At 44.7% G+C, this 70,997-nt stretch overlaps 2 protein-coding genes across 4 annotated transcripts; one reads left to right on the top strand and one right to left on the bottom strand.

Annotated features, from left to right (window-relative positions):
- The first annotated feature begins 20,528 nt into the window (after positions 1-20,528).
- RSPH9 (radial spoke head component 9) lies at positions 20,529-66,083 on the top strand. Of its 3 annotated transcripts, XR_010070284.1 has the most exons (6): positions 20,529-20,774; positions 21,033-21,195; positions 21,775-21,904; positions 22,470-22,616; positions 65,074-65,229; positions 65,693-66,083. XR_010070284.1 is itself a non-coding variant. In XM_063328751.1 (5 exons), the coding sequence occupies exons 1-5, from the start codon at positions 20,548-20,550 to the stop codon at positions 65,082-65,084; spliced, it is 678 nt and encodes a 225-aa protein (XP_063184821.1). In that variant the 5' UTR covers positions 20,529-20,547; the 3' UTR covers positions 65,085-65,525. The 3 variants fall into 3 exon arrangements, 2 of the variants coding, with proteins under 2 accessions (XP_063184821.1, XP_063184820.1); XM_063328751.1 differs by lacking the exon at positions 65,693-66,083 and having other exon boundaries at positions 65,074-65,525; XM_063328750.1 differs by lacking the exons at positions 65,074-65,229; positions 65,693-66,083 and adding an exon at positions 39,639-39,958.
- MRPS18A (mitochondrial ribosomal protein S18A) lies at positions 41,111-63,387 on the bottom strand. Its single transcript, XM_063328752.1, has 6 exons — positions 63,233-63,387; positions 62,976-63,007; positions 59,314-59,418; positions 52,219-52,342; positions 51,359-51,425; positions 41,111-41,903 (listed from the first exon to the last, which is right to left on the bottom strand). Exons 1-6 carry the CDS (start codon positions 63,330-63,332, stop codon positions 41,759-41,761), a joined length of 573 nt encoding a protein of 190 aa, XP_063184822.1. The 5' UTR covers positions 63,333-63,387; the 3' UTR covers positions 41,111-41,758.
- Positions 66,084-70,997: the final 4,914 nt, after the last annotated feature.

The raw sequence follows: 70,997 nt of genomic DNA, 5'->3' as shown, positions 1-70,997 counted from the left end.
GCATCCCCCGTGATCAGCGCTGAGACGTACAGTATCCAAGAATGATCCAGTCCAGCTCCTTTGGTTTCAGTGGCAAAATCTTCAGTGCCGTTAGTGAGACCACAGCTTACTTTTGGATCACATTCAGCGGATGAAGTGTTCAGTGGGGTGGCCAAATCTATGTAAGATGCAGAACATTTGGGAAAGACTTCAAAAGCCCCTAGTAAAGGCTGCTCCTTTTAAACCTAATGCATGTTTTGGCATTTGCATTCAGTGGGAGCAGGAATGAACCAGAAGTAAGGTAAGTGGGACAATGTGATGGCGGATAGAGCTCTCTATATGCCAGTACAAGTTAAGGGAAGCTGGAAAAAAATATTTCACTTACCTAATATTTAAATGAAAAATTTTGAGTTAGAGATGATCTCAGGAAAAAGCTCTGGGCACCTCTGTGGACAGTACAACGTTAAGAGAGGAAACTCAGTGCTGAGCAGAGCAAAGCAAAACCAAAATAAGATGTCATGTATTAAATAAGTCATGAATGTATATGTTACCATAATAATTCCTAAATAAATCAGCTGTGTATCTCCACCTTGAAATCAGTGTTAGCTATGGTCACTTCTGTAACAAAGGGGCAGAGAGGAATAGAAAAGGCAGAAAACTCCCTGGCACCATAGTCGCTGGAACAGTGGAGGCTATGGTGGGAGAAGGGAATGAGTGAGCAGGATGGTTTAGCTTTGTGAATAGTTGAGTTAGGGGAGAGACAAGCACAATGAATTTCTAATTTGACCTTTATTACAGTCTCTTGTCACCTTCTAAGCACCTTATATGAGCACTTTATATGAATTACAACATAGAAGATACACAACTGGTGCAACAAAGAAAGGAAACCTAATTTTATGATGCATATAATTTTGACACTGAAATTTTTGAATTGCTGAAAAATGTGATCAAGACAAGTAGTTGTAGTGATAAAATTAGTACTAATAAAGTTGGTGTCGGTGAAAGTCTGGCAGTTATGGTCCCTCCTGTCTTAAGATTCCCATTCAGCTTTGTGTAGCTCACTAAAGCTGAGATTCTTCCTGCTGCTCTTTAAGCACAGCAGCGTCCACATGGGGAAATACACTTAAAATGCAGAGAGCTAGAACTGAGGATGGACAGCCAGAAAAAGCCAGTGTAATACTGGTTTCTGTAGCAAAGGCATCACCTAAGAGAGAGCAGAGTTATCTCTTCTGCAGCTCCCATGCAGTTACAAATCTCTGTTCCAAAGATATTAGAGGTTTTTTTTAAGCTGCATCTTCTCTCTGGAGTAACCACCTGAGGGCAACATCACACATGCAATGGGACACACAGGGCTCCTGTGCCTGGAATATCGCGCTCACTTCCAGGAACCATGTTACCAGAAAAATTGTGACAAACAAGAAGCACCTTAAAGAACAGCAATAAAGATGATTAGGAGGCTGGAGCTACTATGCAGAAAAACATTACAAAGGCAAAATCTAGTTTGCCTAAGGGATGATTGATTAGGAGCAGGATCCTGGCTTCCAAATATTTGAAGAGTGAAGAGAAATTATTCAGCATAATAAAGGAAGATAGAACTGTGAGTAATTGGTGGAAATGAGGCAAGGAAAATGTGCCTGGTCTTCCTGTTGTGTTTTTCCTACCTGTGAGTTACTGGGCTGTGAATTGGAGGTATTAATATTCTGATTCTGTAATGAAAGATCAAGGCTCTGTCAGGGTAAACACAGTATGGGCTAGGAATAGAGAGCCTTGGTCAAGAAGAGCAGCTCATAGTCTACATGACGGTCAGTAGATGACTAATGGGTAAAGCACGAGTGTTGTAGGGGCAGGAAGATAGGGATACCACGACGTAAGAGATTCTTTGAAAAAAAGAAATCATTCCTCCAAGAAAAGTGTCAGAAGTCACGGGAAATCCAAGCTGTTCTCCCCCACCCACAACTTTCAAAATAGATATGGTCCCAAGAAGGATCTTGGGATCCTCTTTGATGTATCTTTGGGGGTGCTTTATAACAATACTGATTTCAGGCCATGGCTACTTCCCCACCTTCCCACGCCTTTCCAATGAAGTAGGTGTTTCGGCCCTTAGTCAGGCATGATAGTGGCTGGAAACAGCCTATGGGACATATTGCCATTTGCCCTGATTCTGGAGAATTCTTTTTCCTCCTCTCATGGGGAGGGGCACGGAGGCATCCCGCTCTGTGCAAACACTGAGCTGTTGCCTAGAACAAGGGGCGGAAAGGAGCACTGGATTTATAGTATTGATGTGAAGTGTCACGTATGTGTGCAGACAGGTCTAGAGAGGGGACACAGAAGTCCTGCCCGCCCTGCAGTCCAGGTTTGGCTTCCTTGCTGCATGGATTTGTCTACCATAGCACAACGGCAGTGGGTAATGAGGTGTTTGCCGTGATGATGAACCAGTAGTGAGCCATGGGTTGGGAGGGACCCAAGGGGACTGAGAACTGGGCACCGTGCAGTGTGGACACAACTGAACATCTCTAATGGCCCACAGGATGGCCATGATGGAAGCAGTCCAGCCTGATCTCTCCTCCGGGGCAGGCAGCCCTCCCCAGCTGCCTGACAAGGCAGGAGGCAGGTGCAAGGATTCTTCCAGTAAAGGGCCAAGGAGGATAGGACAGAGTGAGCTGAATGCACTGGGCGGGCTAGCAGAGCTGTGGCGCTGCAAGCCCTGGTGCTGCAGCCTCTTCAAAGAGCAGATTTAGCAACCTGGGAACATACATAGTTGGCAGGATCACACTGTGCCAGTGCTGAAGGCAGAGCTAAGCTGCAGAGCTAAAGCTGTAGCACTCCGGGGTAGGTTAACATCCACCCTGTGCTCAGGAAGGGAAAAGCTTACGCAGTGCGCACGGGGGGAAGCTCTGAGTGCCCCTGTGAGCACAACACAAGAAAATGGTGCCTCCAAGACAGAGGCATAGCCTGTCATTTGATAGGAGCTGCCAGCCTGCCCAGGTTAGCAGGGGTCAATAAAGCAAGCATTACAAACCAGGGCAGTACAGGGGTGGCATCTCCTGTCTGCTCGTCTGAGCCCAGTCTGCACTTCGGCCAAATTCAGCTCCCTTGTGGCAATGAGTGGACATTTTTGTGCAGGTCTTGGAGTTACTAGTCCTCACCAACCCAGTTCTCCTGCTCTGTTCCCCTCTCAGTATCCCTTGTCAGTGAGGTGTGAGGGACACTGGTGTAGCTGAGAGCCATCTCTTTCCCCATTTTTCCCTCTGCCAGCTGTCAATGATCCACCTGGCAACCAAATTCAAACCTCCCCATACCAGGCTCTCCCTTTATTCCCTTTCTCTCCCTCCATCCGCCTCCTTTAGCCACTGATGGGGCCACACCAGCCCTTGGAACATGCCAGCACGAAAATCAGCTCTTTGAACAGAGCTCCCTGTGAATGCTGAAAGCTGTCCAGCATTAACATACGTGCCTGGCCCTAGGCAGAATTGGAGCAGGCTCAGCTAATCCTAAAGGGAAATGATTAGCAGCTGTAGGCTTGCATCTCAGTGGCACGGGATTTGGGATTCGTTTTCTTAAAAAGTGTAGAGCCGAAAGCTTCAGGGTGATCCGGGCCCACTGGAAAGGCCTGGAAAAGGAGTGATTCTGGACCTGTCCGATGTGTGGAGTGCCCCGTTACACCGGGACTTTGCAGAAGGATCCACAAGATGTTCCTTATTTAAAATGCAATTGGAGAAGGGAATGCTGCACTGGCAGACTCATCTAGCTCCAAGTAGTTGGGATGTCAACAGCAGTGGAGTCACAGCAGCAAGGTCTAACAAGCTTGCTCAAGCCCCCAGCTAGACTTGACCGGCCCTCCTGGAAGTCTGTCTTGCTGCTACTTCATCCTTGTTAGAGTTTATATACAGTTGCTATGCTGCAATTAAACACTGATGCTGTGGTAGGCATACCCTAAGTATGACGGTGCCAGAAAATTTGGGAAGCAAACTGAGCTCAAGTAACTAAACTGACTCCAAACAAAAAGCAGTAAAAGACAGCAACCCCGCCTTCCCTTCCCAGATCCCCTATTTAAGAAAGAAAATCCTAGTTCTTCTAATAGTCCCGTTATAGGACTGAAACGTACCAATGATAACAGGTCTTCAAAAACAAAAAAAAACCCAGATGGGCAGATCTATTGTCTCCTCTCAGAGGGTTTATTTGCAAGTATGGCTAACCAGGTCCCTTTCCTACAGTCTGCAGCAATATTTTTTTCCCTGAGATCAAGAAGTCAGCACTTAAATACATCAACCTATCTCAGACCCCGGAGACAGATTAATGCACCACCTCTGCTACAGCATTATCCCCACAGTCCACTATTTTCAGGTTCCTGATAAAGATTAACAATCAAAGAGCAAACAGCTTTTGTTTTGACTCTAACACTGATTCAAGCCTGAATCTCTGTTTAAGCAAAAGCAAACCAAGCTAGTGTTCATTTGTTTTGAAAACCACTTCTTCCTAGGAAAGAGGACAAATTCCTCTTTCTGTCTTCTGGATAGTTGGTGTGGGCAGCTCTGTGCCCAAAAACCTTCATGCCTCCATGGCACAGCAGCTGTGACCTGGAGCACGTAAGTCTGTAAGACAGGACCTTTATCCTGCAAACTCAGAAGAAATTGTTAGGGAAAAAAAAGGCGAAGTGATTTTTCCAATAGAGGGTACTAACCCATGGTTTTTCAGGCAACCTGAAGCCCTGTCTGATCTTTACCAGCATCTTCTGCAGGTTCCCAAACTGGGTATCTCTGAGCTGAGGATGAGAAGGGGAAAGGAGGAGACCAGTACTGAAGTACTTATTGCTCCATGTTGGTTTCTAGTACCTCCTACCCTCTCGTACCCTTAGGTTCCACTGTTGCAAAGCAACATACAAAGGGTATCTGGCAATGCATTCAAGTACCTGACCTGTGCAGTGACATGAAGAGGGAGATACAAACTGTTCTGTTATGGAAGACATGGCAGAGGTCCCCCTAGCTGGAGGGGAAGTCACCGCTAGGAGACTGTTTTGTTTTTTCTGGCAGTTCCTTCCTGGCTTTGTAGAGTACTTGCCCATAGGCTGTTTTCCTGGGAGAAGCAGTCAGAGATGTTAATTTGATTTCATCATATCCTGTTTTCACTGTCTTCTGGAAAATAAAGCTGTTGTAAGCGTGAAAGAAAAAAAAAAGGCTGAGCCCTTGAACAGTGACCCGTGGAACAGCAATAGCTTCCACGGCTATATGGGCTCCCCAGCCATGACAGCCTCTCGCTGTTGCACAGATCTGGAGGCAGAAGGTGCAAGAAAGTCCAGCATCATCCCCCTAGCACAGAGACGGGGACAGGAAAAGGTGTCCAAATATCTGTTTGTGTGTCACCAACAGGTCACAGCCATCGCTGGCTCCTGCTTCTTGAATGTGAATGTGTGCTGAGCTCAGCTTTCCAGGTGTTTCCTTGCTCTCGTACTTTAGCTGCAGCGTGCCGTCATCCCACCCTTGCCCCTTTTGACTTCAAGAGGAGGAGAACACATCCACCAAAGCAGAGACACACTGGCTAGTGTGAAATGATGTTGGTCTGAGAAATCTGGAAGCCAGCAGTCCCCTCTGCTTAGGGCCTCATACTTTATTCATCCTCCCTTGCTTTGAGTTTTGGGAATATAGATCCAGCCAGCTTTGTCTTACAGCTGGACATGGAAAAGGGTCATTTCACAATCCTTTAGAGCTGCCCTGGGTTCCTTGGCCTCCAATATCTGTCCCATTGTGTATTCCTGACATCCCTTTTCCATCTGAACTGCCCTTCCATGTGCAATACTGCCGTCATTACTGCTCCTGACTGCAGTGTGCTGTCATGCAGAAGCTGGTGTCTCACTACTTCATCTAAGTTCAGTCCCATGTACGTTCCTCTTGCTGGTGATTTCCTGGATGATGAACAATTGCATGGATCCTGGCCCTCATGTTTCAAAAGGTTTAGAGGCAGAAGGCAATTAATATCCTCCTGTGCTTCCTGACCTGGAAGAGTTGCAGGGATGGCATCAAACACCAAGGCAGAAGGAAGTTATCTAGAGTTTCATACTCAGTTTTGAGAGAAAAGCACCTCCCGTGCTGAAGTCTGTCTAAACCCTTTGTATCACAAGGAGCCTTCACCCTCCAGGCTGCTGCCCTGAATGCTGCTTTGTGAGTTCCTTCAGCAAGGGGTTAAATGGAGAAAGATGCCACAGAGTATCTGTGACCACTTTTCTCAGCAGGAGACCGTCTTTGGCTCCCTTCCCAGGGTTGCAGTGAACTTCTGGAGGCAACGGTGGAAGCTGAGAAAGCATAAGGCCTTTGTAGAAGATTGTTAGTATATTAGTTCCCTCTTTCCATTTCTCCTAACACAACTGAGTATGTTCAATTGCATATGCATGAGGTTAAAAGCATTGGTGGCTCCAGATGAGTGTATCCTGCAGGTGCAGACACTAACTGCGTAATGGGGTGTGAGTGAAAGGAAGCCCTGGAGGTTGTCCTGACATGAACCCCTTGTAATCAAAACAACTGGAAGCAGTGACATGAAGGGGAACCGACTTGCACGGTTCAGCCTCTTCCTGATGGGGTCTGGTGAGCCCTGGGAATCCTGCCAAGTCTGGCGGGCAGAAGGAGCTAGGCCATCAGAAACACACTTGAGTCTGTAGCCTGCACCCTCTCGTGACACATCCCAGCCTTGGAGAGCTCTTCAGTCCCAGCAGCACTGCCTGCCTGAGGAACCAGCCATCCAGGAGAGTGGCTGGGGATGTGCCAGAGCATGCAACTCATTACGCACAAAAGCGCTACACCAAAACATAAAGGAACAAGAGATTAAAGGGGAACAGATGTTGGCTGATCTTGTCCACCCTGGTCCTGGGAGGCAGTCCGCTGCAGCTGCTGTCTGCCCCAGGCTCTGCTAGCTCAGGGTAGCAGGGCTGGGATCCTTGCAGCCTTGTACTGCTCTTCAGAGGACAGTACTGAGTGTGGCCCTGCTGGTACACTTCTCTGTTGTGGCAGATTGTTTCATGGGGTGACCTTTCTGTAAAAATTCATTTAAATGAACCTCAGTGATCATAAGATACGAGCATTTAACTGCAGGATGCTGGCCCCACTGAGATGAACCATCCAATCCATAATGGGAAAGGAGATCAGAACCACTGGGTCATTAGTCCCACGCCATGTTAAACCATCCGTGATGCAAAGCTTGCCATCAGAAAAGCTAGAATGGGCTACTGACATTGCCTGAGCCAGTTCAGCTGCAAAACTTGTTTTTCTCTAGTGCATATGCTACGTTATTCCTAATTTTTGTACCATTTTCCTGCCTTCCTTTCATTGTCCATAGCCTTTCTTTCAATAGCCTCTCTATCCCTGTCTCCCTTATTCTGCATTCTGCTGTATGAAGCCACCACTTACTCATACAATGGCTGGACTCCCTCTCCTCATATCCTCCTTGCTCACCCTCTCTTTTTTCCTAAATCCTCAAGGAAATGCTGCCACCCACATTGACATCTCTGAAGGATTTTCGAAGGTGCCTCAGCCAGCTTCTGGAGAACTTATGCTCCTGTGTCACTTAGACAGTACAAAAAGGCCCAGTCTTCAGTCATTTAAATATCTTTCCCTAGAGGGTCCTGATGGAGAGGGATGAAAAAAACCTAACCAAGAAGAAACAGCCCAAACTGAACAGCTTATCCTTTTTTGAATATTCTCCCTCAGTATCTCTAAGCCTTTTCTACTGTTTACTGATCCCTCCCTTCTGCCAGTCACCACCACTGGTAGCTATTGTCTGCCTAATGCAGAGCAGAACATGCCAGTAAAGCTCTGGCCAAATTCAAACCATTAGTTGTAATGTGCCTACCACTACAGTATCCACAAATAGAGGTGAAATCCCAGAGCTTGAAGACTTAATGGCAGGAACTGGCCTCTCGATTTTTATTTGCATACAGTGGCTCACTCATACACGTTTGATAACTGAGGAACTGCAGCTGTAACCGTACAGTGGAGCTCATTGCCTTCCAGCCTGTGACAGCACTTTCCACACAAGCATATCCTGGGTCCTGCCTTCCCCATGTGTATACTCAGACACAGGAGAGGGGTTATTCTTGCTGGCGCATCTCTTGGACCGCCTTTCCCCATTCCTTGCCGCGTGCTCCAGGCTGTTGCGCTCACAGGGCTCTACTGAAACCCCAGTGAAATGGCTACAGCTCTGAGATCGCACTATGCCTTCCCTGCGGGGCGACCTTAACAGCTCACTGCGTACCCCTGCTCAAAGCTGGGCCTGCCTCAGCACACACCACCACCAATAGCACCTTCCCCGTGTCTCTCCTGATACAGCATCATATGCTACCTGATCCTTGCAAAAAAGAACATCTTTCTCAGCAGGTGTCCTGAGCCCCCCAGGAAGTGTTTGCTATTCTCTGTTTGCAGATCTCTTCTCATTTATCAGGCCAGCCCGGTCACTCATCACCTCCTGATGTTAATGCTGGAAGATAGGGCCACTGAGTGCAAGAGTGGCAAAGCTGTCATGCTGCAGCTGGGCAAAAGTGGAGCCTCACTCAGTAAATATTGACACGTCTGCAAGCAAACAGAAGGCAGCTTTCATCAAGCAGCTCTCTGGCTCCCTGAGATGATGCTGGACCAGAGACGCTTGGTGCTTTGTGGTTATGAGCTGCTGTTTACAGAAGGCAGGATGCAGGAATGGATCTCCAGCAGCTGTGATGACAGTGGCAAATTGATGTGCTCACAGGAGCCACCAGCTGCGTGCCCACTGCCCACCTGTAATACAACAAGTGGCTGCAGCCACTTCAGCCTCTGGAAAAACAAGCTGTCTTTTCCATCCCTCCATTAAAAATAGACAGCACAAAACAGAGTTTTGTTCCAAGTCCTTAATTCCCCTGATCTCCTGTCCTAAAACATTGCACTTAGTATTTAGGTGGTTAGTGCACCTGCTGTAAATTGTCAGGTTTAGGCAAGCCACAGGTGCAAGTGACTTAAACACAGACATAATCTGATTGAGTCCTTTTCATGGTTCCATGGAATTGAGTAGACAGTTGTTAGCAGCATCAGTTCTTACAGAAATCCCAAAGTTTAGCTCTTACACCTTATAAAAACTACAACTTAACTTGCATCCTAAAATGGGAGTTCTACGCCCCCTTTCAGACTAGTAGCTAAATGAACACGTTCCCTGCACAGGTGGAGCAGAGTCCTTATGCAAAGAAGAGATGGGATTGCAAGGGCTCCTGATGGATTGGGTTCACTTCCTGGCCCACCCTCTCTATGACTTTGGGCAAGTTATTTGATCTCTTAATGCTCTAGTTCCCATCCATGAAAAGGAGGTGATAATGCTTTCTCTCTCCAGCTCTTTCTTGTATCTACTTAGACTGAAAGCGGCTTTGCTTTTTTTCTGTGCTTTTGTGTTTTCTATTTGTTTGTATTCCTAGAACAATTAGATTCTGATCCACAGCAGAAGTTCCCTGGTACTGCAGTAAATACAAGTAATTATCTGTTCTTATTTAGAGCCTGTGGGCACCATCAACAGCCAATAAACAAGAGGATGACTCAGATCCTTAACTGACACTGTATGGATCTTTGATAGAGAACTAAGGAGTGGGACAGTAAGTTCAGAAGTAGATCCCAGGAGTCACCATGCAATTAGTCCCCTTCACATCCTTTCCTGAATGTCCAAGTTCTTTCTTTACATTTGTTTTCCACTCTCTGGTTTGTTTCTACTACCTGCCTCTCACTTGCAGAGTAAAGACAACAGCTAATCCCCAGTTCCTTTCCCCTGCATGAAATAAACACTCCAAGTGATGTACATGCTTTAGAGAGAGGGCACATCCCTGCCATGGAGCACATCTTCTCCCTTTTTCTTTGCTGTCTCTTGCCGTTTTTCATTTCTAAAGCAGACTGATAGTTTCTTAGAGCAGGGATGTTGTCTGTGTCAGGGAGCAAGCACAGTGTGCCTACAGCACTGCAGTACGCTTGACAGGCCGTTGGTGTAGACTGTACTAGGAAATTTCTTATTTATTAATTTCCTAGAGTAAATCAGTCACTGAAAGTATTCTGTCAGACAGCTGCTTTGCTAAACCAGGTGTTGGGTGATGACAGGTACAAAAAGCATGGAAGAGGAGGGTGGAAATCGCAGCCTCGGGACAGTGGAAGAGAGCCCGAGGATTTGGTTGGTGCAACACCAAATGTCTCACTGCTACTAACAGCTACAGCCCAAGTGCTGAGCAGGGCCAGAAGGCACCTAGGGGCTGCTTTGACAGCACTCGTCTTCTGATCCAAACCTCAGCTTCTACAAAGCAACTGTTTGATGGTAAATAATTTCAGCTGTTCCTCTCCTTTGGCCATCCCTGCTCTGCAGAGCCCCGTAAGGAAACCCACAGCTCCAGGCTGGGGTCAGTTCTTTTGCCAAGATCACTAGAGATCACCCAAAGCCAGTGCCAAAACTGCTGTGTGCCTCCAGCACTGGCAAGTCTACCAGTACAACCGAATTGCAGGGAATGAACGTAACAAGGCACGTTGCTGGAGATCCAGGGGAGGGACAGAGAGAGAAGTGGGAAAACAGCAAAGGATGAAAAGAAAAAGAAAGGGACATAGCAGGTGCAAAGTGGACCTAAGGGTAAATTAGAAGGACAAACTGGTGATACCTTTTGTTAAATATTCATGGAATGATGGTTTGCACAATTACAGCCAGAAACAACATTAACAGCAGGCACTGAAACTTCATTGTGCTGGCAAACCACACATTCCTCTTCTAAAACCCATCCTGTTCACTGCAACAGTATCAGTGTACAGCTGTCAGTATATACCATGCTGAAAATTATGCCAGGCAAGTTTTTCCTACAAACTGCTTCCAGTGTAAGAACATACAGGTAAAGAAACTACACTGTATGTCACCTATGCGTGGAAGACAAAATGAAGAATCCTGTTATTTGGTGGCTGGTCTCCCCACTCGACACTGTGAAAAGCAAGACTGGACTGCACCTCTGCCTTCTGTGCCTAGAAGAGGATGAGCAGTAAATAATTTATTTGGAGGCTTTTCCTGGCACGGACAGATGTGTATAGACACAGAAAGGAAACAGCGCTTGTTGAAAGGTCAGCATATATTGGTTATGAGCAGGGGAATGTTCTCACAGGAAACACTGAAGGCTGTGCAGAAGTAAACATACCTCCAGTGTGGAGTAGTGTGGTGATCCAGCTGAGTCCCTCTCCGGGGATGAGCTTCCCGGGGATGAGCTTCCCAGGGATGATGCACAAGGCCCTTGGGGTATTTACACAGCCTGTTCTCTAAAGACCAGCTGCCACTCAGCACAGTTTATCTTCTTTTCCTGATTATTCAGTCTGTGTTTTCTTTGCTCCTCCTGGCTGCCTCTTCCTCCAGTTCCTGGAACTGCGAGGAGCTGAGGCCTCTATAGCACCTGTGTGCCTGCGCCAGGCACAGCAGCTGCTGCATCCCCCGATGCCGAGTGCAGCCTGTCCACCACACACATTTCCACACCACCGGGCAATAAGCTACTTCCAGATCCTTCCCGTGCAGGTTTATTTCTAAGCCCAGAAACTGCGTATTTTCCTGGAGTAGGAACACTCTGTTCATAGCCCCTGGCACCTCTGCATTTTGTGTTTCTTTCAATCAGAAGGACTCCCCGACAAGAGCCACCTTCTTGTTACTACCAAAATTAGGAAAGGAGAGGCAGTTCCGACTTGTGACAAGCCTGGCTGAACTCTAGTAGAGGCACAGGGAATATAACAAGTGAGGATCTTGCTGGATCCCTGCATTTGGGTCCTGCAGTTCTGGTGCTCCTACAGATAGTCAAAGCTCCTCTTTATTTCTGCTGGCAAAGGCTTGCGTGTCCATGTCTGCTAGATCTCCCTGCAGGGACACAGAAGTCTATGCTCAAATAGTTGTTGAGGTCACCACTTTGGGCTGGAGGAGCCCTGACTTGCACAGGATTTCCAAACACACAAAGATTAAGCAGGCCAGGCTGAACGGCTGGCACCCCTTCAACATACTTAGCCAGAATTTTGCTTACTTCTTGCAACAGCAAGGTTCAGAGGGATGCATTCTTCTTTGTGGAACAAAGAGGGCACTGTCTACCAAGCTTTTGCTGTACAAAATCAGTTCAGTGTAATTCACAATCACTGCTTGCCTGCTCCCTACTTTCGCAGGCCTGCTGTCTCAACTACCTTCACCAGACCCATTATTTTTTGACCCAACTGCTGTGATAATAAAAAAAAAATCAACATGATTTGTCCATAGAACACAATTCACATCTGTTTCCAGAACACAGAACCTAAGAGAGAAAGTTTTCTTCACCCACCCCAGGTCTTTTTTAGAGTCATAAGCCTGCAATGAAAAAATACTTATAAAATATGATTTGGAAAAGGGAAGTACTTACTAACTGCACAAACAAAAGCTTCCCTTGCTACCTGCAGGTTCTATTAGCATTAAAACTCTCAGTTTAAAAACAGAGGAGGAGAGGAGAAATGACAATCTTACTATTCATGAGTTGTTCATAGCACCCAAGGAGGTGCTGTTTAAACTAAACAGAAAAGAGATTTCTTCCATGCTGCCTCCTTCCAAACAAATTCGTATAGGGTAGGAATGAATACCTTACTGTGTAGAATGAGCATTCTTACTACTGAGGGAGCAAGGGGGCTACTCTGGTGGGTACAAAGTCTATGAATGTTTACAAGGTAGGATTTCTACAGCATACAAGGGAGCTAGTCATCAGCCAAGGTTACTTCTGGCTTAAGCAATCAGTTCAATGGACTTTACCATTGTTATATAATTGTAACCAGAAGTCCTCTGGGAGTTTGAACCATGCTGTTGTGCCCTCACAAGAAGCAATTTGTGAGGCATCTCTCCCCTTAGGAGTCCACATTAGTCAGTTATGCGGAGCAGCTGTGAGCTTTCTTTGGGAGAGAGGTAATCCCAATGACCAGAGCCCAGGCCATGCTCTAATCATCTCCCATGATGTTATCTTACAGCTTTTCTTCAGAGCAAGTAGCCACCTCACAACCACTTTAACTTTCTCATCAAGTTCATATGGTAGGTTTATAATTTGGTTTATCCATGCAAAACATCGAGCATCATACCTGACCTTACCACAACTGTTTTACTGTCGTTTCTGCTACTGCTGTTCCATTGGCTCCTCATCTGCACTCTACAGATGAGATCCCAATCCAGCAAAATCAATGAAAGCTTTGCCACTGACTTCTGCCAGACCTAGGCTTCACCCAGTAGCCTCTGGCTCTCACTAAACCTGTATTTTAACCCAGATACAGTTTATGATTTCTTCCAACCACTCAGCAAGACACACATCTAACAGCCTACCTAAGCTCCCATTTCTGCTTACATCAAGTAGATAATGTTTTGAAATAGGGTGCAGCTTTCACCTACCATCAGCCAAGTTCATACAGCTGTGGCCCATCATTTCAAAGATAAATGATCTCAAGCTGCCAAGATGTAGTTCTGGGTTAACAGGGGCAAAAATAAAGCTGTGGTCAAATGAAAAGGAAACATCAAGTTGTTTTGTATTTTGAAACGGATCAAGCATTTGCACACAGAGACACACTGAAGTCCTAGAACTAGGTCTTCAAATCAGTCAGTACTGACACAAACAGCTCTCTCCTAAAACAATTGCACCTTAACTCATCCCTGCTGGTAGTGGTAGCTGTAAAACAAACAGTGCTTGAGGTTGCCTCATGGCGGTTCTCTGGGAAAGAAAATTTGGTTCAAAAGCACTGCTGTAGTCCAAGTCTGCACGTCTCAGGTGCTCAGAGGTTAGCAACAGCCCATCCCACAGTGATTCTACTGTGCTAGGTCAAGCTTAGTGATGCGTTGTTATTAGTCTGAGGTGAACTGCTGTAAGAGATGCTAAACCAGGACTCCACCACAGCACCCACTCCTCTGCCCTCAATCTCAGTTTTCTTTCCAATGGAAAGCCGGAAGCATGGCAGGCAGGAGGGGGAAGAGAGGGCAGACAGCTATACACCCAGGCTGCATCCTGACAAACAAGCAGGATGTGACTGCAGTGCACATCTGGGCCTCTGACTGGAAAACAGTCCCAAGCCTTGCAGTTCAGATGTGCCTCTATGCCTCAAGGGTTGTTATGAGCATGAAATTTCCCTGTGTCTGGCTATAAAGCCCAAACAACTGACTGTGAGACTCACCCCATTTTCCATTGGCATAGCACTGTGCTGCTGCATTGACAAACTCACAGTGGGGGCTTGGGCATGTAATTTGTCTTATTGTTGTTGAGAAACCTTCCCTGGCTCAGACCTGCAATGACCTCCAGACCTTGCTGGACAAGGTCAAGATCACTGTGCTGTAGGAAATTCTGAGGTAGAGGCTGGTAGAAACAAGGCTTTTGCTACAAATTCTTTCACTTATTTAAAGATCAGAGAACTGGAAAAGAGATCAAACCAAGAAAGGCTGGAGTCTACAAGAACTGTGTAGCTCAAGCCTGCAAATTATGATTTTATAGAGTTAATCAGGTTTTGGGAGTGATGCAAACAATGATAAACAAATCAAGGCAAGAAGGAGAGAGGCAGGAAATGAATTTCAAAGGATTATGCCTCTGGATGAGGCTATTAAGAAGAGTCTTCATGCATGCCCATGAAACCACAGACTGCATTCTCTCTTTAGATCAGGTAGGAGTTTCTAAGCAGACAAGAAGGAAAATTTCTCCTACTGGAGCTCTGTCAATAAAGAAATGTCAATAAAAGTTCAGCTGATTAAAACAAATTCCCAACACAGAGGATAAAATACATTTTACAGGGTGGTCTACTACTTCTTTCAGTGACAACCCTTCTCTTCTCGGTTACAAATGATTACTTAGCTTTTCAATAGCTATGTTGGAGGCGCACATCCATTTAATGTTTGGAATTTTTCACATATAATTCCCTTCTGAATGGTCAGTGTGTGTTTCAGATTTTACTAAATGAATAGAGACAAATTCTGCTCCTTGAAAATGTGACGTAAATCTGAAGTATCTGCCTTAATATAGACTTGTTAAATCAGAGTAAACGAGAGCACACTTTGGCCTCATGATATCCAGCACAGGGGCAGGAACGTAATACAAGAAAGGGTTACTTTCTAACTGCTTGTAAGATTTAAGGCAGATAAATAAATAATAATAAGTCTTTGTTTCTGAAAGGAGATATTCAGTCTACCCAAAGCACCATCCAAGTCATTAAAGGATTCCCAGGTGCCAGTATTTGGAAAGGGTATTAGCTATTCAAACAGTTTAGGCAGAGGTCTCTGCTGTTCTCTCTCCAGGGTCATCTCATATTTCCTCAGTCTCTGCCCAGAACTGAGCAGAGGCGGGAAAGAAAGGCTGGAAATTTCAGAGGAGTAACATTTTCTCCAGAACTAGGAGGAATATATTTTTCAGTCTTACAGTAAAAACGAGGAAAACCCTCCTTTGTTTGCACAACTGCAAGGCTGGCTGGGTGAGAGCCACACGCTACACGAGGAGGGGCAGAGTCTGCAGCAGATGCTGTGCAGGGAGCCCTTTTTTCCTCCCCTTTTCAGATATAATTTACCTGGCTCCACTCTATTACTGGGAAAAGAAACCACATAAAAGTGTCAGCATGACACAGCGGGGTTGTTCAAAGTAATTCAGCAGAAGGTGGAAAGAGTGAATCCACACAAAGGCAAAAGGCTTGCTGAGGGGATGGCTGAGCTCTGCTGTCAAGAGTCAGTACCTCAGAGAGTGGGATGCAAACACCTCTACGGGTGTTTGATGCTTGGAGGACATAGACGGTCATCTGAAGCCACCCACCCCACCTGAGCTGGTCTCCGGCTCCTGTATGTTTGTAAAGGTTAATAGTTCTAAGCAGGTGCATGATACTGAGCAGAAATTTCAGATTGGAAGTATTTTCCTGAGGGGGAAAAAAAAAGGTGTTGAAAATAGCAATCACTTTAGAAAGTGACATGAGAAAAGGCCAGTGGTCTCTGACCCTCTGTCAAAGGGAGAGGCTCAGATGTCTCCAATGGGAATAAGTCTGCCTAGATAAAAGCAAAGCTTACTAGGAGGAGGATGTTTTCTGAAAATGTCATCTTTAGTTAATGAGACCTGCCTTGTCAGTTGTTCGATCCCAGAGCTCCCCTGGATCCACTTCCTCACTTCCGCTCTGGGCTCTCAGGTGGTAGACCAGAAACGCTCATCCCATTGTCAGCTTGCCACATGCTTTTCTCATGCATTGCCCAGGTCTTTGTTGCCTGGTTTAGAGACAGTTCTGTCTGGAGCCACCTGCAGGCTGCAGACTTGTTGGGCTTTCTTCCAAGGTTAAGTTGATTAATATATACCTTGTTATACCAAGACTGTGCTTACTGACGGCTGCTCATTCATTCCTCTCTGTGATATGTAGTCTTGGTCAGGGCTCTGAAAAGCCTAAATCATTCAGGTCCCTGCCACTATAAGACATCTTCTTCCGCCATTTTGCTGTAGCAACTGCAGCTTGTAGAGACAAGACGAGTGTCAGTCGTAAAAACTGAACTTGTAAAGACCATGAATCTTTGTCAGCAAGCTGCTTCCATGGAATCACCTAAACAATTTGTCAGTCTTTCATGCAGTGCCTATCCTTGCTTAGGATGTCTAAAAAAAAACTGTATTAGTTATTTGTGAATAACTCCTAGTGCCAAGACACTAGGATTATGGGCAGCCTGAAATGTGGATAATACCTATACCAATACTATATATATATATATATATATATACACACACACCAATCCTCCTGAAGCCTAACTGCAGTCAGGACTACACTTACAGAGCAGTTTCTCACTGTGCTTTTTTGTCTTTCCCAGGGTTTCTCAACAGCATCCTCCTACTCAGACTTGTCGGCAGTTTGACTGGGAGCATGGTGGGTGCAAGGTTAGAGGGCTGCACCTCACCCCTCTGGGTACCTGAAAAACACAGACAGATGTGTGTGTTCAGTTGCCAGCTGGAAGAATCACAGCTACTCATGTGATGCTCAGGCAGGATGATACAATCAGCACATTGGTACTTCTTACCCCAGTAAACTCTTTACCTGCCTGCTGTGCCAAGAGCAGTCAGGAAGACAGATGCTATTAGGGGAGTGATGAAAAGCATGAAGTGAACTTTAAAGACATAGAAAACTTCATGTCACAAAATGACAAAGCTCTTTGCCTCTCGTGCCTGTCTTTTCCTGAGTAGGGCAGGATAACCACTTTTTGGGACATATTGCCTGCCCAGGATTATGCCAAAGAGAATCTCCAGGGAAGGCTTGTCACAGTCATCCTGCAGATTTCCTCTGTATCTCAGTGCAGCTGTTCCCATCCTGACCTACTAGCCTGATTTCTTGCTGACTTGTTACTGAGAATGCTACTGCAGGGATGCCAGATGTGGAGGAGACCAGCCCACGGCACACATTGCACCTTCACCCCTTAATCTCTGAGTCTCCCAGTGACTGCACACAGCTAGCTCAGCTCTCACTAATGGAGAAAACTCCATTGGTCCTGGACAAGCCAAAAGACCCACATAATTTTTATTTGAACAATTTGCAGTCAAAGTATTACCAGAGTTTTGCCATATTTAGTACAATCTCCAAGACAGAGTAAAGTGTCTGTATTATACCACGCAGGGACATCCATGGTCCCTTCTGTTGCTGTTTAACTGTTACTTGGCTCCAGTTCCTTACTTTATGGTCAGCATTACTCAAGGCTTCGCTTTGTAGTTCTTGAAGTTTGTTTAACTGTTTGTCATCCACAATCTCCTCCCCTTCTGTCAAGCAGCCATCTATCATGCCTTTCTTATTGAGAAAAACTGTACTTTCCTTTCTCGTTTGCTATCTTTCACTATCCTATTTGCCTTACATAGTAATGACTTACATGCAGGAAAATGATTCAAAGCCACAATATTTCTGAAATCAGAGACAGTCTGAACTTTTGAGATAATTGGGAGGAAAATCAGACTTCGTATTCAACACATCTGGCAGGAATAACTTTATATTCAACACACCTGGGAGGAATAACCCCTATCTATTTCTTGCTACCTCTGAACCAACTGCAGACTGTCCCCACCACATGAAGAACTGACTTGCATGATGGATGGCACTATAACTTGTGAGCAGTGTCAGCCTAATGGATGTCCATGACAGTGTAACAGTTGTCCTGCAAGAGTATTTTGAGGGCAGCCTTCTTAATCTGTACCTTCTTAATCTTAATCTGTACCTTCTTAATCTGTAATTTCTTAATCTTAATCTGTACCTTCTTAATCTGTAATATGATACGGATTAATAACTATTTTTCTTTCTTTTGAGATGAGGTATGCAAAAGAACATGAAGAAAGATGAGCTTACTTCCTACTACATCACTAAAAGTATTATTTTATAAAGCTGTGCAAGTATATAGGAGCCACTGTGCACTCAGCAGTAATTTACATGTATTTTAAGATGTTTAACTCTTATGCTGCAAATAGTTCTGTGAGCTTCAGTACCTTACCCGAGACAAATGGAAAGGAACTCGAGTTTGATTTCTCACCCAAAAGGATGCCATCTCTAATGGGGTGGAGCTGGGAGGAGCTGAAGCTCTTTGGCACAGAGGTGTGTGCGTGTTCTGGGCAAAGGCAGGAGAGCTCAGTCCTTTGATGGGAGCTGCTGTGCATTGCTGGAGCATGGCACCTTCCCTCCTTGAAGCAGGTCTCTAAGAAAAGCTGCCCAGCAAGGAGCCGGCTGAATGATGCCTGGTGCCTCTCTTCTCTCCTGGCTGCCGACTGCTGAGCAGCATCTTTTTTGAGCCTGGGATGGCAATGGATGGGAGAAACCGCTTTCAAACTGTTTAATAACAGTGATGGTAACCTTTGACCTTGCTGAATAGCAGCGCTTTTGACCTTTCATTTGTTAAATAATGCGACCACTTACTTCCCGATCCTTATCAGCATTTAGTAATTGGGGTCAAGACAAAGCAAAGCAGAGTACAGTTACCCACCAGACTTTACTGAACCAGGAAGAATTTCCTTAAGCTATAGATTTCCCTGTTGATAATCCTCAGTCAGGACAGGCAAAGACTGGAGACTGGGTGGTTTAGAAGATCCATAACAGGCTAAAGAGCCTCTCAGCTGTTAGCATCTGGTTTGAATCCAGCTGTGGTTGACAGTGGCAGAAATTCATTATGGTCTCAGGTTGCCTCTCTGACTCGTATGAAATGAGTTTGGCTTGCAGTTCTACTGTTTACTGGCCAGATAACAGCCATAACATAAAATATTATCACACGGTTCTAGAGATGTCAGTGATTAAATGAATTCACAGAGCCTGAAAATTCCTATTCCCATAGAGAAAATCAGACTATGGCACAGTGGTAGGTGACAGTGTGGACAAAAAGTTTGCAGTCACTCCTGCGTGTTCTGCCTGATTCATGTCAAAGAGAGGTGGTTAACCTTCAGGAATCTGAGTTGCGGCGTAAGTAAAACTAATGGTTCAGATTGTGTGCTGTACAGCTCATTAAACATCTCACTTGACAGACAAGCAGGTGACGACTGTTACAGGCTGCGGTCCCAGGATCAGTGTTTTCCTTAGAAGTGAGCAGGAAATGGATGAAAAAGAAACCCAGGAATTTATGTCATGACAATGGATTTAAAAGTAAGTGCATACACATGTATTTATTTATATAACGCACACTTCCTGGAGACGTCAAATAGAAGTTCTATTTGTCTAAGCAGCTGCACAATCTCAGTACTTATTTATTGCATTTTGTATTAAGCCAGATTGAAAGATTTTTAGGGCAGGAGTTGTTTCACGGATGTCTGTCTGTACATGATTCAGCAAAATAAGCCCCCAAAGAGTGATCCAAATGCTGTCACTTATAAATAAACCATTTATTTATAGATGTACATGAGCTAGCTTAGAACTTTAAAAATGACACTGTAAGTAGTGACATTCAGAGGGATTTTTTTTGCTGCTGATCATGTAAGAAATAAGGAAAATGGAACCCTTTGTGGTATTCCAGCTAAGGTGCAATACAATTGTATGCCCTCCTGCTTTTTGGACTTACCTTTGGATTTAGGCCTTTTGAAACCTACGCAGGACAGCCACCCCTAACTGCATTCTTTCTGGGTTGCTGCTTGTCAGTGTGGGGACAGGGTTAGCTTCACACAGGACTGGCACTGCCAGATCTGCCTGCAAGGGCTGCAGGCTCTCCAGGGCCCTGGTTTCTCCTTCCTTGCTCTAGAGGACGCCTCTGGCTGATCCACGAACCTCCTCGCTCTGCCCTCCTCAGCTCCCCGCGGAGGGAAGGCCCGGGCTTAGGCAGCGGTTAAAGCGCACGGCAGAGCCCGTCGCCCCGTGTCTCCTCAGGTGAGGCCGCCGTCCGCAGCGGCTCCCCTCCCGCCTCAGCCCGAGCCGGGCCGCCATTGTCCGCCTGCGCCCACCGGCGCCGTTTCCATGGCAGCGGAGAGGCGGGATCCGCCGTTGCCATGGCGGCGGCGCCGCTCGCCCCCCCCACCCTCCCGCCGTTGCCAGGGCGCTGAGTTTGATTGGCGTTCCTTCGAGCGGAAGCACGCCGTCGCCTTTGACCCCAACATCCCGAGCGACGGTTGCCTGGCAACGGCGACGCGGAGCCGCTATGGAGGCGTCGTCGCTGCCCGCCGCGCTGGACCTGGTGTCCGGCGGCGGCGCGGGGCTGAGCCCGGAGAAGCGGGCGGTGCTGGGGCCTTCGCTGCTGCTCCTCCAGCGCGACTACCGCTTCGAGCGGGTCTGGTTCTGGGGCTGCATCCAGGGCGTGTGCGGCGCCTACTACATCGCCGAGGGGCTGGGCCCCGACCGCGCCGCACCCCGCAGCCGCCTCTACAGGTGCGGAGGCCGGGCCGGGCTGGGCCGGGCCTCACCACCGCTCCGTGTGGGGAATGGGCATCTCCCTGGGGAGGTGGGAGCGGGGAGGCCTAAACGGCCGCGGGAGGCTGGTTCGTGGGCTCGGGGGAGGAAAGAGGGCGCTGGGGGTTGCCCAGCTCTCCCGGAGGGAGCCTCTCTGTGCCCCGAGGGGGCTGGCAAGGCTGCGTCGAGCCCTGTTCTTAAACGGGCTCGGGCCTCTGTCCTGCTTGTCGCTGTCAGCTTGAACTGTGTGGAATGGAGCCTCCTGCCACCGGTGACCGAGGAGATGGTTACGCAGGCTGGGCAGCTGAAGGGCCGTTTCCAGGGGGATCCTTCTTTTGAGTACGAGTACACTGAGAGAAATGCAGAAGATGCTGAAAGATTGTTTGAAGATGGTAAGGAGGTAAATACTGCAAAGCGCTTTTGAACTCTCTTTGCTACAGTTGTACCTCTCACACTGGACAGGTGGTGGCTCCTCCTCCTTGTTTGTAATAAGCGGCTTGAGCCTATGCTCAAGCAGAATACACATAATGTCCTCTTTGTTGTCATCATGTAGCAATGGCTTCTTGATTGAAGTCTTACTACAGTTACTCATGGAGTTAGACACAGCTCAGAAATATTCTTTCTCCTTTATGCTTTATTATGCACAATTGGTACAGATCCTCACTGCTGTGTCTGAAGCTTTATATAGGAACTGCAGGTACCATTCTTTATAACTGAATAGACAAGTCATAAGCAGCCTAATTGAGAGGGAGGAAAGGATGGATGAAGTGGAGGGACAGTTAATTCTCTGGTGAGACTAGACTGTCTGTTCCTAGCCACATTCTTATGAGAAGAATGTTCGATTTGTGGTCCTCCTTATAGTGCCATCAGGCTCCCAGCTGAGGAGTCTGTTGTGGTTTCCATTGCCATTTGGAGTTTATTTTCCAAAATGAAAACAAGGAAAGCCCTGCCTCTAAAATTTGCCTATTTTTCTTTAAAGCCCATGATCAAGGAAGAGGCCCGTCTTGTAGCTACGATAGAACAGATAGACAGAGCAGTTGGTATCATCCCCCGGGGGGCATTTGTGAAGACTCCTCTTGGGTCTGTGAGTGAAAACAGGAACTTTGAAGGTAAATTCTCATTGTCTTTATCAGGATCAACCGTACTTTGATCATAAAGGCTGTAAATTAAGATGAGTTTTTCTCTAGCTGATGGTTTGATTTCAGGTTTATTTTTTTCCTTGGGTGAGATGAACAGGGAGGAGAGAATCCAACGCCACTAATGTTCAGGTGCATGATTCAACTCTGGAAGGTGGGAGGAATGCCAGTAATGGCTCTGAGTCATTAAACCTGTAGTTTTATTTGTCTGTGTATAGATTATGTCAGTGTTTAGCAACTATAGCTGCAGTGAATTCTCTATCTAGGTATAGGATGTAAGCAAATGGGCACAGAGAGTTGATCTCCACTTAGTGCCCATTTCTGACCTGGAATTGCAGTTAGCATGGTCTGCGATGCACAGCATCAGGGAGTACTGCCACCCATTTCTGGCAAGTCTTTCATCTTCTGTGGAGTCCACGGGAGAAAGATTGTGATTCTCTACTGTGCTGTGGGCATTGGAGAAACTATATGGCATTTGATGGTGTAATGTATGCTAGCCCAGCTCACTGTGTTAACGGTCACCAATGGCTGTTTGCAGGTCTTTCTTTGGCGGAGGCAAAAAGGTTAAGTTCCTATTTCCATTTTACTGAGCCTGTTAACCTGAAGAATAAAACCCTGCTGGAAAAGGCTGACCTGGACCCATCCACTGACTTTCTAGACTCTCTGGAGCATGATATCCCACAAGGTAAATGTAGCAGAATCAAGAGATGCAATGAGAGGAAATGCAGTCTGAGTAGCTTGGGAAATGCTGAGGTGACAAGGCGTGGGTTGCTGCAGAGTTCATATGCTTAGGAGAAGCTCCTGTGAATCTGTAAAGGAACTTTATCCTTTACTAAATATTGTAATTCATTCATTTTTATAAAGCAATTATAAACAGTTACAATGGTTAGATGTAAGCGTACCAGGGCTGTCACATCCTCACAACAGGTCTTCTGACCTTCTGGCAGTTACCCCCTGTGCCTGAGTGCTATGTTCCCTCCTGATTTCTGTAAAGCCTGTGACAGCTGGTGTCCCTACCAGGAGAGATAACTCCACCAGTGATAGAGGGAATTTATGTGGTTTGAAGTATTTCACACCTCTTGTCCCACCCAGTGTTGCTGCTCTTTATCTAAATGGGCTCTCATTAACACTAAACTGATATCTCTGGGAGGCTGAATTCAGACTTTCCTTTGATAAACTGTGTTAGAAATGCTGTAGTGTGGAATAATCTGTGCTCTAGCAGGACTACACACTGTGGAAGGAGAAAGGAAGATGTGCATACTGGAATGTATTTTCAGTTCACATCTCTATGATTCTGCTGAACAATTGTTAAACATATTTAAAGCCTCCTCCAGGGATTCCTCTGGCAGGATATTTCTCTAAAGAGATGGGAATGACTTGTTATTTATTTCTAACTGCTTTTTGCTGATTTGCTGCATTTTTCGTATTGGGCCAGGTGTTCCGTATCCTGCTGTCTAGAAGGATTCTTGGGACACAATCAGAACTTAGGTTTGCTATTTTATTCTTATCCTGGAGTAGCAGGATAGGATAGCAGGCGTCCTGCACCAGATGGAATTGGCTGGAAGGACAATGAATTGCCAGTGCTGTAAATAGCTTTTCAGACTTTGTCATTCATACATCTATACACACACACACACGTCCCAATCTTTCCTTTGGCAAAAATGAACCCAGAATGAACCTAGTGAGCTCCTGCCTGAACTTTGAATGTTTTTGACAGTTCAGAGCATAAACAACACTAAAATCTAAAACATTGTTCAACTTACTGGGAGTGTCCTTGCTGCAGTCATTTTCCAGAGGTGTAGTGTGGAGAGACTGCACATTTTTACATACACTGGCTCATGGAGTTGGCCCTTTTCTCTCAAAAAGGAGTACTGCAAGGGGGATTAGGTCCTAGATACCTCCTATGAAAATTTTAGCTGCAGTTTTGTATGGTAGTTCAGGCATTGCTGCTTTTTGCTTCACCCCCCCCCCCTTTTTTTTTCTAGAGTTTATGGTAGGGAGACTTTTTAATTTTGTGAGGCCTGAAACCACAGAGCCACTGCAGCAGGACATAAATCTGCCATGATTTATATGTTTCCACTAGAAAACAGTCTCCACAGACCCTGATGGCTAATTTGCATCACAGAGCTGGTTTTAGCCACCTTCAGTTGTGATGAAGAAATGACACCTTCAAAAGATTACAGATCTCATACTGCAGTGTTTTCTCGTCTAGTTCAAGGGACCAGGCAACCGGCGGGTCATGCTGTATGTTAGACATAACATGAACATGACAGTTTTGTGAAAGTCTTTAAACCAAATTTGACTTGGTGGATAGAAAGTGGGGCTCGGGTGTGCCGCTGTCCCATTTGTCTTCCTGTGGCAACCTGAGGTCTGTGTAAGCGTGAACATTTGCCCCCTTCCTAAGAGGTTGTTGCAGTTCGTGCAGATCTCAGACTCCTCAAAAAAAGTTACCTCTCTAAGACTACCTGAGCTCAAGTGCAGCTGAGTTTTAATGGAAGAGGAGAAGATTCATCATGGTGCATGTGCAGCTCTGGCTGTATTGTCCTGCTTTTTTTTGGACTGAACCTGGGCATTGATGGAATGAGCTTGTCAGGCAAAGGAAGTAAGAGAGAAACTGGTTACAGGATCAGCAAGGGATGTAGCCTCTCTAATTGCACTCAGTCACATGCAGGTAGGAATGCTGACATTGAAGAAAGATCAACCCGCTCCCCTTTAACAAGCATTTGGGTTGCCCAAAGTACTGGTTGCTTGTGAAAATGTGGCGGGGGGATGGGAAAGAACAGAGGGCAGACACCAGCTTTCTGCTGATTTTATCGGCATGGCTCTGCCAAAGTCACTCACTCCTGGTTGCAAGGCACTCAGGCTCTGGTTCTTGGATTACCTTCCTTCAGCTCTGCCAGGGCATGTTCATCCTGACCCAGAGCAGACAGTGCTTTTTCGGTTTCCTGACGGAGCTGTTCATAGCTCTGGCAAATCCCCTCATTTTGATCTGAAGTTTTCTTGCCTTTCCTGGCTAGATCTTCTCTTGAACGGTTATTGTCAGAGCAGAAGCAGGAATTCCCAGATCTATTGCATCTAGAATTGTGACTGAAGCCACAATTGCCTCTGCCCTCAACAAACACACAAAAAGTGGACTGGGGGTGAACAACATCTGAGTGATGCTCCCAGCCTGCATTGGCTAGAATTCCCTAAGCATCTTAAAAGACCTAAAGAACAGGACTGAGAGATAAAGGGCTGATTTTAACCTGTCTAAAAGTAACAACTCTGTTGGAATAGTTTTCTTTATTAATTGGAGGCTGAGCATCTGTGACGACTGTCAAGGGGGTAACTGTGATAAATTGTATGGTGTGTCATTCTAGGAAAGCAGAGGTGTCTTGCAGAATGGAAAGTTGGAGGCAGAAAGAAGATTTTATATGACAGCTGAGAGGTGGGAAGAAAGGAAGTTAAAACTGGGTTGAATAAAGGAAACAATGACGAAAGCAGAGAGTTTAGTGCAAGATTGGAAAACCTGGAGTTTTGTAACAAAATTGTCTGCCACCCTTATCTTTACCAGTGATATCTGTGGTGATTGCAGGTTCCAGATTCTGTCTGTATGTCTATCTATCAGGTTATCTGTGCATTTTAAGAGTTCAGAATATGTTGCTGCTCCTCCCCGAACCATACTGTGAGTCTGTCTATTTTTTCTTGGTGTCTCAGCTCCCAGAGGTAAGTGACTGTGTGACTTGGCTTTTATTAAAAAAATACATTTTTTTTTAATGATTGTAGAGAAAAATGGGAGAATGTGACTCCTGTCTCAAAAACAAATTCAGTTGGTTTATTCCCTTTAAAATCCCCAGCTCTCCAAGCCAAACTCATGAATTTGAGTGGCCTGACTCATGATTTTTTAACATGGAGGGGTTGCGATACTGATCTTCTGGCACCACAGTATCAGATCATGTAATGCTTCATTCTCATCCAAAAGGCCAGCTGGCCAGAATGTTGCATGCTGGGATCTGTAGGTTTTGCTGGCCATATGTCTGCATTAAAGATAAGCTTGTTTGCTCTAGTCTAAGCAGACAATCTGCTCAACTTTATGCACAATTAGATGTAGCCTTTCAGCTGCTGGCAGATCGCCAGCGTGGTCCTTTCTGCATGGAGTTCAGCACCCTGGGCGATAGCATTTCAGGAGCTAGAGTTGTGGCAGTTTTTACATGTGCTTGTAGATAATGGAATGGCAAAGCAAATAGCAATAATTCCTAGCGTGCCTACAGCTTTTTCACTTGATAACCTAGTGTTGTGTAGATATGAAATAAGAGTCACTTGTCAGGCATTGGCATGATGGGGAAAGTGAAAAAGGAGGGGGAAGGATGATTTTACTGTGACCATGGTCAGGCAGTGCTACATTCTGCAACGATAAAGGAAGGGGACGGGAGAAAGCGTAAGGTACTAGTGTAGAACAGAAAGCCTGGGAGGAAGCAAAATAGGGGATGGAGAATTCAGTGCTTTGGCACTTTCAAACTACAGTTCAGAAAAGCAATAACTTGACTCTGAAGGTTTGTTACAGATTACTGACTCGGATCACTTTGATATGGAGATAAGGGACACCAACAGGGCACTGTTTAAAACTGATGTAGAAGGAGAGGTACATCGGAGGCAAAGGGAAAGAAATATGTAGATAGGAAAAGATATGAGTGGAAATAGGATTTCTATGAGAAGAGTTTATTCAAAAGTCATGAATCCCAGTGAAGAAATAGCTGCTTTTGGCTAAAAGCCTACCACAGTTCACTGGTGGAGTAAAAGTAGGAATTAGAATTTAAAAAACCAAACAATATAAAAGGAAATGCAGGAAGATGGGAAGAATTAATGATTGATATAAATTGGACTTGACAATGAGTAAAAAATGACAAAGAAAGCCAGGATAACCTGGAGTAATCTGTGACAACTATAAGGAGGATTTTTTCAAGTATACTGAGAGGAAAAGAAAGCATAGTAATGGTACTGGAAACCGTCACTAAATGATGATGGTAAAAAGGCTGATAAGAATGCGGAAGGGCAGAAATACTCAATTTTTTTTTTCTGGTTTGTTTTGTAAAGAATATTGACTCACATCAAATGGAGGCAATAAAATACTGTTTCAGACAGTTTTCAGGCTATTTGCTAAGGGAGGATAGAGTTAGGCAACCTTTTCTGTTTGTCAAAAAATAAGAATGGCAGAGCCAGGTAAGTTACTCCTGAAATCATTATCTCAGGAGACTTGTGGCATATTTACGATGCTAACCTTTAATAAATCCCAGCATTAAAGAAATATTCCCCATAACTTATCTTGATTAGTAGTTGTGATTCAGAAATCACTGAATGGGTGTATTTCTGGAAAGGGTCAGAAGGGGCTTTGGCTGGGACAAGTGCCGGTACTGATATTCTTCAACTTATTTGTAAAGGATCTAGAAGTAAACAACTGGTGGAGAGACAAATAATGACCAAGGCAAGATGCCTACAGAAATCTGGTAAATTTGGCTTACTTAAATAAAGTACGTTTTGATGTAGCTACCTGCAAAATCATGTATCTAAGAGCAGGGACTGGAAGCCAGACTTGCATTCTGGAAGCTGTGGCTCTGAAAGGAAATCCAGGCACAACCCACTGAACATCAGCTCCCAGACTGATCCTGAGACTTAAAAGGCTAATATGATCCATAGACATATAAACAAGGGTGTAACAAATAGGAACAGGGAGGTGGCTTTACTTTTGCATATACTGTTAGTGGAATCAGAACTGGATTACTGTACATTGCAAAACTGGAGAGTTGCAGAAAAGAGCCACGAAATGATTCAAGGGCTGGTGAGAGACATAAACAATTCAATCTGTTTATCTTATGGAAAAGAACATGAGAATGACTGTATTACACTGTGTAAATACTCCATGGAGTTTAAGTATTGGGTACTGAAGATCTACTTAGTACAGTAGAAAAAGGCATGAAAATTATAGCCAGAGAAACTAAAATGAAAGATTAGGTAAAAATTTTAACAGTTAAATGTTTACCAGCTAGCAAGTGCAATGGATGAGTCTGTGTTTCTTGGTATCTTAGCATCATGCTGGATGTCTTCTTGGGATTTGTGTTTTAGCCAAATGCAAATGTAAGTTGCTAGTCCCAGACATGAGTAACTGAGTTCAGTTTAACGGGCAGTGGTATGTAGGAATCCAGAACAGACGATTTCCTGGTATACTTGGCTGTAAACTTGACGACAGCTGTGGAGGGTGATGTTTAGCTTGGGCTGCTTCATTGTCAGTGACAATATTTAGCTTAGATATTAGGAAGAAATTATTTACTGTAAGGGTGGTGAGTCACTGGAACAGGTTGCCCAGAGAAGTTGTGGATGCCCCATCCCTGGAAGTGTTCAAGGCCAGGCTGGATGGGGCTTTGAGCAGCCTGGTCTAGTGGGAGGTGTCCCTGCCCATGGCAGGGGGGTTGGAACTAGATTTTTAATCTCCCTTCCAAACCAAAGCATTCTATGAATAACACAAAGGTGACAATGGGTTCCTGAGAGAGTGACTCTAAGTGCAGGACTCTCAATACAGCTGGCTTTGCTTCTTGAACTATGATGCATGAGGGCTCAAAAGAGGACTGAGGAGATTCCTGACTTCTCGCTGTCCATTGTGGAGGGTACACTGGGGAGCCAAGGCCTCTCAGATGTAATTGCTGACTCTGTAATGCTGGGAGGGATTTTATAGCGTCATTCTAAATGGGTATACAGTGGCAGGGTGGATCATAGCGAGTCTCGTCTACTTCCTGTTTCAAGATTCAGCTAGAGGAGGAGGAGAAGTGCCTAGACAGAAGGTCATTTCAGCTCCTTTACCGTTTTGACTGTGGAGGAAGTTACAGTCACTCAGTCTGTAGCTCTGTTTCTTCACCTGAAAGTGCAGTGTTTTTGGAGCATTCCTTATACAGCATTACAGACAAAGGGATTTGTGGCTATTTCCTTGGCTGAATACTTTGGGCACTAGCCTTTCTGTAAGCTTGCTGAACAGTAGTGTGGGTTAGAACATTAACCTCCTGTCCTCTGAGCTTCATTAGCACATTCTTTATTGGTTTAGTAAAAACTGGTGCTTAATGGGCCCTTAAAGATCGAGAGGTTGCATTTCTAAGTGGGAGATAGTTTTCTTTAGCCACTCTCAGGGGCCATTTTGGTAGCCCCATCTTGGTTGCCCCAAAAGCCCAGGTGCTGGAAGGAAGAAGGCCAGGAGACACAAACCTGCTTTATCTCCATGCATTAGCAGAGCTAATTAACTCCCTTTCTACCCCCCCTCCAGGCGATTAATCCCCTATCAGCCTCCGTCTCCAGCCATTTGAAGAGTCTGTGTCTGCAGAGGTATTTACAACCCCAGCTAGCCAGCAGAGAGCAAGACGACCCGTTATCAGGGCTCTAAGACAAATGGCTGCCTATCTCCCCAGTGGCCTTGCAAAATCCAGCAAAGTGCTATGCTGTGCTGGCCACCTACTTTCACCCAGCCTGCCTTCTCCACTAACATTTCACAGATGTGACCTGAGCCCTCCTCTTTCATTGCTTAACAATAAGCAGCACCTCCCCAGCTCTGTGAAAACTGAGAGCAAGAGCACTTTACTTCTTAGCCTGCCAAGAGCCACACGGGGACAAGGCTTTTCAAGCTGTCTCACTGAAATCCAAACTAAAAGAGCCATAATGAATGAGAGGGTAGTGCTTCTTGTTAGCGAGGATAAAAAGAGGTAGCCAAAATGTAAAGCGAAATACCTAGTGTGGCTCACAGCTATCCTCATTCCTGGTTAGGAGAGGTGATCCTTAGGCTCGTTGAATATGTGAAACTGAGCTACAGTATCCCATGGAGTTACCTGACATTTATACAAGTTGTTTTGACAAACAAGCTTCATAATACAAGTGGTAGTGAAGGAGTAAAACAGAACAGTGTGTGTCAGAACAGTCGGCTTTTAGATGTAGGAATTGAACTGAATAGCTGGCTCAGTGGGTTATTAGTTGGTACCTGAATTCCCCTGTTAAAACAAGTCAGCCATCCCTAGAAATAATTCTAGGATGGCCGTAGCTTCTACCTTCCAGCAGGGCGCACTATGGTGCCAGCATTGTCAGTGCTGAGCACAGAAAAGGAAACCACAGAAAACTAAAACGAGAAAGAAAAGCACCAAGAGCAGCATCAAATTGAGGAAAAGGTATGGCCTGAGTTTTCAGACTGTGTGTGGTATACTGACCTCCTGAACTGTAGGTATGGAGAAGAGAATCTGTCCCTTCCAAGTTTAGGCAATTTCTGGAATGATCACTGGACTTCTCAACAGCTTTCTTAGCATCCTTAGCGATCACAGGCATGCAATGGACATGCACAAATACATAAGCATGTGTCCTACGTCCTTCAAAAGTAGAGACACTCTTCATTTTTGCTAGTGATGTGTGGACTGGGGAGCCTTTAGAGACTGTTGAGGCCACCCCTGCAGTGACCCAGGAGAGTTGCCTAGGAGCAAGACAAGATGTTGCACCTCCTACACCTGGGGCACTGCCCGCTCGGGAGTTCAAGATCGGACTGGAACCTCTCACGTGGCAGCACAGCAGGAGGACTCCAGAGCCAGCTAGTATTATATCGCTTTCGACTGGCTGTCCATTGTCCGCCTTGATTTCTGGAAAGGAGTCTGTTTTCCTTGGTCTTTGTGTCTATAGGGTAATAAAGCAGTGCATTCAGTGCTTTTGGTTCTTAGGTCTATATCGCCTCAGGGGTCTTGTTTAGTCAGAGGTCTTGGATGAATTTATACTGGAGCAGGGCTGCCCATCCACTGAGAGCTGTGGTGGAGTCCTTTGCCCTCCCGAGTGGTGCAGTGAAAGAATGAGGACAGAAGCAGAGCCTTCATAGAAACTTTCCTGGGATTGTATTTTAAGTTTTTTCCTCCTCAGTAAAAGAAATCATTGCCCACCCTGTCTCCATTTCGGCTCCTGGTTCATTGGACATGAAAAGGAGACAAACTTCTTGCTGAACCGATGGGAAATGCTGGTGAAGCCACTTAGAACCCGAAGTTGTAGCTTTATCACCATATCAGCCAGCCTTGGCCTAGCTCTTTCTCTAGGAAATGATGAAAAATTACTTGCAGGGGAAAGCCTAGTGCAATCTATGTGTTGCTGAAGTTAGAACAAGATCATCTTTTGCTAGGAGTGATCTATTTCTGAAGGGGCTCCACATAAGGAGCGGCAGCTCCTGCCGGCACAGCAGTTGGCGTTGGTGCAAGCCCTGTGTATAGCTTTCCTTTGCTGTTTGCTGCCCCTTTGGCCATAGAACTTTTGCAGGGAGGGAGTCAACAGGCGTGTTGTCTTGTTTTACTGTACACAAATATTACAGAGATTGAAATTCTGCATGCTGAAGGGGTGTGTGGCTGTGTGTAGAAGCAAAAGGACAAGGGACAGTTGATGCATGGGTATATTTGTATGGCAATTGTGCTGTGCGGAGATAGCTAGGCTATCCCAGGCACCAGAAGATGCTTAGCCATCTTTAGTGATCAGAATTAGCTTGAATATCAACACACTGCACTGTGCTGTGTGGATATGCTCAGTGTGACAGTCTTCCCAGAAACCGGTAAACTCTTCAGGTAATTTGGGCCAGAATTTGTATCTAGTTTAGTATGAAAACATCGACAGTTTATAATCTGTGCCATCTCTTCCTCATCCTAAGGCCTTTTAACTAGTCCTGTTAATTTGATGATGAGGTAAGAAGTACAAATGGGGGACTGACAGGGCTTGTAGCCTTGCCCTTCTTGCAGGAGAGTGAATTAGATGTGCTCTAAGCATTCGGTGGGTTTTGAATCCCAGCACCGACTGCTTTGTGTTCGCTCAGAATTCAGAGATCAATGTGAGGTTCTTTGCCCCTAATCCAGCCCCTGTTCATCATTATCACCTCCTCAAAGTGGCCAGTGCTTTGTTATCAGGAGAGGCAAAATCTTACAAGGTGGCCATAATCTCCTCTGAGAGTCAGACAGATATTCTCCCGTGGGTAAGAAAGTGACAGTGACCGAAAGCTCTAGGGGGAAGCAGGCTAGAACAAAGCTCTCTATTGCATCCTTTCATCAAACTGTTAATCTTTCTTTCAAAGACATCACATTTGTTTGGTGACAAAAGCCCCAAAGAAGCTGAATTGAGCCTGAAATCCTGTAGCAAGATTTAGAGGAAGCGTCTTTCATTCAGAGCAGGGCGGGGCGAGAGACTCCTTCTTTTTCTTCCTACCGACCAATGGGCTCACAGAAGCCCACGAAGGTGACGGATTAATGCAGGGGCTCCCCAGGTAGATGCTACGTGACTCCTGGCACGCTCCAAAAACGTTTCCACAGCGACCAGCTGAACAAGAAATATGGAGTATGATGGGATCCAGCGTAAATTTGTGCTTTGGAAGGAGGGTGTTCTGCCCCGCTAAGACATTTCTAAATTTACTACAGAAGACCCAAAATGCAATGATCTGTATTGTAGTTGTCAGAATCCAAATACCAGGGATTTTAATCAGTTTTTCCTACTCCTTTTAAGTTTTCATTGCATATTGCCTTGCTTTTTCCTCTAGTGCACAGCCTCATTCCAAATCTTTGTTCTGGATGCTTTCTGTGCAAAGTCTGCATCCTTTCCTTAACAACAACAACAAAGTAAAAAGGATTCTATGTCTATTCTAATTGTCAGGTTGATTTAGGACTAAAGGGTAAACTAACTGGGCTATAAGGGAGGCTGTAATTTGATGTGTATTAGTTCTGTGCTAGCTTTTTCAGTCCTTCCCATCCTCTGCTGCTCATTTATGTCTGTGTATTGTCCCTTCTTTTGTGTTGGCATTGCTGGCTGTGCAGACAGATTCCAGCTGGAAAAATAACTTTATTTTTGGCTAGACTATTTTTCAGCCAGATCGTTTCCCTGACCTGGTTCACTAAGCAATAAATAAGCACTTTTGTGGTCTCTGTGATGGAAGAGTGATGGGGGCTGGGGGTGGGGGGGGCGGGCAATAAGGGTTTGAGGGCAGAGGCTGCGTCAACTGGATTAAGCAGCACTGTTGTCAGATGTCTAAGTATGGCCTGAATTTCACCTAGTACTCGGAGGCACCTGAATACCGTGTGTGCATCTGGGACAACATTGCAATCCCCGAGTCTTCCTTGTCAGCAGGAACAGGTACTTTGTGTGCAAATGAAAGGCCCAGGCCTGTCTTGATCATTTGTGCTGCAGAGGCATCCCCAGTGGGAGAGGATGATGGAGAGAAAAAGCCTCTGAAGAAAGATCATTTTACCTTGAGGTTTGGGCATGGTTGTATCTGTGTGTGAAAGACGTGGCAGGCATTAGGACCAAGCGAGAGCCGCTTGGCAGCATCTGATTGTTTGTAAGCTGTACTTTCCTGGCTCTGGTGGCTTTTTAAAATAGTACTGAACCTGCAACCAGTCTGTGTTTTTATTTAATTATTATTAAATAGTTATATGGGGAATTGGAAATATTGACAGCAGTGTTAACATATGGGGTGCAGGTGGTGCGTCAAGCAAATGAAAGAGATTTAGTTTGCAGCCAGTAAGTGGCATGAAGGAGTTTGAGCCCCCCGTAAGAGTGTTTGGATGTGTCCTTATGGCTGGTAGGCTGTGCGTGAAATGTCCGTGTGGCGAAATTTGTTGAGAGCCAGAGCACAGTGACCTTTCCTTAGAGCTGCTCTGCTTTGCAATTTGTCTTTGTTCCCTACAGAGAGCAAATTAGAAGTAGGAAGCTCTTCCCAGCGTAGGATTTTCTGTTGGAGGGAAACGTAAGCTAAATCCCTTGGGTGTAGTGTAGCTTTGTCAGAGCTAAATGCTTGGGGTCACGCAGCCAAGCAGCGGCTGCTTTTGCAAAGGGAAAGGGTTATGTTGCCCCTCTCTGGGTGTTAATATTTGTCCTATAACTCAATACTTCCCTCTCACTCAGGACTGACTGCAGCAAGATCTGTTATAACCTGCTCTTGTTGCAGTGTATTATGTTAATGGTAAGAGCAACCATGGTGTAGCTGCTTTTCCCTTAAGACATTTCCTCCTTTGAAGAGGAATTGATAATGTCACTTTTATGACCCTCTGTGAGTTTTTGCGACATGGAGCCTCTGTATCAGGCTGTCCAGCTCTTAAAGCTGTTTCTTCTCAAGCTTGCACAGAAATGAGGCATTGCTGAATCACCTCCAAAGCAGCAATGTTATGAGAGGTCATACTAAAAGTGGACCAGTTAAGGCAGGAAAATTCTTCTGCAAACAGCCCTCTTAAAAGGCTTTTGTTTAAAAGCTAATGTCTCACGCACTCTATTGCCTCTGTGAATTACAAGATTCAGCCCAAAGCTGAGACAGACTTGGGGGATGAGACAGGGATTTCTATTGGCGACTGGAAAGGAAGAAGAAGCCGAGAAGGAGGTTGACTTTTGAAATTTAGCCCTGGTGTCCTGGCAGCTGTTGAAGGGCCATAAAAAAGGCAGTGGTTTAACACTGGGTGAGCATCAGGATCTTCAAAGCACTTTCTTGTTTGGGAAAGATGTAAGGAACTCCTCAGAATTCCTGCCTGTGTTTGGAGGGGTGGAGGCTGCAGCCTGATCCAAAGAGGGGATAGGAAGCTCCAGATCTTCATCCAGCGGATATTTTTCCCATGCTCTTTCCTCCCACACAGAAGCTCCCTCCCTTCCCTTCTGGAGCAGCAACAGGCAATATTTTCAGCACAGACAGTGCTTGGCTTCCTTAGATTTGCTGGGTGCAGCTTAAGAATTAACTTGCTCTTTTAAAAAATTTATTTTGAAGAATGGAAACCTCACCACAGCAGTATTACTATGAGAAATCTCTAGTGTGAGAGCAATGACCTCCAGTTCCCCGCACCTCAGCGAGCTTTGCATGATGAATGAAGTTAACTCTGCTGTCTGATTTAGGGACAATACAGGCTACAGCTTGCTCGTAGATGCAAGTTAAAATCAGTATTTAACTCTAGGAAAGCCAGATTTTACTTGCTCTCTCATAGTTCTAGTTGTATTCCCTCCAATGCAAATAAGAATTTTTAATGTTTTTTCATGACAACTTTTATCTAGGAGCCTTGCTGTACCTTACAGAGTGATGCTCTGAGCTTCCCAGCCTCCCAGTAAGAGACACATTGTCTGACACAGGGGCAATGATGAGCACAGGGACTGCCATGGGATATTCTGAGCCAATATTAGAAAAGTTTTGAAACCAACATCCTACTTCTGCATTTTTAGAGTAATACAGATCTACACCTACCTATGCAATCATTTTACTCCAAGAACCATTTGTAATAGCAGGGAACCTAAAAAAAAAAAAAAGAAAAAAGAAGGATAAAACCAGAATTTAATTTTCATAATTCTCCTCATCCCTTTTTATACGGTATTATTAAATGCATTTCTACGGCTTTCTCTTGAAGGAGGAAAGAAGGCATATTTGTTTTAAGCTCTTATTTCATACAGTTCATTATCTACTGTTTAAAGTACTTTTAGAGTGATTTATGACATCATTATTTCAAACTGCTACAAGAAAGTTGTGCCTGAAAAAGCATCTTGTTGTTTGAAGATTGTGAGATTTAACCTGTGATGGAAGAGAATACAGTTGTCTTAGTTCTTGCAAGGAGAACAACTTTCTCCATGTCTCATGCTTTGGGACAACATTATGAGTTCAAATACTAATTTTTGTTTTCTGGACCATTTCCTCAAATGCTGCTAATGTGGTGAGGTATAGGAAAAAAATAAGTACTGAGATGATCGGCCTTAATTTCTTCCTTTAAAGAAAAGGACCAAAATAAGCAGATAGGTTCCAGAACTTTAATATGATGTCTTCTTAGAAGGCAGACACCAGCATTGTGTATCAAATGCAGTTTCTGAATGAGTTTGCAAAAACCTAGCCTGGAAAAGTATACTGAATAAATGACATTTGCTAGCTGGGTTAGAAAAATGGTCCCAGTGATCTGGATAGTAAAAGGTGGACGGTGGCACTGTTGCTGCTGTTTGGCTCTGCAGAATAAGGAGTAGCTCTATGACTAATCATCATTCTGTCTGAAAACAGGATCTGAGTGAAAATGACATAACAGTTTCAGGCAGTTTCATATAATTTTTCCTGTCCTCAACCTATGTTGTGTCGGTCCAGTTCAGGTTGCCCTTAAATAACTTGCTTGTTTTGTTCAGGTCCTTGTTTCACAGGAAGACTTATGCAGCATCACCAAAACATTATTGTCCGTATTTGCATAGAACTAGATGCAGAATCCAGGATCAGAGAAGAGCTGGAAAGTATAACAACTTAATATTCCCCAAAGGTCTCACATTTATGAAATGACAAATCTGAGCCCTTTGAGAGTCTGCAGCTTGGACAGACAGTAGGGAAATGAAGCAGCTGCACATCACAGCCTTCAGAGATCTAGCATAAAAGTGAATGGAGCTGCCTTCAATTACATCTGTCCATTTCTGCCAGGTGTGAAGATGCATGGGAAGTTCCTTTGATCAGCAGAGTTAATTGCTGATGAATACTCCACAGAGATTGACAAGCCTGTGTGACACTGGGTAAATGTTCTGAGGAGATCATGGATCCACGTAGTGTATTGCCCCAGAGCATAGATACAGGGATTTAATCAAGTTGAACTTTATTTACCTTCTCTGCAAATTTGTCCAACAAAAAGAAGTCTGAATCCAGATACAGTTCCTGAGAGCATGAATATCCCTGTTTTCCCTCTTGCCTTTCTCATTTGTCATGCTCCAGGCATTTCTTTTTGTTCTTTGTAAATAGTTTGGGGCAACGGGTTCATCTGTGTACACGAACATATTATACAAGCTATCACACGTACCCAGGCTGCTGGATGCTTCCAGTGTGTTGGGAGGCATTAGCAAACTAGATAATCCCTAAAGGCTTTCACGACCTAGCATGGCAAGGCTGATTCCTATTCTTGACAGACTTGCTTCTCAGAGGACTGGTCCTAAATCAAAGACAACAAGAGTTCCTCATTCCATTATCTTTTTGTCAGAGAAACTCTTCCAAAAGTTTATAGTTCCTCCTGCAAACCAATGTGTAATGCTGCAGCAAGAACCACCAGTATTTGGATGAAGGGCTTGCGGATATTTCTGCAAGTTCAAGCTGCAAGAAGCCTACACTGAAAGCAAAGTCAGTTCAATGTTCAAAGGAGAAATGGAAGAAGTTATTTGTCACAATTACATTCAGACATATTTGCTTGCCACTTGTTGCTCAACACCCCTACGCATCGTCTAGCTACTGCCACTAGCAAATGCTGAACACTTGTAGAGGCAAAGCTCAAGAAACCATATAAAAGGCTTGTCCTTTGACAGCAGATGGCTGTAGTGCATCAGCCGCTGGATGATCTTGTCTTCTAGTGAAGTGTTCTTCATCTGGGTTTCCATGCTACTCGAGTAGTGGAGAACATGCGGAGTTTGTCCGAGACTCAGTCAGAATTTGTAATCCCAGTGGCTAAACCATAATATGTGTTTTTACTCCAAGTATGACAACAATCCAGTCTAGTTTTTGTCGATATGAGTGGCACTGGAGAGACTGCATGGGAGATCGGGGTTGCCTTGTATGTGAAACCACTGTTTGTGAAGACACTAGCTCGTCCTTTAACTAGGACCTGTACAAAGCATGTCACAGTGCAGGGCAGGTGAAAAGAATGGCACACACCTGTACTGATCCGGCCCTATATTAAGTAGTGCTTTGCTTTACTGCGATTCCAGATGTTTCTTTAGTGGAAACACGGAGCTGAGTGAGTCAGAAGTAAGATCTCCAGTGCAGAAATCTCCTGAGTCTTTAAAGACTGTGAATGTCTGTTTTGTACTTCTGCTCTGCAGCCAGTCAATGACTGTCACAGAAGGTCGCTATTCTTGCTGTTCATTTAATTTCATATTTGCACATAACTGAAGAGGTTACTTTGAAAGATAACAGATCAAAAATGACGCAGGACTTACGTTGTGCATATTATGGTATAACAAACCTGTGGAAGTTGCTACCGAAGGAGACGGGAAACAACGGTGCCCAAGAAACTTTTGAGAAGTACAGAAATACAAAGAGACAGATGAGCAGCACAACTCACGACACCTGGTTTTACAGAGCTTCAAACTGTGGTGTTTCTTTATGATTCTGCAGTTACCACATATATGTTTCCCCTCGACTTCCCTCCTCCCTCAAGCCCTCAACTACTATAGTTTGCCGTGAACTGCAAAAGAAACTACGTGTACGGCAAACGAGCATGGAAAAGCCCAAAGCTAGGCAACCGCTGGTTGCCCAGCTAGCTGCTGCCTCTTGGCTGCCAGGCAAGCCAAACAGCCTGCGCTTCCTCGCAGCTGCTGGCAGGCCAAACAAAGAGCTTCAGAAGCTGCAGTCAACCCCTGGGCCATGTCCTGCAAAGACCTGTTGTAGGAACTTGTGGTGTTAAAGCCCTTCAGCCCTTTGTCGGATGTGACTAAAATCGGCCAAGTGTCAGAAGTTAGTGCAAGGGGGAGGACTGGCAGCTGACAGCAATCACAGAAGCCCTTCCCCAGGCTAACCATGATATGAGTAAGCATGAGTCATAGCATAAATTGATGAGCCTAAAATTATCTACACGGATGAATACTGTCTAACTGGCCCAACACATTACGGGCTTTCTGCTTAGTCTGGAATTGGCTTTGGGTGCAGATAGGCTTGACTCTAGGCCAGTAGTAGCCTGACAGCTCCAACTGCATTTTTTTAAAATTTTTTTATTTGGGCCTGCTGCTTTTGCTTTTAGATGGAGATTCAGCAGGAATCTTCTTGCCTATATTGTAGCCTCTAGGTATTACTGATCTGGTGCTGAAGTTGGTATTTTCTTCTCCTGGCAGCTCCTTGCCCTCCGGCAATGAATCCAAGCTGATGCTCCAGCCCCCTCCCCTCCGGCATTGTTCCCAGGCTGTCATGTCAGACGCAAAACAAATACTCAGTGGCTCAGAGCTCCTTGCATCCAGGAGAAATTGCATTTTCACACTGGCTCCAAACCTCCTCTGCAGAGCCAAAGCAAAATTAATGCGGAAACTAATCCCTTTGCCCCTACCATGCACATTCTCTTCAGTGATGGAGCCAAGAAAGACTGAAGAGAATTAACCTTTTCTGTAAATTTCTCTGAGACGGGAGATACCCTGCTCTTCACTTTCTCTTCTTCTTTCCCAGTTGCTACATCAGGGAAGCCAGTCTTCCCTGGAGCAGGAAAGTGCCTTCTTCCTTTTCCCACTACTAATGCTATGAGTTTATTTTAAGAAGGAATTTCATACCTATGCAGGATTGCTATAGCTAGTCTTGGCTCTCTTTAGCTATTAGCTAGACCAAGTAGGTGGCAGAGCTTGTTAAAGTAACTGCTACCCACTCAGAAGCAGCCAAGAATAGCTGTAGCCTCTCCTAGGAATCAAATATACAAGTCTGGAGCTCCAAGGGTCCCTTCCTGTGACGCATATGACATTACCGTCCTAGCCATGGGAATATGCTACTGTGTGAAACTAGACACAAACATCTGGGAACAAGGGCAGCCTGTAATGCCAAACTGACAAAAGAAGAAAGGGCATCAAGGTTTCTGGTCTCCCTGACTTCACTCTTTTCAGGTGTCACAAATTCCAGTGTAGCCTTGCACACTGTTAATTGGTCAGGCAGCACCCACCGCAATCCTTCTCCCAGCTTAGGGGCGGCTTGCTCCAGGAATGCTGCCTCTTTCTCCTCTGCAGTGACTCATTAGCACATGTTCTCGCACAGGCTCCTGGACTGTCCAGCTAGAGAAGGGAGGCACTGTGGTGGTGCTGCGGAGCCTGCTGTGGCTGGGACTGACCTTCTACCACGTGCCAATGACCAAGCAATATGGCTACGTCTACTTTGGCAACGGTGAGAAGAACTTAGATCTGCCCTTCATGCTGTGACTCTCCTGTCTGCAACCAGGACTCGGAACATTTAGATTTTATACTTAGATTTTTGTTTACTGCTTGTTCTAATAAATGTGTGAAACCTCTGCACTTTGAGCAGGATTCTCTTGTGCCTGGACTCTGGCCCTGATTCTTTTCCTAGGACTTCACTGTGTGCAATCCTCCCTCCAGCTTGAATTCCCTGTAATGTGCCACTGCAGGTCCTTTAGATAGTAACAAATGAAGCCCTAGGTCACAAATCAAACCCAGGCCGTCTGTCTGATTACAAAGGCACCATGCTTACACAAAAACTCATTTGGAGACAACACAAATGAGTGCCTGCTGTCACCCATGAATGACAAACAAAAATAGAGTTTCTGCCTTGGAATCAGAGTAGAAAGCTCATGCATGCTGTAAGGGATCTCTACAAAACCCTGAACTCCAGAAAAGCTTATTGAAGAGAGTATTTTGTTTTTCAGATGTTAGATTTCACCAAAATGAGAGGGGTCTTTCCAGCTCATGGCACCACACTGTAGAAAAAAATTAACTGTGGGCATCACCTGATCTTTTGCAAAATGTGTTCATTCAGGTTCATCTCAAGACAATGGTTTCATCCAGTGACTTTTCCGTTAGTAAAACTCACTGAGCAGAGCTACCTGGGCTGGAAGACATAGTAAGTTCTGTACGTAGAAGAAAGAAAAATATTTTCCTTTCTGAAGAGTTGTAGGTTTCAAAGCTTCATAAAATGGAGACGGTCAGCCAGAGATTTTATCTTGGTAGTTAACGAACTCTTGGCTTTGTCTCCCAAAGCAAAAAGATCTTGGCCAGCTCAAGGGGCTGAATGTAGGGCTTCCATTTCACAAAGTAAGGCTAAAAAGAACCATTATAATCTCATTTGATTTTCTGGGTAATGTGGGTATATCCTTACCTTTTGCTCCTGTCCATGCCAACAGGTATTAGCAGATGATTCTGATGAAAGCAGTACAAAGTTATGTGGCACAGTAGTACATAAAGAAGCTGTGTTGATTTGTAGCCCCCAGATAAATATCAAAGAAAAAAGAAATGGAGCCAAAGCAATAATGACTCTGATAAATTTAATGAGCCTTTCATACGAGGCCCAGAAGTAGCACTTCTCAAGTAGAAGTGGTCAGTAGGTGGAAGGTGCATACATGCACTGTACAGGGAGAGAAATGGTGCCGCCTTTTAGTTACAGGATGGGAAATTATGCACATCTCTCAGTCCCAAACTACCCCACCAAGCAGCCACATCACTGACACGGAAGACTTGTGGCAAATATATTTTCAAGGGGAAAAAAACCAGGCCAAGTCATCAAGGATGTCAACATTCTGTATTTGCTAGATCCAGGAGTGAAGCACAAGCCAGGAATCTTTAAGGGGACATGGAAGATGCACACATGCCTGTCTGCCACTGCCACAGGTGTTCTGCTGCAAATTATGGGTAGTACAGGTTATAAAAAAAATCATTTCAGTAGTCAATAACAATTTCTGTTACTGACAAGGAAACATCGTGCTGCAGGAGACTTTTCCTTCCATCAGTATCACAGGTACAAAGCCCAAAAAAGGCAAATCTGAGTTGAAACACATGTTAATAGGGAATCACCATTCATTGCTGGAAAAAGAAGGAAACATCCTTTTCCAAACCCAGTCGTGGACCATAATGAAACAAAGGCCTTCAGATTCTTTCTGGCTTTGAGGTAGAAGTCTTTGCCCCCTGCTTTCTCCAAATCATTCTGCACGTTGAAGTTTGCTTTGCTGAATCCCGTATTCTCCTAGAGGAGCAGCTCATTCACTGGAGACTATATTGTACTGTAGTACAATATGAGACTATAGTACTATATAGTACTATAGAGTACTAATGACAGTTTTGGAATAAGAAAATTGGACATACCGACAAACTTGCGAAAAAAGCAGAACAGTGGAAAACAGCTGTGCTTACTGAGTGTGCCAGTTCTGGCCACTAATGGTTTAAATAGAGAGGCTTGTGTGTATATTTGACATTATCCTTCAGCAAAGGGTGTCCAACTGGCATGGGCTTTTTGCACCACTTAGGGCCCCTCTTCCAGATGGGCTTTGCAGATTTGATGGACCAGCGGGTCAGATACCTGTCAAAACAACACAAATGCATTTCAGTTTGAGAACTGTTCACTGAGAAAAGGTTCCGACTGGAGCAGAAGCATGCACCGTAGCCTTTGCCTTCCCACATGCCTCTTTATAAAAGGAACAATAGTGAGCAGAGCTCCCTCGATTCAGAAGGGACGATGGGAAAAGAATTTTTGTTTGGTTTTGGAACTTCTAAGCTGCACCTCTGTACTGAACCCACTGGCACCTGCTTGACTTCCAGTGTCCCGAAACAAATCAGGTGTAGTCTCCAGGCTGCTGGCAAATTGTCCACCTGTGGCTAAACTGGAGTGCCAAATCCCTTCATTGCAACTAAGTCCAAGACTGAATGCATCCAGCCCCTACGGGAGGTGTTACTTCAACAGTTGGCCTCAATAAGATAAACTAATTACAAAGGCTAAACTCTGTGAGAAATAAATAGGGTTCATTTTCTTTCGGTGGAAAATCGGTTACTTCTTCATGGGATGGGTTTCTGGCCTGGTCTTGTATTTTCATATGTCCAAATTTGCTTTAGTATTCTCTGTACAATACTATTGCAGCTTGCTGGTGCAGGAAGTCAAAACCTACAATGTAAGAGGTGCTAGAATGGAATTATCATCACAACTACAAATCTCTGTGAAGAGCAACGTCTGGCAAATATCCTCTGCTTTTTACCATTTGAAGTTTTAGACTTGGCTTTGCAAACAGGCAGGGGATTTCAGATCCAGAATCAGTTACTGGAAATCTTACCCTGTGGCTGGGTGGCCTGGAGTTTTGTTAGGCTTTAAATCTTTTGCTACCAGTAGAGAAGGGAATAGAGGTCCTTAGAGAAAGAGGAGTCTTTTCAGACAATAAAGATTCAAAGTAAAACCCTAGCATAATCTGCACAAACAATGCTCCAACAAATTAGAATCTGGAACGGACTGATAAACTTTGTCCAGCGATGTTTGCATGCCTCTGTTGAGTAATCCCATGGTCTTAATGTAACCTCAATCAGTCATCCTCTCCCCAAACAGCTTTGTTACCTTTTATTTGCATCGTGCAAATTTGAGATATTAAGAACTTTGGACAGAGACCATGTAATGCATTTGTTTGAAGGCATTTGGCACATTCCTGAGAACTACAAAGAAAGCTTGCTATGCCAGGCAGCTACAGAGTATATAACAGCAGTCCATTTTCCTAGCACTTTTCTTTCTCAGCAATTCCGAACAGCATAAATTGAAAAATTAATCACATTTGGAGGTTCCTGCCACTGACATGAAGCCACTTTCAAAATGCTTTGCTTTCGCTTTGAGGAGTTTATGATAGTTAAAACATCTAGAAGCAACAGCAGGAGGGATTTAGGAGACGGTGTAGAGCACGATCCAGCCCCTTGTTCTCCTATGCGTGCGTTAAATTAGTCCCTTTTGACCTTTAATGTTATGCTAGTGCATTAGTGGAATCCCTTACATAACAACATCAGGACAGGAAGCAGGAGAGACTCTCCTGTCTCTAATTTCACAGGCAAAGAGAGTTCAGAGAGCCCAAGCACACGTCCCCAGTTTGGAATCCGGCAAAGATCCATGGCAAGGCAGCTCCTTTGGGAGAAGCTGTAGGGGTATTTGACAGGCACATGGGGCGAGGTCCTTCTTTTCACATTCCCCTTGCTGCAGGGGGAGGTCTGTAAGCGCAAGTTTTGATATCGCAAGACTGCACTTACAGCGAAGGAGGGAAAAAATCCCAAATTGTTTTAATGCATTAGTGTGCCAAGGGCAGTTCTGGTCACGTGTCCACACGCTTACGGGAAAGTGCTCCCGTGATAATAAATGATCTCACTGGGAGAGAAGTGAATGTGTGAATGCGAGATACACATCAATGCTGTGTGCAGGTTTAGACAGACAGTGGCTTTTTAAGAAATCCCTCTGTTTCTGTGTGGGGGCTGGAAGTGCACACCCCAATTCTGCATAGGAAGGAGGATTTAGTAATGGCCTGATTTTAAAGCTTTTGTTATTTCTCTTTTGAGCAGGTCTAATCCAGCCCTCTGGTCCAGGCTTTTGGCTTCCTTTGGGGACTGCAGGCTGGGGCTTTTCATTGTTAGCTGAAACAGACATTTGGACGCTTTCCCTTCCTGGAGCACAGTTGCTTTTAGCGCTTTTAATACTTGCTTTGTCCCAAACTCAAACTTGTCCTATTTTGTTTGCTGCCTTTTTTTTTTTTTTACCTTAATTCAGCAGTGGCAAAAGCCTGATGCCTGGGAGCAGTCAGACTACAAAGTTCCTTTTCCTCTTTGACTAACCCCAGTTCCTACCGTTTCATAGATATTCTTTTTCCCGAGAGTAAAAACAATCCACAAAACTCCCATGCGAGAGCTTCAAAGCCCAGTACACAGGACTTTTCTGCACGTACAGTAGCGTACCTGCTTTTCTAGCCAAATCACCCAACTCCCCGTTGTATCCAACCACGCGGTTTCTCTTGGGGAGTTTTTACAATAATCTACAAACACACACTGGCAGATGGTCTGAATTTTCTCAACCAGCTGAGGGTTGTCAGAACAGAGCCTCCATGTGGATGCCAAATGCAGCTGGTCCACAGTCTCCTAACCTGTTATCTCAGCATGCAGAGCTCTCACTCCCGACAGAAGGGGACAGAACTGCCAATCTCGGGGACTGGCACTCACCTCAGGGCTCTGCTTGTCCCCTTGAGTATGATAGGATCCTGGTCAACAACCAGAATCCCTAGACTCCAGCTGCACAAATGAGTAGTTTGGATAAAGTGTGATGGGAATCCTGGTAGGATTCCCCTGATGGGAAAAGGCAAGACATAAACAGGATGGAAACAACTGTGGTTAGTCACCTGCAGTCATTGAAATCGCCTAAAGTCTCTGTGGAATTCCGTTTCCATGGATTTTATTCAGTGAGCAGCAGGGCTCCAAAGCCTTCCCACTCAGAGGCTGCCGCTTAACACCTAGGAGTAGGCCCAGGGCTTCCATGTGCTGGGTAAGGGAAATGACCTACCCATGGGGCAACTGCAGTCCTGCTTGCAGCCCAAGCAAAGGCCATGTTGGTGCAGTTCAAGGCTGAACTTCTGAACCCTCACTGAACTTTTTCAATCTGGCTTTTGTTTGGATTAAGAGCAGAAGGCAGAGGGCTACAGACTGCAGGAAGCACTCGATCAAAGTGCTGGCAAGACTGCTTCCTCCCTGCCACATCCCTTCCCATGACACCTCTTGGCTTTGCTCACCTGCAGCCACTCTGGCTCTTTGCTTTTGAATTCACATGCTATGTGCAGCACAGTTTCCATGCAGATGAGAGAAACCACATGCTGCTGGAGTGAAATGCTGATAGCAGTGAAACCAGATTCTGCTCCCAGCAACGAAAGGTGCCCACAGAACCTGAGAACTCTGTTACTCATGAGAAGTTCACATGGAACCTGTCTCTTTCCTAACCTTTCAGTTCAGGTGATGGAGGAGAGATTCACTTGTATATTATCTGTGCCAAGTTCTGTTCTTCCAGTAGAAAGTTGAAAATGGAGTGGCAGCTGACCGCTCAAAATCACATACTCCACAATCTACAGCACCTCTTGCTCACAGAGCCCAGACTCTGGGAACCTGTGACATCCCTCAGTCCATTTGGAAAGGGAACAATTTCAGTGTTGTGCTTTAACCAATATTTTGGACCTGCCAAAAGAGAGTGCTATATTCACATTATGAAAGCGTCTAGATGCTGTCCTGAACTCAGTGACTGTTAGTCCACACTATCCATGCAACAACCTCCATGCTGGAAAGAAAACTGCTGAGGTATTCAGGTTTCCATTCCTGAAAGCAAGGATGGAAGTCTGACCCACAGCTGTGCTTGACAGTTTCCCAAATGGTTCTGGTGTGTAGTGGCCTTACACACATGGCTTTGGAATATGAGAACAGTCTGTCACTCTGCATGGTGCTGGTGAAATCCCCAAGAACTTCCTTGGCCTCATGGGCTAGTGAAAATATTTTGTTTCTGCAGCACTTAACTGGAACATGCCAGGCTGGAGCACAAATGGATGCAGAAATAACAGCAGGAAGTTTTGAAAGGGAGAATTCAGGCTGAGGATGAGGGAACAAGCCTTGGCTGCAAGGCAAATTTGCTTGTGGAATCATTCCTTGGAAACAGTGAAAGCCCCAGACTGGGCCAAACATGAGAAAATTAACTGTAGGGAGTAATTCTGCATTGACGAGGGTAAACTTCATTGTTTTTCCATGTCCAAGTTCTGCAGAAAAATTATATGGAAGAGATGGGGAGGACAGTAGACCCAAGAGTTTATGGATGACATGGGTACTCCAATGGCCATATTTCCGCAAAAGCACCCATAACTAGTAAAGCAGTTAAGTGATAACATTCCTGAGCTACTGCTGTCAGAAACAGATCAGGCAGAAAGCAAGAAGGCAAAGAACTAAAGTCCAAGAAATAAGAAGTATCATGGTAAATCTCACCGGGACAGTGTCCCAACTGCAGGTGGGAGGAGAGCGAGCTGTGGAGTGCTCCCCAGTTGAATTCTGACCACAAGGTGTTCTCACATGTCTCTTACAACACCCTTGACCACAGTTTGGCTCAAACTGGCATTTTCACTTTCATGTTATACCTTCTTCTGCAGTCTCATACTGTGTTAGACAGCTGGATGACTAAGAACAAGACGGGATCTGCAGGCCACCACTTCCCAAAACATTCTGCTCTTCCTCTTGCATTCCGGTAGCAGAAACAGGATCAGTAGATGGGGTGGGGAAGGGGAGGCCAGCTGCCAAGTGACCCAGTGCGAAGCAGGAAATTTCTTACCTCTCTGCAGAGAAATCTGGGGCATGTAGGAGGGAACGTCCAAAGTTCATACAATGGAGACACAATAAAACCGCTTCAGAAAATAGAGCAGGGATTCTGCTTTTTGGAAAACATCATTGATTAAGCACCAGAAGAGCACCTTCTGGAGGGGCAGAGGAGTTCTGGATGATAAATCCACACTTCACATCACTAGATCAATGGTAAGGCAGCACCCCGATCCTTGTTAAAATAAGAATTTGCTTATAGTTCCATATGGTGGCATGTTACATTTTGATCTCAGGTAGGTGATAGCTGGTGCATGCCAGACACTTTGTATTTGAAGCAGGCTCACTTTAAACAGGGTGACGGTGACACAGGCCGAACATTCTGGCCAAGATAGCCACAAGTGCAGACAAAGAAAAGCTGAGGAGCAGCTTTTTTGGTGCCCTCAAAACTATACATTAACACAGCTCTTCAGCCCTTTACGTACTTCCTTAGCACCTTTGCCCAGGAGCCATAGCTCCTCCTGTGCAGCTGGCCTGTACATCATCTCAGGGGCAAAGAACAGAGACAAAGCAGTTTTTCATCAGTCTGGTTTGTCCCTCTTCCAGCAGCAGATGAAGCTGCTCTCAAAAATACGAACACAACCTTGGAAGAAGCCTGGCCAAAGGAAGCATCAACCAGAACTTTGCAAGACTGCAGAGAAGTGAAAGGGATTGCTCATCCAAATAGAGTAATCTGCCAGACTTCTGCCAGGCAGCAGTTGCTGTTCTGAGTCTACAGAACATCCACAGAGCCTACAGGCAGTAACTGAATGCTCAGGTCTGTATTACGGCAGAGGTGCTGGGCTCTGACTCCCACTTCAAGTTACACTCCCCACAATGAATCTCCTTCAATCTCAGGTGGCGTGAGCAGAATCAGTCCCTAAGGTTATCTTAGGCTTTCTTTTTAGTCCTGTCACTCTAGCAGCTGTACTCTAGTGTCTAGCTCTACCATCAGCAAAACACTTTTCAGCTCAGTGTAAGATTTTCTGTCATCAGATGGCAGGAATTCCCATAGAAGTACGTATGTGGGGTAACATCTGGAGCAGACAGTGACTTCTCAGAAGTCCCTCCTCTAAAAAAGTGAAAGATTTCTCAATTCAGAGTAAGAAGTTAGACAACAGACTGCTTACAGGGGGACAATGAGAGGATTTCAGGGCAGAAGGGGTGAGCACACAAAAGTACAGATAAGACTGAGAGAAATGCTGTCCTTCAGCAGGAGAAAGCTTATTGTCACTGTCTTAAGACAGACTATACGCCTCTATAGTGCTCTGTCTATTCTTTTCATCTTGCAACTTCCTATTTTAGAACAGTATAGCAGGAACTGTGTCTTCTGTATGCAAAGCTTTCTTTCATGTGCAATGCAAGCTCCTGAAGGCAAGAGAGTAAGTCCAGATGAGCACGGGGGAGACAGCAGGAATGGAGGACACATGACTGGGAATGGACTAAAACCTCAGTATACTGGATACTACTAGCCCACCTGGGGGAACTATCCATCAAGTCTGCAGCCCTGATGCAAGTTTCTCTGTTTGCTGGCTTGTTTCTGCATGACTACTTTCTTTTGACCAAGGAGGACCAGACTGCTGCAGAGCCAAGAAAGCGATGCCTCTTTCACCTTTGCAAGCATCAGTGCACAGCAATGGGCAAACTGCTGTGCCAGGATCCCTGGTTACTTCACAGATCAGGTTAAAGCTCCCTCAATAGCTCCAGCATCTACAACATGGGCACTTCGGTCTGCTTCTGAAGTGTGGCTGGTGAGGGTTACTTTGCAGGGGATGGGGTGCAGAAGAGCATATTTCAACACCGCGCTCAGAGGAGACCCATTGGTGGAGGATGGAAAAACCCATCACTGCAGGCAGAGTTGGAGAGCACAAGGGCTGGTTAAACTGATATTAGGGAATGTACATTACCTGTTTTCCTGTCTTGGAAGAGATTTAACAAGGGGCCCAAGCGTATTATGGGGCACCTCAGTTTCTCCGCACTGGCATTCCCAGGGCTACAGCAGCAGTGCAAAAAGGCACTGTTACCTCTCATTTAAGCAGAGAGGTGAAGACGGCTAGAGCAGCTGATACAGTGATCTCAAGAAGAGCTGAAGCTCAAGGATTCGGAAAAACACATCACTTAACTGTGCGATGTACTGCCTCCTATGATAGGCTCTCTGTACATCCTGTTCATCCCTTCATAGACTGACACTTAAAGACCCAGCAGACACAAATGCAGTGAAAGGACAGGCTAAGTTAGGTGTGCAGCCCTGATATTACACCAGAGAGGATTAGAGGATGACCTGGTCATGTTCTTATGGCACTGAACAAGGCAGCTTGTTCCACTCAAGTCCCAGCCAAATTCTGCCCCTGTCCTCCCCTGCATTTGGCAGCACCACTGGTTGAGTGCTTCCCAAATTACTACAGACTTGCAGAAAGCTTTAGAAACAAGTATAGAGGCAAAGACAACGTAAGCTTGGACAAGCCATTTATGTGGGAAACTTGTGATAAGAACTCTGGCTTCATTCCCAAAGTAAGTACTGGTTGAATGTCTTCAGCATGTGGGTACCCTTCAGTTCTCCCTTCAGGCTAGAGGAAGGAGGCAATTTATATCTCTTGCCTTATGTGGGGCTAGCTACTGTTCCAGAGAGCAATGCAGGAAGCGCACGTGGGGGTACACACAGTCAAAACTCTCACAGAACAGCAATGGCCGGGATTTTGCAAGGCCTCAACACACAGAGCTTTCTCCATCCGCAAGCTGAATAGACAAGATCATGAAGGACCAAGGGAGCACTCCTGAAGTACCCCTGCACTCTATGCTGGCTCGGGACTCACTCATTTCGTTCCAGCCCCCCCACCACAACTTTCAATCCGATTTCTTGATCCCATTCTTTTGTCTCCACCCAGACCCCAATGTCTGCCTATTTCAATGCTGTTCCATCTCCTCAGCAACAGCTCTGCTCTCTTTTTCTAAACTCTGCTTCCACCCTGCTTGCTACATTCCCTTGCTGGGAGGAGAAAAACAAGGGTGGTGTAGGGAGGGAGTAGCAATGCAACAGGAAGGGCTTGGATACTGATCTCCAATTTAAATCTCTTAATTTTAGAGGTGTAGCACACCTACTTGCATGGAGAATGTATCCGCAGGTATCCATTCTTTGTTCTCACTAAAAATCTAGGGAAGAATTTATAAGAGTCGAGGCATGAGATCTGGAGTCCTGGTGTGATTCCAGCAAGATACAGGATTTACCATTTCCTGTCTCAACCTGCTATGCAGGGTTGCTATGTGAATGCTAACTAGATAATGTGCTCCACCCCACAGCTGCTAGATAGACACAGCTACTAAAGAATCCCAAAGACTTGTAAGACATAGGAAGGAAGACATTTTCAGAGTTGAAGTACCTGACGGCTACAGGGCTGCATCAGATGTAGAGCGCTCTAATTTGATCCTCACTGATACCCAGTATGCAGCCTGCCAGTATCTAAGGGACATTTACAAGAGCTTGCCTCAAATCTCCACTGCAGAGTCAGACCTGAAATGCAGGAGTCTCTGGCCGCCCCCAGCCCTGCAGCCTAAGCTCTCCCAGCAACAGCCCCATGGCCTCTGGTAACCCCACAGCTTGCTAATGCGAGGTTCATAAACCGCTCTGACATCCCCATGGAAACAGAGTGTGAGGTCATAAACAGGGGATTAGCACCTCCGAGTGCCCAGCACAGTGCAGGAGGCGGCTGCAAGCTTTCCCTTCTCCCACCAAAGGCCAGGGGCCACTCAGGCCAGGGAGGGGGAAGAGACCCTGTTGCACAGGAAGGGCAGGCCAAAGGCAAATCGCTGGCTGGGGGAAATGGGGATGAGGCAGAGGGGAACAGACTTGTGATGTGCCCTTGCTGGCTGCTCAGCCCCCCACTCACTGCTGGTACCCCTCCTGGGCATCATCCTGCTGTTGGGGACCAGGCACCAAAAGGCTAAGAGAGAAGGGACTGCTCAGCCTGGAGAAAAGGTGGCTCGGGGGGGTCTTACCAATGTTTACAAGTACCTGAAGGGAGGCAGTAAAGAAGACGGAGCCAGGTTCTTCCCAGTGGTGCCCAGTGACAGGAGAAGAGGCAATGGGCACAAATTAAAACACAAGAAATTATGTCTGAATGTAATAAAACACTGTCTCACTATGAAGCTAGTTCTCTGAAACAAGCTGCCCAGAGAAACTGTGTAAGGTCCATCCTTGGAGATGTTCAAAACCTGACTGGACATAGTCCTGGGTAACATGCTCTAGCAGGGGGCTTGGACTAGACAATCTCCAGAGGCCCCTTCGAACCTCAACTATTCTGTGATGCTACTCCATCGCTGTGGCATCCTCCTGTGACTGCCCTACTGAGTGTTAGTGATGAGGAGGCAAGTGCAGCTGAGGAAGGGAAGGCAGACTCTACTATGTGTGGCAGTTTTAATCCTGTGTGGATAAATGGTTTGAATGAGATCCGGTTTGTCCTTGAAAGACTGACAGGGGAGTATTGTGACAGACCTTTCTCTGAAATGCTGAGTCCTCTTTATGAGGCATGCTTTACCCAGTAAAGCATAAGGAACTGTTGCCTGAGGCATGTTTTACCCAGTTATAAGGAACTGCTTTTTCTCTTACAGTCTATTCCTGAAAAAGAGAGATGTGAAAAAGACAAGACTATTCACCTGTTGAGCTTGGGTTTCTTGGAAATATGCCCTTCAGGAAGTGGAGGCCTGTGGTTTGGCAACAAACCTGAAACAGAAAAAGAAATGCATGAGAATACTTTACCCCTATAGCATACAAAAGTTACATTACACCTCGTAAGCCAGGCACCCCAGCTCCCTACTGGGACAGCACAGCAAAACCTCAAGTACAGTAGAAAGGGTATTTTATCTTTAGTCATTGCTGAACCTGCACCCCAGCCTAAGCAAAGCTGAGAAGTTTTGCTGGATATAGAGAGGAAATACAGACCAAAGACACAGCCACTTGGTCTCATCGAAGAGGCTTTTTGAGAGGACGTAGGACACTGTTGTCCAATCAGATTCCATCTCCAGGATGAAAATCTGACTATTAAAATTCTCAGTCCATTTAACTTGGATACAACTCAGGAACCAGGCACAAAGATCAGCACAATACTCTGACTGTGTCAACCTGGGTCCCACTCCCAGGGAAAGCAAAAAAGTCTTCACATGGCAGATAGATGTTATTAACAGGGTAGGTCAGCTTATGCTAAATCAAGTAATTTCAGAAGCTGATATTTAATCATTAGTTACTAGAGACTGAGCCACTTTGCAGATCTTTCTGCAATGGTAGACTCATCTACAGGGATAAATGTGTGCTGCCAAGGCAAGAGCCAAGACATATAGAAAGCAGAACAAGTAGTCTCTGGTCCATCATCCTGTCCCAGCACTTGGACCATAATGAGTTTGCTGGGTGACTGGACAATGACATCTGACTGAGGTATACTAATTGGGCAGGACACCCCTCTCAAGGGTTTCCATGGGTAGCCCACAGTAAGGCCTTGTTTCAGGAGGAGGCTAGATACCTGCACGGTGAGCCATCTGCACACAGACAACCATTTTCTTGTGTTCCTCCAAACAGAGGCCTGTAATCCTTCGTGGCAGCATCCCTCCATCAGAGCGGATAAACTGACTCAGCAGCAAGACGTCCTGAGGGAGCAAGAAAAGGGCAAAACCATCAGTGCTACAGCTACTTTAACTGCTGTGATTCCTAGGTGTTGTGCTGACCCTTGCGCTGTGTACAAAACTCAAAGTAAAACAAAACAATGATTCCTTCCTACGCATTTTGGCTGCAGCTTGACAACAAGTGGCTTTTGCTTGCTGTCACTCTGCCTGCCAGCTCAGCTCAGTAAGGTCATTCAGATGGTCTGAGTCTTCCCCTGACTTCAGTAGTGTAAACACATGATGTCAGCTGCAGTCCCTGCTACTTCACTGTCGCTTGCTCCAAGATTCTAGCTAAGATAATGTGTCCTAGGTACTTAGGCACAGTTACACAAGACCTGCAGATGGATACTGTTTACACAACTTGAAATGCCACCACAGCTGCTATCCTAAAGGTCACAGATATGTTAGATCACCTCTGGCCCCATCCTTGTTCCCTTCAGAGCAGGATTGTTCTCTGCTATCTACTCCTGAAACTTTTATCCAGTTTCCCATGGTGGAACTTCCCTCGTGTCTCTCTGGAGGGGTGGAGAGCAGGGAAATGGTCCAAAATCTTGCACGAAGCAGCTTATTGTAAGAAAAGAACATGTGCTGATGAGAAAGACCTAACAGGATAAATTGCTGCCTTCAGTCCTTCAACTGTGTGTGTATGAGGTTGGGCTGTTACAACCATGCTGGATTGAAGGAGCACTTGGAGCATGCCGAGGGTTCATCTGTGATTCAAGAATCATTTAGATAACACTGCTGTTGACCTTTACAATAAAGAGCTCTAGAAATGTAAAGCACTCAATAAAAACAAAATTAAAGGGATCTCTAGGATCAGATAGTATCACAGAGCTGGGATGAAAAGTTTTTAAACGCAGCAGCAACAGCTGTTGCACGAGTGTCCCATAAACTGTACACAGTACAACAGCCCAGTATGTGGATACGTGCTCTCCATTTCCACACACAGCACCACTGCAAATGTACCCCTCAGGCCAATGTAGACAGGTCCCCCTGACATGCCGACATGACGTAAGTTGGCCCAAAGGGCCTCTGGAGGCTCTGTGCTTGTTTTTTCCCCCTCATCTGTTGACTGTTGCTGATTGAGAGCTTACTTCTCCGCTGCTGTTGTAAACATGTTCAGAGTTGAAGTAGCTGGGCCATGCGGAGGGTGCATGCAGGCTGGAAGGGACCTGCCAGCGAGCGCCCCGACAGAACAAGAATTCAAACCAGGTACGTCAGCACTGAACACCCCCCTCTGTCTAGGGCAACAGGCAAGAACAAAGCGTACTTGTTGTTTTTCACATTGGGTGACCCTGACTCTGCCTGTTGTTCACAGATTCGCCGACCTGCTCTCACACCCCCATCTTTGCTCTTTTACAAAGAGCTCCCTGGAGCATTCCTAGCTTCATTTACTGCCCTTGCAAAAGCAAACAGTCACAAGTGGATATAAAATGAATATTGAGAAAACCCAGCTATCTAGGAATTATACATCCACCAGCTCAGCTCTAAAGGGGGCTGCTGGAATTTAGTATGGCTTTCTGGTAAAGACTGATTCTGACAGATGCTGTCATACAAGTGTTGCAGTCAAAATTAAGAGTTTTTCTGTTTGTTTTGGGATTTTGTGGTTTGTTTTTGTCCTTCCCCCTCCCCACCTTCAATCCCACCCTCACTAATATCATCATGACACACAATTTCCCTCTTCCCTTATCTGGCTTCCTTTCTACCTCCACTTGTCTACAATTAATGTGTTCAGACTGATTTTTTCAGATCCAGCTCCTTTGAAAACACAGCAAGTTAGGCAACTTCTCACTGATAGAAAATGAGTTATCAAACACCATACAGAGTGATGTTGCATCCAAAGAACAAGAAAAGCACAGCTGAGAAACCAGAAACAAGCTCCTGAGACACCATCTATGGTTAAAACAGAAGCAAAGTGTCCTCAGACCAGCTAAATCATGGCCTTGCCAATAAGAACAGTAACCAGGGGACCAGTTGGTGCCAGCTGCGTTGGTGGAAACTGGATGGAGGCCAGGCAAGCAGTCCAAGGGCACTGACTTTCGTCCACTCCTGAAATGCTGTGGGTTGAACTGAGGAAACAAGAGCAAGACTCCATTCCTCTTTTTCCTCTTCTTTATCCAACCAGCACTCAAATCACCAACAGCTCAATTTGCCATTTAGCACAAACATATAATTTCTCCAAGTGAAAAAGGGCTGTCCAGCTCCAAGTGTCTAGAAAGAGAAAAACTTTCTAGACATTTCTACTAGCCTGCGGCATTACTCTGTGGGGAAGAGGAAAAAGGAAGCTGATGGCAAGTTCAAGGCTGTTCCAGTCTTTGCAGCCGTGAAAGCCTAAGTAGGCCACAGGCTCTTGTGAAGGGTGTGTGTGGTCCAAGTGATTTCTCATATTACCACCACGCCTTATGGAGTCACAGGCTTGTTATCAAGTGTTTCCATGTAAAGGGGGGAGGTGGGAACCAAAGGGAGATAGTCTTTCTTTTTCTCCCTCGGGGAAAAAAAAAAATCAGGAAAATCTGTTCTCTGTTATAATCTCTGACCAACAGTGTCACCAACTGACCAACACCCTTGTGTGGCAGTCATTTCTTAACTGAAATCATCTATGTCCGAGCCGCTGCAGCTCTAAATTACACTCAGGCCGTTTGGCTTAAAATGCTGCACACGCAACAGAAGGTTTGTCCATTTCTGAAGATCCTCACAGTTAACAGGCCAGGTGCCTCTCCCAGATTACTTGCACAGATGCATCTTACCACAGGGAGAAAGCAGACAGGTACAGCCAACTTTATGGGGCAGCTGTGGAGGGAAGCAAACAAGTATGTGGAGTGGTCAATGAAAAAAAAAAAAAACAAAAACGTCTGGCAAGTTCTCATGGTGCCGTCATGTTCCATGAAATTCACATTCTGTGCTAGTGGACAGCCAAGCCTGTAACCACGGATTTGCTTTAATCACTGGACAGCTCCCACGAGGCTGGACCCAGATTCCCACCCCTGTAATCCGCAGCACTGGATGAAAACAACTTGGATTGAATTAATCTAGGGCTAATAGGCAAAGCTTGCAGTTTGGTTTCCCCTAATTGCTGCCAAAGCAAGATGACATATTTACTGCCTACTCAGACTAATGATGTTTGAAGTGGATAAGGGGGAAAACGAAAAACAAGTTTAGCCTTCACCTCTAAAAGGGCTGGATAAACTTGCTAAACGAAACACTATGTACAGCACGCTCTTGTGAATGGATGGCAACCAGAACGCAGAGGCACCTCTCCATTTTAATGTCTGCAGACACTTTGAAAAGTAGGATCCTTGACATGCGATTCATTAAAAAAAACCGTAATTTACTGCAAGAAGAGTTCTGTCTGTGTAGCCGAATTACTACTGGGCTGTATCAGATAGGTCTGCCAGTCATTATTTCCAGTTATACAAGAGTCTAGTTCTTCTTTTCTCCCTTACTCCTGGGAGCTACACACCATTCTCCAGGCGTTTCGTAACAGGATTGCAGGTTTCAATCCAGTTGCATCCTGACAATGACCAAACTAATTTTTTTTATCTGCAATGGACGTGAAAAAAAATCAACCGAGGTCTAAGTTTCAATGGACAGACAGACACAGACCACAAACGGTGGGAATTTATACCTTAAGCTCTGTTATCCTGAGCCTCAGCAGAGACTAAGAACTGATCTGGCAAAGACAACTGCAGCCCTCCACACCACAGCTGAGGCAGGTTGGAATCATGACCTGCTAGTGCTCACAATGCCTGTTAAGTTGATTAATAACTTTGGAGACATTGGTCCCCCAGTTCTCTGACAGCCAAAGTAACTCATTATGCCACTACTTTAGACTCTGCTAGTTGCACATGACAAAAGGAAAGTCCTATGAGGTCATATTACTCAGCTCCCTCAGGGGCTAATTCAACACTTCCCTTTTCATAGTGCCTCATTCAGTCCAATTACGAGCATCCCAAGCAAAAAAGCTCACACTTTCCCTTCTGTGCAACTGACTGATCTCAGCTTATCAATCTCAAAGGAACCACTGTGATCCATCTATTCTGATCTCTTACCAAGCACAGATTATAGGTTATGCTGTATGAACTAGGCTGTATCTTTAACAAAAATAGCTGTTCTCAATTTACAGACTTTTAGGACAATTAACTACCAGTGAGTAAATTGTGCCACTGTTTAATTACTCACACGGTTAAATGCCTGCACTTTATTATTTAAGTATTTAAAGATTCTGCTACTCATCACTGCTGCAGCAAAGAAAAATAACAGAGAGCGCTTACGTGCAGAAAAGGGAGATTTTATTCACCTTAACATTTAAAAGCCTGAAAATCCATGACTGGTACAAAGCATTTAAATGCGTAAGGGATTTATTCAAGCAGAAGAGGTAGTCTACTCAAGCCCCACTACTCTCATCAGCCCCCCAAAGGAATGCTTCTAAATGCCAAGGTAAGAGGCTTCTACAATTCTGAAAAATACCAGTTCACACCGCCCTTTTTAGCTTTTTGTCCAGGTTCTCCTCTGCTCTACAGCAAGAGTACTGGACATATAATATTTGCCAGACGCATATGCATTCAAAACCTACACAACAGCCAGGATGGACATGTTCCTAGTTTGTCTCCTGGGACCACAATTTCTTAGGAACAATCTCAGCAATTATTCTCAAGACTCTGGCTGCAGGATCTCCCCTCACATTTGGTGTTCTCTTGCCTCCCTACTGAACAGTAGAAATTAGGATCTAAGAATCAAACTGAACTGAGTGTGGAAGAAAACTCGTAATCTTAGTTCCCTCTACAGACACACCCGAGACTCCCGCTTTACATTGTCTGTGGGGACCAACAGCCGACTTCTAATCCTGGGACTCAGGCTTTACAGCATTACATTGCTTCTTTGGTTCTTGATAACACTGTTATCTCTATGTACTACAGAGTCTTCTACCACAGACAACAGTAGAAAGTGAGTCTACATATTAATTTCCAAGATTTAATCTGCTCCCATGGCTCACTTTATCCCTGAGCATCAGTTTATAGTTTCTCCGGAGCTGTTAATGCGTGACTCATGGAATGCTTTCTGGAAATCTGTAGAACTACCCAGTTTAATGATGCTGTTGACTCCTCTCATTTAGAACTCACATAAAACTCTATTAAACTAAGAAAGTATTTTCCAGTGTAAGTGATTGGTCTGTTCTGATCACAACACAATTCAGCAAACATGAAGAAGAAAATAGTTGCAAGAAATCACTGCATTCAAACATGGGCAACACAAAACAAACATGGCCTTTTTTTGTAGTACTTTCCACAGCTTAATGGTATTTGCAATTTGTCCTAATTTATTATCGTCTGCAAATTCATTGCATTTTTAGCTTTCCCAGATTGTTGAGAAACCTGACCGGAGAAGAGTAAATACTTCCCTCCCCCAACTTATTTCACTGTTTAATACTGCATCCAGCCTGAGTCAGAATCACTGACAACACTCAGATCCTAGACAACTTAATTGCTGCAACACAGGCTTTGAAACATACTAAACTGATATTTCATTTACATTTCACGTGTGTTGTTTCACCTGCCTGGAGTAATTGCAAGTATTTTGTCTAGCACTATTTATGTACTCATGTTCTTCACAATTCATGAGTCATAATTAGTCCTATCCAACAGGCTATTTGTTTTTACTCCCAGTTGATACCATTTTACTTGGCATTTGCAATGTTTGATTTACCAAGTGATAATCATCAGCATCATTCTTCCTCTCTCAGCTACTTAGTATTTCACTTACTATTTTCAAACCATTTGGTGATTCCTTAGGATTTTTTTCACACTTTAAAAAAATCCTGCAAGTGAAATAATATATTTGTTGGCTAACTCCCTTAAGACCTTGGGACTACATGCAATCCAGGCGCACTGGTCTGTACCTAATTCAACACTTAAGTTATTTCTGTACCTGTTTTTTCCTGTTGTTTTATATTTGCAAGATTGCCATTACTACCTAGATATTAAAACACAATTTTTATTTTCTGTGTGCGCTAGAACTGATGCAAGCAGCTTAGTCATTCTGCAGCCAACGTGGCTTTCAGTCCCCTTCTCCTCTCATTAATGGACTTTCTTTCTCACAAAGATTTCTTTTTCTCCAGATGCATTTGTATCTCTCTCACCCTAATCCTATTGACATTAACTTATTCCGAGTTTTCTATTGCTTTATCTTAGTAACAGCGTGTTGCTATCTGTTTTTCTTCTTTTCTGATTCCAGTACTGGGTTTTCATTTTGCAAGGCGGGCACTCAGTCCTTTTGTAAACTATGTTTAAATGACCTCTTGTAAAGTTACATTCTGCATCTTTTATCTCACACTTCTTATTCTAAAGTGTTCATGACTGTTGTACTTTTGTTTTAAAGCATTACAGGACTTCCCTCATATCTTCTACATTTTGTGTTAGTAAACCTCTCATTAGTTAATAAACTTCTCATTAGCATTTCCTGCAAAAAGCTTGAATCAAACCTATTTTTTCCTGTTACAAGGGATGTAAAGATGTATGTTTTCCTTCATACCCATCAAGAGTTTTAAGTTATATAAAAAGGTTATTACCTTAGTTGACAATGACACAATGAGTTAGAACAGGCCTGAATCAGCTGACTAAATGTTGCATTCCAGCTTGATTCTCCTGGAAGCGCGAGGCTGAAAGGCAGCTGGACACAAAAGCCTTCTCAGATCAGATGGCCTTGTGTATAATTCCAAACCTCCTATTTGAGACAAGCTTATCCTTTTTTTTCCCCCAGGAACATCTTCAGCCAAGGCAAACAATTACTAGGTAGGAAGCTCTTGTTACACACAAGAGAAGCAGAGATGGAGTTAACTAACTGGAGTTAACTAACTACACCCAGCAAAAGATGAGAGGGGCAGGTTGTGCAGTGTGTAGACCTGAGAGCAATATTCATCTAGCTATGAGGATGGGGAAACTCTCCTTTATTAAACTTACCACATAACTGTACTTATGCTTCAGGTTCCAGCGACAGATGGGACACTGGCCAGAGGGGTTTGGAGGAGTTGGTGTTTCAGCATCCTCTATAATTCTCCCTTCAATCTAGGAAACAATTGCAAGGATGTAGTTATCAGGCATAGTTCAGACCTCTACCTGCATCTGTGACTCGAGGAATACTTTTAATGAAGTCTACAACATGTTGACCTGTATTGCACGGATGTAAGGGGAACAGTATCTGCATTACTCAACTTGCTTATATATAGATATACCAAGCACTTTGGATATAAACAGACTATGGGGAAAAGAACAAATCCAAGGGGCATAGAGAAACATTTCGTAAATTCTTGTATATGTTTTAGTAAAACATAAATTAGTTCACAGTGTAAAGTTCTCATAGTCACCTGAATTCCATTTACTGCAGCACTCCTTTGAACCACTATGCCTTAAAATTATAGCGGCCCTTTAGCCAAAAGCTTTAAAAAACATTTTTTCTGGGATAGGAAAATGTCACAGAACAGAAGATGCACATTGTGGACCAAAATGTGCAGGGGCTTTCTACATTATAAATCACCAACAGGGAAAATTCTGAGCAGAAGTTAAATTTAAGAAAGGACTGTTAGGAGATGTCTGTGGGCTTGTGGTTTTCTTTCTTTTTTTTTTTTTTAATAACCCAATATTTTATATTTTATCCAGTTTAATTCCCAGAACAATTCCTTTAGGACATCATTTTAGAATCTTTTCTATCACTACTTTTACATCACTACAAAGTGGTAACGTCTAACACTCAAGTTTTCTCAAAAGTAACCTGCAAAGAGATGTAGAAAGCGTGTGTGGGAAGAAGTTGAGAAATTTGTTTTCTAAATGGAGATATGTTAGGAATATGAAGTCTATCTACATGGGCGCTTGTCTTTTTTTGAGGATTTACGAGTAGAAGCAAAAGCTATCTCAAAGCAAAAGCTAACGGATAGAAAAGACAGCCTTTGTATTTTTCTCAAAAATATTTTGGAAGTTTCCTCTGGTCAAATTAAGATTAAAACCAGATTTTGAACACCAACTGACAGCCTCAAATAGCTCAAGCACCAGAAAGTTTAAAAAAAAAAAAAAAAAGCTGTGTGAAACGCAGTGTTAATTTAAGAAAAAAGCTGACTGATTTGATTTAGACTGAACTGTCAGGTTCTGTGCCTGAAAACCAGGGAAGAGAAAAGCATGTCATTTTCTGTAAGCATGCAGGGGACACTGGCATCCAGATGAACTGTCAGAACTATTTGATACCACGGATGTGTGTCTTTCTTGTCTAGTGATGGCAAAATGGAAACAGACAAGTTATTTTCAGTTCAAGCATCTTGGTACCTCAAAGAGAGAGTATTTTCAAGTAAGATTTCTCCCCCCAAAAGTAGAACAGACAGTTTTACAAAACCAAGAAAGTAACTATGAATATAAAATAGAGGCTAGCGTCTAATTTTCTATTCCTTGGTAAAGTTATTTTCTGGGAAGCCGGTGTATCTGGTCTTGATTCTTGCCAGTCTGGCTTCAAACTGTACTTAGACTGTAATTCCATCTTGGAAATGAACAAAGATTCAGAATGCAATGTCAGTATCAATTTTTCTTGAGATAAATTTCAGTATACAGTTTTTGGCAATTATTCCCCAACTACTGAGGACTTTCATATTATTAACCCACTCAGTTATTATTCTTCTGTTAGAGAACTACAAGGGAATACAGGGGCTCTACTTTCCCAGTATGCAGATGAAATCCAGATTTCTTTGGGATTCATTCATCTGGTTCACGTCAAACACTTCCTTCAATACTGAGAAAAGCAAGGGCACGTAGAAAGATGAGCATAGAAAGATGGATTCAGAAAAGACTGATGTAGAGTTGGTGGGATAAATGGAGCGACCGTGGATATGCAGAGAAATGCATCAGCCCTTCAGTTGGTCAATTTACACCATTTTTCACAAGATCTTCCTCATCTAGGGGCACTGATGGATTCTAGATTGATGCTAGGATATTATACAGTAGAAACATCCAAATCTCTCTTATGCTTCTACAAAGAGCCAGGAAGAATTATTTTTCTAACAGGCTCTGCTACTGCAACGCATACCTTTTTTACTTCAAGCCTCAGTTAACGTATCGGGACTTTGTGATTATAATTTACATCCCCTTTGAAACTAAGTGCAAAGTACAGCAACCCACTGTGTGTGTCCTGCTGGCATGAACACTTCCCCCTTGTTTTGGTTAAAACAACTTCAGGGCACGCTTGCAAGCTCTTGAGGTCTCTGGGCAAAGATTAGTAGTGTGGCACTTGAAGAGAAGAAAAAGACACTTACTGTCACAGCTTAAACTTATTTTTGTTGACAGTCTTAAGAGATCTCGCTAATTGCCATATTTTATTTGATATAACACATCTAAAATATAAGTAACCTGCTCCATTCAGCTTACAAACATGACAATGTCCACTAATACAACAAGAAGGAAACTCAGACTTTCGAAGGCGTGAACCACCAGGTTTTGTCTGTTTCATGAGCAAGCAAAAAAGTCTGTCCTCTCCTTATTATTTATGCCTATAGATTAGCATTTAGTGCACGGTCTTCTAACTATTCCAAAATAATTCCTGCTCCACTCTCCTCATCGTATTCACACATTTCAAAATATACCTTTTACCTGTCTCCAGACAAGGCATAGATTGATCCTGGCATATGTAATGTGTGCAGAATAATGCAATCTCTTCACCCCCTTCCCCAGCTAGTAATTTCAGTGCTGCTTCTAAAAAAATGACAATTCTCTTCACAAAGTGCAACAGATCCGATGGTGTTAATTAAGAAAAATTCTAATTCTACTGCTTTAGTCTTTTCCTTCCTGTCCTAAACCATAGCTGCGAAAATGCTCTTCGTTATCAGTTACTTCAGAACTTCTGTTCTATTTTCAGCAGCAGTTTCCCTTTAGTACTTAAGGTCTTCCTTTGATGATATCCCTTTCTGAAAGGGGCACTGAAAAACTGAAATTTTTTTTCCACCAAATATGTTACAAGATGCAAGGTTTGTACCACCTGCAGTCACTATGCCACGCACAGTGATTAACAAACACAACACAGATCAATGGCAAGCGACATGTGTGGCTCACAGCCGGCACAGAGCCATCCTGCAATGCCACATCATGTTTCTGGCCCAGGGTGAAGTGACAAAGCCACCAGGCAAACCCCCTTCGTGCCAGCCCATGCTGGAGACGATGCCAAGTGTCCCTATTTTAAGAAACCCATGCGAAGAACTGCCTCTTGCACTTTAGCCCCAAATGCCTCTGGTCAGGGCTTCCAATTTTACCAGGGGTGCAGTGAGGGGTTTGGCGCTCATGGGTGGCTCTGACCACCATTGGTGGTGGCTCTGACCAGAGCCACCCATCACCAGGAACGGGGTGACAATCCTGACCTTCAGTAGCCAAATCCTCCATTGGCTTACCCACACTCACAACGCATTCCTGCCTTGGCTTTTATAGCCTGGGAGGTCTTTCAGGTGGAAAAGCGACCTTTTTGCCCCTTTTTTGTTTTTCTTTGGGTGGGGGGACAGGGACGACGGCGACAGAGACGGACACACACAACAGGAGACTGAAAGAGGGAGAAGTGACATCAAGGGCAGCTACTGAGGCAATGGGGTGCAGGGACTTACTGTGGTCGTGCTGCCTTCGGTCACCTCCACGACTGCAAAAATAAAAAAATAAAGAGATAGGAGAACAAAAGGAGGCTCACTCAGCCTAGAAGAAACAGTATTTTTTTGGGGGGGGGGGGGAGAAGGTGAAACACAGCAACCCTCTGTCCCGACTGCGGTGAAGCAACGGGGCGCGGAGCAGCCCGGGGGCCGGGGCGGTGCTGAGCACCGCCCCGACCCCCGGGCTGCTCCGCGCCCGGGGCCACCCCCGGACTCACCCTCCCGGAGGGCTCGGGTCGGCGGCGAGGCCCAACCGTTTCCGAAAAGCCCAGTGAACAACCGCCTCAACCCGCCGCGCAGCAGGCTGGGCGCCGCCATCTTGCCGTCGCCGGCGCTGCCGTCACTCCCGCTTCCGCCGGCGGGAAGGGCGGGCTCTCCCGCCGCCATTTTGATGCGCGCGTCTCCCCCCGCCCCTGTTACCTGAGGGGAAGGAGGAGGCAGGAGGTTGTTATTGCTCTGCCCAGCATCTTCCCCCTGGGGTGGTTTTCTTTATTTTTTTTGCATGTTCGTCTGTTTGTTCTAAGTTTTTTTTTTTGTTGTTGGTGGTTTTGGATTTGTTTTGGGGATTTTTTTCGAGCTTGTATCAGTTTGGGGCGGAGGGAGGTAGTGCTAGGTTTGTGTTATAGAGGCCTGAGCTACACTCCTGCCGCAGCTCCCGAGTCTCTCCTGGCTCTCCAGTGAGAGGAAGAGCAAGCTTAAACCATGTTGTGGAGGGGCTCCTCTGTTTGCATGGGCTCCGGGGAGACTCCTGCATCAGGGGGTGTTTCAGGCCAGCTGTGGGGTGCAGGGAAGGGGCCTCACGTGTATCTGCTAGAGATGCTGAGGTTTGTGCATGTTCCTGCACTGGCTCGTGTAATTCAGCAGGTGAAGATTTGAAGCAGCATGTTGCCAGGCTGTAAACTTAACTCTTGTAACCAGTTGGTCCGGTTTAGATGGTTCCCATTTTTGTTTTAATATCACTGGCCTTTGGCAGGTCTCGGGCAGCTTGTAGGCTGCTGAGAGACATTTTTCCATCATCTTTCTTAGCATGCCGCATCTCTTAGGTTCTTCCACCTGTCTTTGGTGGAAGGTAGCCTGGAGGTGCCAGTTGAGGGGGCACGTCACGTAGCTGGGACTTTATATACCAGCAAACTCTTTGTTTTAGATGGTAATGCTGTATTTTCTTGAAGAGCGTACTTGAGGTTGAGTTGAACTGTACTCGACAGCAAAGGTCATTGATTGGATTTCCCCACATGTTTGTTTGCTTTCTCTTTGTCATTTCAATGCAAAAAAAATAATCCAGGAAGCAAAACTAATGGAGTGAGATAGAATCCCTTAGGAGTCATGTGTATTGATGGACTTTCGTGCTGTTCTATTTCATCAGGATCAATAGTGTTCATGCAAGAGGTTCATTATATTTTTCTGAGTTTCCAGCTAAAATGTGATATAAAATATAAATTGTGACATAAATGTAAAATACAATGTGGAATAAAATGTCTTTCACCTCTTTGCTTGTGCTTGTTACACTTGCTTCTTGTTACAGTACAGTTTGAAAATGTATACCCTTCTGGGACAGTGGGACTAGGCTTTTTACTTGTTCGTGTGGTCCTGGATAAAACTGGACAGGTTCTTCAGGTGGTATCATCATCCCATTAGCCTGTAGAACGGGCAGCCAGACCAGAAAACTAATGCAAACCTCTTTCTGTGGCAGATCTAAACACTCAACTCTGGGACTTTCCGAAGAAGTGGGAATGAAGGCAGGGCTTCTGTCCAGACTCCTGTGCTCTATGCCAAGCAATGAAAGCAGGGCCATCCCAGTTATTTAGAGAACAAATTGAGTAAGAATGCTTGCCGGAAGAGACCTCTTCCTCTCTTGCCGCATTATGCTATATAATGATTTCTAGAAACAGGGTGATCTTTAGCTTGTCCAAAAGCTTAAACGTAACAGCCAAACAAAATATTTACTACCATCCAGTCTAGGGATAACTTCCTTATGAGGAGAAGGAACATTGCTAGGCACAGTGGTGTAGTGATGTCACGTTTTTATGAGTTGTTTTTTTCCTTTTTTTTCTTTATATAGTTTTATCCTAGTGGAAGGAGTTTGGCTGCAACAACCTGATGGGAGAATTTATTCAATGGCTTAAATTAAATGCAATTTCTTCTGCTGGCTTCCTTGCCTCTTGTGATGGGAAAAACTAGAGGGGTGACTGTCTTCGTGGGACAGAAGCCAAAGTTGGTAAGAACAGTGCTGGCTCACTATGTTAGAGATATGTAGACAGAGGGTTAGGGGCTGTTCAAGAGTTTCTCCATGTCGTAGGACTTTTGATGGAAGATACTTAAGCAGCACTATGGCTTTTGTTTGGACAGAAAGAGGCCAGCAACATGGTGATAGTTCAGATACAGTTAGTACTCTGCTTACTCACCTCACCTTCAAGCAAATGCTGTCACTAAAAGAATTTAAGTGGCACATAATTTAATGCGGAGGAAAAAAATAGTTACTATCCTAAAAATCTGCAGTCTCTGGGTTGAACGAATTGTCTCTTCTCCCGAGATGTTTTCTTTGTCTTCTATTTTCTACAACTGTGAGCAATGCAGGCCATCGAGTCCCAGGGAGACAAACAAAGCATGTGCCAATTTGAGTTGAAGCCCATCATCTCTTTCCAAGTTTGGAAATTTGACATATTTCTGATTTCTTGCAGATAATTTTTGAATGTGTTTATTTCATCAAGCCCTTGTATTCCGGGGAAACGAAAAATAACTCCGAATACAATGTCCATGTACACAAGAGAGGAAAAAGAAAGTGATTTTCTTTCTGTGAGTTGGTTCAGCCATGGTCTGTGATTTGTCAGCACTGCGGAGGGTCGTCCAGTTTAGACAGAACTGGATGTTTCCAAGGAACGGAACGGAATGTCACCGGCCATTGAAGAATGGCTCGCTTTCCTCTTGAATTAAAATTAAACCTGCGCTCTCAAGTATGGGTCTGGTCAGGAGCAAGGGAGTGTCGTATTTTAGATGAGAGACTTATGTCCTAATTGCTTACGGCCTCTAGAGATTTTATGGGACTGTTCTCAAAGAAATGGTATTCCCTTGTTTGAGCTTATTTGGGATTAGACGTTGTAGATGTTCTGTAAGGCTCCATTTTTCTTTTCATACTAATTTGTGTTCTGTGTTCTTGTCTGAAAAATGGAATATGTTTTGCTATTTTTCTTATTTCCTATAACGCATTACTGTTTTTCTGCTTCCAACTACAAAGAAACTTTTCTGGTCCTTTGGGCCTTTTCTGGTCCATTGGATGCTAATGGATGACATGTATATCTGCTCCAGAGCCTTACCCGTGCAAATAGCTTGTGAAGGCTGAGGCTGTTCCAACCAAACATGATTAAAAGTCATAGAAATCGAGATGGAAAAAGCTATTAGGTCACGTAGTTCCCACACGCGCCCCCCGGACCAGTACAGGTTTGTTTCCAATGGTACATTTTTGGTGCTTTCCAGAAGGGGTCAGTGCAGGTCAGTGTTCACTTTGCATCCAACAGCCTGCCTCCCTTCCCCCTTCTTGAAAAATTAGGAAACCTTCTGAATCCAGTGATGAGTAGGTTGCAAATAGCTCGTAATTTGATGTTGGATGATCAAAAGCAGAAGAAATGTGTTCAAGTCCGACAACTGATCACGCAAGATTTTAAATGAGGAAATTTAGTGAGCTTTTAAAAGTGACTTGTTGGCTATGTACGTATATTAAATGCTACGGATCCTGAGAACTGTCCTGCGGATGCTCGGTTGTAACGAGAAAGACACAGATCCACAGGTTTACCTTGTTGGGTAGTCCATAATTAGAAAGCATGTCTTACAATAATATTTTATAGTTACATAAAAAAAAAGTCTGGATAATTCAAATTAAATTTCTGACTGTAGAAAACAAAAGTGACAAAAACCCTCTTAAGTCTGAATAAGGGAAGAGAATAACAACTATGTTGCACCAAAAATGCAGTTCATCCTACTTAACCACTGCGAGACAGAAACCTTTCGGAAGGTTGCCCAGGGTCAGGAGACTGTGAGGGCGCAGAGGTTCCTGCAGGTTCCTGTCGCGTGTGTGAACCGGGTGTCCTGGGCGAGGTTGGCCACATGCTTGTCAGCCGGAAACCCCAAATGCCTGTGTCAGTGAAGAAGTGACAATCAGCTTATGAAACAGAATTTAGAGGGTGGAGAAGAATGATACCGGGACAGAAATTAATAACTCAAAATGCGGAGGGGGATGAAAAGGTGGCTGGAGGTGGTAAGAAGGAAATGCTGCAAAGAGAGCAGGGAGAGATGGCACTCTGGCAGGAGAACGAGCGACTCACTTGAAAATAACTTGTTTATATTTTTAAGGTTTTCTTATTTTCCCAGTGGATACGGTTATTTTTCGAAGTAAAATAACCAAGTAATAATTTCATTACGTTTCCTTCCAAGATTTCAAGCTAAGTGTAAACAAGAAAAATCCAGTGGGAAAATTAATCCAACTTCCTTTTTCAAGAGCACTTCAGTTCTGTTTCTCCCCCCGCCCCTCTCCTCATATATTTTCAGTGCTACTGTTCTTATACCTTGTATCTGTGGCATTGTTGGCACCAGCTGAAATACCTCAGTGATGACATTTGTTAAAGGGAGAAACCTTTGGGATCACTGAAAATCACTTCTGATACGGTAATGATAAATTCTGAGATTTTCGGAACTTATTAATGACTTTTGACATTTTGGGAATGTTCCATATGGGCAAGTCAAAATGACGGAAAACAACTGAACCACTTGCACTGAGATTTGATCTCTGGCAATTAGTATTTGGGCTGCATGGGAGAATCATAAGGAACAAAAACTCTGTAACAACACCATGGCAATCAGACCGGCAAACTTCCAAAGCTTTAATTCTTCCAGATGTTAAGTGTCTTTTTATTTTTTTTTCCAACACAGGTGAAAGAGGGACTTCAGAAAAACAAACAGTGAAAACCACTGAATTTGTGAGGGGTGGTTGGCATAAAGAGACCACCACATCGTTGAGTGTTCAGATACCAGTGTGCTGAAACACAAGCCATGTTAATTTGCACTAACCGAAGTCAGAGGGTTTATCTGGGCCATAAAAATAAAATATGTTTTATACATTTAAAAACATGTTTGTATGTCTTAATAATAAACATGTTGTGTCTTCAGACGTTTCCAGGCTGGGTTGTAACGAATGCCGAGTTTGCCTTCAACAACAGACTTGCTTGTAAAAGACGAGGATGAGCAGGAGGAGACCTGGAGTCCTCTGGTTCATTCACATGAGGAGAGCCCTGGGGTGGTCTTTCACTGCGGAGTCACGAAAGCCTGAAGCCAGCTGTCTGCATCAGCGTTTTGTGCTGTTGGCGGCAGCACGTGTAGCCTCGACTCAGTTTCTCTCTTGTCACCAAAGCCTGAGGTTTACCAGAAAGGCCTTGGGACAGCGTAGGTAAAGCCAGCGATGCCCAGTCCTTCCTTCTGGCAAACTGATGCGTTGTTGTAGAAACTGCTTCACTGAGTATTTAGTGTGGACATCTGTAAGCTTCACATCCCTGTCTCGGAGTGCAGGAGGATCGACGAGCTCAGCCTCCCATCACTCCGGTCAAGATTTACATGAGGCTCTCTGAGCGCAGGAATGCAGCCAGGAATCAAACACCTAGACTTTAAGTGAAGCGGGATTTTTGTAACAAGGCATAGAGTCAAGACCGAAATAGTTTGCAGGAGAGAGTGCCAGCTGGGTTTGTACTTTGCGAGAAGAGTAGAGGCTGTGTCATAACGATGAGCTTTGCAGGCCTCGTCTTGCTCTTCTTCCCATATTTAGCTCCATGAGATTGGAGTGGGGGAAGCCTGTGCTGTACTCTGATGTTGGACCATGATGGGACGTGATGGAGAGATCTCCAGCAGGGTTTTCCTCTTATGGCTCCTCCAGCCAGATGGCTTCAATCTACTGACCAATTCTCTGTGCTTTGTGTGAGGTCTGTATGCAATTTAAATGGAGCCTGTTCTCAGCTAGTTTTGCCTTTTCTTTGCCCCCTTCCCCCACATGCACATATATTCCCAACTGACCCTTTTCATGCTTCCCCTTTTCTCTAGCCATTCGGGGAAATTGTGCTGGCACCATATAACAAATATATCAGCTGGATTCGCCTCAAAGCCCTTCCCTTCTGGAGGCTTGCAGCCATCTAACTCCTCCAAGTATTTCTGAGAAGAGCGCTCGCTTAGGCAACCGTGCTGTTGATGTAGCTCTCGGAGTGGTATTTCTTTGTGATGCTGCTGTTTTCCAGCTGGTTGGAAGTTTAGAATGTGGCACTTCTTGTACGCACCTATGTTTACTACCACCCTGAGTCCTGGCAGGTTTGTCTAACCAACAGAGCACAGTTATCTGGACCTTGATTTATCTTTGCATTTTGCAAATCTGGAAAGAACGTATTTGCTCTCTAGGTTTAATTTTTTGCATTTTTTGGTATTGTTCAGCATGAAAAGGCTGAAATATCATGACAAATAAAAGCAGGGATTGCTTTCTCACTGCATTTTTATCACTTAGCACCAAAATTACACTGAGGAGTAGACAATAAGAGACAGTCTTATTAGACAGTTTTCTAAATAGGAGACAGTAGAAGACAATGGAAGAGTGATAACAGTACAAGACAGTAGGACATCTCTGTTTGTTTTGTTTCAGTCATCATCAATCTTGCTTCCTGGATTGGCACGTTGGAAACAAGATCAGATGGGCTGGAGTGGTGGTTGCCGGTCTGTTAAAATCAGTTTTACTTCCTCCCTAACTGCATGTGCTTTCTGCTTTGCAACCCGTTGCACTGCATTTTTTAGTGAATTCTTTACTTTCATTAATCAGGGGCCTGGAAGAGGGTTAGAGGCTGCTGGAAAATAGTAGTGTTGGCCTCCTCGCTGGGCAGGTGAAAACACAATATGCTCTTGCATTTCTTATGGCTTGCTAATCTGAGTCACAGCCGGCTGGATACCTTATCTGTTTAGAGACAGATAAGGGAAAAGGGAATTTCCCTTGTGGAAAGGAGGGCTCGGGAGTACTTTTATGACGCTTTCCAGTTCTCTTGTTACGTTGGACTATAGGGTCCACGTGGGCCCCTGCCATGTTGTGCAGCTCAAAGAGCTATTCCACCGAGGAGGATTTCCAAAGTGTATTATTGTAGCGCAGTGCTGCCTCTCTTTTCATTTCATTTCTGACAGTTCTTTTCGGGAAAGGCATTCAGTGTCTGTTTGTGTGAGTGATAATGACAAGCAATTCCCATTTTGATATCTGAGACATGGAAATAAACTCCCTTCCTGACCCCAAAGATACTTGTTTCTGGTACCCTGCAGATCTAGTGTATAAACAAGAAGGACTCTGCCTTCGTTCCTCCCCAAAACAACAAAACAAAACTGTTAACTGTAATCTCACCGAGTAAATCAGAGAAGAATATGAGCTTGGCATGCAACAGGAAAGCCGAGACATTGCTCGGCAAAGATGAAAGTGAGATACTGATGGCCAGAGTTTAATTGGGTTTTCATAAAACATGCTGTTCTTCACAATTTGGCTAGTGCTTGATAGTTTCTTTTTATGAGTCTGGCAAGACAATGAAACTTCAAACCATTTGCTTTGCAACTGGAAAAATGAACCAGAGGGATATTCAGAAGAGCACTAGGACTCTTTGTCTCTTGTATTGGGAAGAAGCAATTCAGCAGCGAGGGAAGGAGAGCCTCTTGCAGCCATACAAGCACAGTTTAGCAGTAAATCAGCTCAGCTGCAGTCCTCACCACATGATATTCTTTAGTTGCCACTGGGGAGAATTCTGCTCATCTCCAGACAAGATTTTGACTTGAGTTAATATTTATTTCCGTTTTTACAGATGTGCTGTCCAGTGATGGATGGGGTGTGTTAACCTTCTACTTTTTCACACCTGGTCCACACCTGTTTGGGATCTCATTCCCTGCCCTACTGGGCAGCAGCTCTTGAACTTTGTTGGATCCTGGATCTCAAGC

This window comes from Chroicocephalus ridibundus, chromosome 3, assembly GCF_963924245.1.
Source record: "Chroicocephalus ridibundus chromosome 3, bChrRid1.1, whole genome shotgun sequence".
Lineage (NCBI taxonomy): Eukaryota > Metazoa > Chordata > Aves > Charadriiformes > Laridae > Chroicocephalus > Chroicocephalus ridibundus.
This window is presented reverse-complemented; position numbering and strand designations above follow the sequence as displayed.

What these genes read in the sequence shown, in the direction of transcription:
- RSPH9 (XM_063328750.1), top strand. Translation starts at nt 20,548, where the DNA reads ATGGAGGCGTCGTCGCTGCCCGCCGCGCTGGACCTGGTGTCCGGCGGC. An exon ending in TGTTTGAAGATGGTAAGGAG is followed by an intron (nt 21,196 to 21,774) that starts GTAAATACTGCA and finishes TTTTCTTTAAAG; the next exon opens with CCCATGATCAAGGAAGAGGC. An exon ending in GGAGCATGATATCCCACAAG is followed by an intron (nt 22,617 to 39,638) that starts GTAAATGTAGCA and finishes GTTCTCGCACAG; the next exon opens with GCTCCTGGACTGTCCAGCTA.
- MRPS18A (XM_063328752.1), bottom strand. Translation starts at nt 63,332, where the DNA reads ATGGCGGCGCCCAGCCTGCTGCGCGGCGGGTTGAGGCGGTTGTTCACT. An exon ending in GACCCGAGCCCTCCGGGAGG is followed by an intron (nt 63,008 to 63,232) that starts GTGAGTCCGGGG and finishes TTATTTTTGCAG; the next exon opens with TCGTGGAGGTGACCGAAGGC. An exon ending in AGCATAAGTACAGTTATGTG is followed by an intron (nt 52,343 to 59,313) that starts GTAAGTTTAATA and finishes TTGCTCCCTCAG; the next exon opens with GACGTCTTGCTGCTGAGTCA.